Genomic DNA, 60,948 nt, shown 5'->3' on the forward strand with positions numbered 1-60,948 from the left:
GCACCATCGGTGTCTAATTAGTTCTATTACACAGTTGAATTTTTAATAATAATAAAAGTTAAAATGCCACATAATAACTGGTAGATCATTCTTGAACTGGCAGAGAAATTGGCAATCGCTAATTTAAAATAAATAACAAATTTGCGATAATTAGGACATTTCACTGCTTAGTGCTTTGACGCTGGGACTGGATCAAGCTGCTTAGTGGCGGTTAGAGGGATGACGTCGATCAGCCGTTGCACTGATGCACACTAGTACAGACATTGCCATGTGTTTTTCACTTGCTGCACATCAAACACAGTGAATTAACAAATCGCAAAACCCCTTGTTCACCAAACTCTGCGTGGCGACATTATCGCAGGTGGTTTTGCTGCATTTTGTGCTTCGAATAACTTTAAAATGTGTGAAATCAGTTATAAACTTTGTTAAACTCCCATTATTCCAGTTCAAGGCTGGTGCTTGTCTGTGACTGTTGTCTGAATTACATGATTCGGATCCAATAAAAAAAATAAATTCCCTCTTGTGCCTAATATGTATTAAATACACATTTGCGCTCATGTAGCATCCCATTTTCACCCAGTTTGTATTTATCCTCAAATTATGAATCAAAGAAATAAGCAAACATTATCTGACTGTTAATAAGCTATTTTTTGGATGAACTGCTGTTTTTACAGCTTAAAAATACACACCAGCAAAGGAAGTTGCATTTAATGAACAATGTAATTGGGGAAATAGACTCAGTGTAACATAAAATCGGAAGTGACAGCGTGGCAAACATGAGCCGTCTCCTTCGAACATTATTCATTGACGAAAAACCATTTAAAGGAGCATGAGGCCGGATTTATGAAAAAAAATTGTATAAGTTTTAAGTTTTCTAGTAATAATGTCAGATGAAGCTTTCCAAACCAAAAAGAATGAGCCCTCTACCGTATCTTCTGTTGCCTTGAACAGGCTGTGTGCTGCAAAATGTGCTGCAGTTTCGGGCCCGAATTTCCCGCGCTGTCCTGCAGATGTGACGTCACATGACGCTGCATGCGCGTTCTCCCCGTTCTTTTGTATTTTTTTTTTGTATAATTGCCCTGTAAAATTGTAAATAGTTTATGTTTATTTTTATTCAGAACTGTCCCTTTTTCTTTAATTTTCTTTTTTCTCTCTCTACCTCAAACTGCTGCACCTTAAAGGAGCATGAGGCTCCTTTTAAGAAATGAGACTCTCTAGCGCCACCCTTCACCACGACGTCCGTTGGGGGTACTGCAGCCAACAGTGAAGCCGGCACGGGAGAACGGGGAGAACGCACATGCAGCGTCATGTGACGTCACATCCACAGCCCGGCGTGGGAAATTCGGGACCGAATTGCAGCACATTTTGCAGCACACAGCCTGTTCAAGGCAAAGGAGAGATACACTAGAGGGCTCATTCGTTTGGGTTTGGAACGCTTCATCTGACATTATTACTAGAAAACTTAAAATGTATACGGATTTTTTTCATAAATCTTGCCACAATCCGGCCTCAAGCTCTTTTAAATGTTTATACTGTTTATTCTGTATCATAAAAATTCCACATTTTTTTTATTGTTTATTCTCTTTTATCACCAAAGAGCGAAATTACCGGAGTCAAATTCCTTGGTGGACAATGTTCGAACCTGGCGAATAAAGATGATTCTGATTCTGATTCTGATTCTCCCGTGCCGGCTTCACTGTTGGCTGCAGTACCCCCGACGGCCGTCGTGGTGAAGGGTGGCGCTAGAGAGTCTTATTTCTTAAAAGGAGCCTCATGCTCCTTTAAAGTCAGAATTATTGCAATTCTGTTCTTAAGGACTATGAATGTCTGATAATGCGTGTGGTACCAAAAAAAAAAAAAACATAATATGGTGGAACCACTGGAGATGAAGTGATCTCCCTACCTGAGGGAGACGGCAAGACTGCGGGGGAAAAGGCAAGTACGAGCCCACCGGGCCCAGGTGTAGCTCATGCCACTTTGTCTCAGCATCTGCAAAACCAAACCCGGGGGAGTGGGAAAGACACCTGAGCCTTAAACTAGCTGGATCAGCAGCTTAGTGAGGTAACTTTCAGTTCCAATCTTTGCTTTAAGAGCCACAAAGCTGCTTCATTTCTTCCTGTGCTATATCACTGCATGGACCAGACACTTACCCGCTCTGGAGCACGGGGAGATTGAGATAAGAGGCGTTTATTATGTTAAAATGCCTAATATAACTCTTTAGTTCCCTCAGGAAATGAAAAATTGAGAAAGACATTGGTGTCATTGTGCTTTTACTGGAAATGACAGCAGCTTCGTCAGTTGCTTCAGTTATTTTGACTTTTTGTCAGGCAGAAACAAAAAATGAGCCCAATCTTCCCTGACATGTTTATAAACCCTTCTCCTCTACGTGAGAGATTAAAGCTGCGCTGTTGTTGGCACAGACGACGGGCCTCCTCATTCTCAACCCAACAACACAGCAAACAAGGGTCCCACCATTTTCCCAGCGTCAACAAGATGGAGACCTCTGAGTGGGTGAGGGATCCGGCCTCCACTGATCATCATGTGATCGCTCTAATGCCCCGTCCAGGTGCTTGCACGCGTGAGCTTGTGCAAAAAAAAAAAAAAAAAAAAAACTGTCCGGGTGAAGCTCTTATGCATTCAAAATAGTAACCGTAAGTGCATAAGTGCGCAGTTAGGAAAGTAGCCAGAGCTACTTCTCTCTCTCAAGCCAGTCGAGGCAGATGACTGCACTTGAGTTGGTCCAGCTGCAATGGGGGGGGGTCTTGTTAACTACGTTTCTTTCCTTGTGCTATTGCCTCATGTTTGCTCAGGATGAGAAAGATTTAAGAAGATCTCATGCAGTCGATTCTTTGTCTAGGCTGTTTATATTTAAATTTGAATTTTAGACTTGCGTGGAATGACTCGGAATACACCTGAATTACAGTAAATGAGACGGAGTTGAATTTTATTCATTGGACTGAATTGAAATTTGAAACCACAAACTCTGCCGACAATACAGTATATACTCCTCTTTTGTGTTGCAATTCTAGTAGTGCGGAGTCCGTCACCATGAAAGTAACTGCAAGTCACATGACTATGATAGGTTCCTATTGTGTCACATAGCATCATCTTCTCATCCAGGTCTGCACAAGCGTGTCATGAACCCCTACACCGTGTCCACACTGCATGCGACGTGAGCGAGCGTCAGCGTCAAAAACAGTTCCATTGCTTTATTTTTTATTTGCACTGTCTACACTGGTTGCGAGCGACGCGGCGCGCCGTTTTGAGCTGGACTTTTGTCGCACACCCTGATTCTATTTTCTTCCTGTCGCTCGCATTGAAAGCCAGTTGAAAGTTGAAAAAAAAGTTGAAAGTGCTGTAGGAAACAGTCATTTCAATACAAGAACCTCAATAAAGTGGCAGCTGGCTGGAGGGAGATCGCCAAGGAGCTTGAAGGTTCTGATAAGATAATAAGATATAATAAGAATCTTATCTTAATCTTACTAGGGCTTAATTTGTGCCGGATCCTGCCGGATTTCTCGTGTCCTCTGCTTTTTCCCCACATCCCAGTAATGCTCTGACATGCTGACATGTTTTCTGCATTTAAAACCACACGCCGGTCACTCCACGCTGTTCGCTGTTTCATTGCGTCACCACACGCCGTTATTTTGTTCGTTTTTTTCCCCACTTATTCCACCAAATAATAAGCTTGTTTTCTGTTTAGAAAGTACAAACGTAGGAAGATTAGAAGTAATCACCATCTTTTACTTGTCCCTTTACTCTTTTAGGAGTAATTTTAGGAGTTTCTTTCAGGAGCGCACGGGCGGGTGAATGAAGGCTGATTTATGGTTCCGCGTAAAATCGACGGCGTAGCCTACGGCGTAGGGTACGCGGCGACGCGCACCGTTCGGTGAGTGCGCCGCGTACCCTACGCCGTAAGGTCTGCGTTGGTGTAATGCGGAACCATAAATCAGCCTTTTAAAAGGCGAGTCTCAGCTGTCAATCAAAAGAACCTGGTAGAACGTGGGGGCCGATAACGCGTTCAGTGTGGACAGAGCGTCCGATGCCACGCAGTGCGACGCGACAGTCGGACGCTCGCATGCAGTTAGGACAAGCTGTAACAGCTTATGTTACAGCTTTATGTTAATGAGTCCTTTGTATCAGGGTGTGATGAAGCAGGGAAACATCTAAAACATGCAGGACTGCAGGTCTCTAGGACCAGGGTTGCCCGTGCTCTAGATGCATCTTGCATAGAACTCCAAAGCAAAATCGCTATCATCCTTTTTTATATCGTTGAATTGATGAATCATTTTCTAAGGCATACTGATTGAAGAGTGTTGAATTGAATATAAACTGTTGCCCATAAATCTGAAATAATCTTTTCAGAATTGTTTATTTCTAAATCTTGCTGTTTTTTAACTTAAGTCAACTTTATTTTTTTTAAATCACATCTGAAACTCAGTGCTTTACAGAGTTAAAGAAATCAAAAGCACAAAAGGATTACAATTATTATGAAAACAAACGAATTTAATACAGCATAAAAAACAGTAATTGAATTAAAAACAATTAAGTAAAGAATATTAAAACACAAAAACCGAGGAACCATTAAAATTTAGTTTTTTGAAAAGGCAAATTATAAGCTTTTGGTGTTTGTTTGATAGAGACGAACGAGATTATTGATGTAGAATGGAGCTATTCTGTTCAGGGATTTATAAGTCATCAGGAGGATTTTATACTGAATTCGAAATTTTACGAGAAGCCAGTGAAGTAAAGCTAAAACGGGGGAAATGTGATTTGGGCTGGCAGCACCTGGCAGCAGCATTTTGAATCAGCTGTAAGATTCTCAGGGAGTTATTTGGGCACCCAGCTAAAATTCGCCTGCAGTAATCAAGCCTTGATGTGATAAAGGCAGATTGCAGTTTTTCAGCATCTCTGTGGGACAGGATGCTCGGGATTTTGGTAATGTTAAGCTAATGGAAGAGGGCTGCTCTGGAAACCTGTTTAGCATGAGCTTTAAAAGACAGATCCAGGTCAAAAATAACTCTGAGGTTCTTCACATCATTACTACAAGCCGGTGTGATGCCATCCAAAGTCAATAGTTAGTTCATATCTGACATTTAGGCTACAAAAACCAGAGGTGTCAAAAGTATTCACATTCATTACTCAGGTAGAAGTATAGATACTAAAGTTAAAAAATACTCATGTAGAAGTTGAAGTATCAACTCAAGTTTTTTACTCAAGTAAAAGTATAAAAGTACTGGTTTCAAAACTACTTAAAGTATAAAAGTAAAAGTAATGTAAGGGGAAAAAAGCCATTAAGGACAAAAGCCATTGGAAATGAATGCATCTTAGTATAATACAAATATAGTAAAGAAACATATATGTGTTCTATTGAGCATTAACATGTGTTTCAGAGACTAGGAGATATGATGACTAGTTGCCTATAAGTATTGTAATGGTGCAAAAAGTCAAACTTCAGAGGCATGTTATCATTTATCCTAACCTTTATTGGAATGTACATCCAAGTTTAGTTGCAGGAATCTGAGGGAACGGATGTAAGAACAAAACTGGACAAGAACATCTGAAACAACCACAACCAAATTCACTCTATCTGGATGGAGCAATTTAACTGGATAGTTTTTTTTAAGGCCGAAATGAAATAGAGTAACGAGGCTGTTTTTAAAATGTAAGGAGTAAAAAGTACAGATAATTGCGTGAAAATGTAAGGAGTAAAAGTAAAAAGTCGTCTGAAAATTAATTACTCCAGTGAAGTATAGATAACCAAAATTTCTACTTAAGTAAGGTAACGGAGTATTTGTACTTCGTTACTTGACACCTCTGACAAAAACATACACAGTTTTTAAACAACTTTAAAAGTCAAAACTTGTAACTTACCTGCAATCTACACTTTAAAGCTGCATGTCTTGAATTTATTTTTCCAGTTGTGAATAACCTTTGTTATTGTAGGATGATGAATTCAAAACTCTGCAGAAAAAATAGCCTCATTAACCTTGAAAGACTGATGCTCAGCAACAGCTGATGTGTTTTTTAATGATTAGTGATGTCTTTTTCACCTTTGGTTTGTGTTTAGACAGACCCGAACGCTCCGGAGCAGCAGGCTGCCAAAGTTTCTGCTTTTATAGAGGTGGTCACACCTGTTGATCAGTAATTGGTGTAATTGATCAATAGAACCTGGCAACCACCTACTTCCAGCCCTTAATTACGATGGAAGCGGCCGCGGTTCATTTAGTTCTCCACACAGCTGCATCTGCATTTTGATTCTGTTTTTGTTTAAAGAATAAAGACACTGTATGCAATGTGTTGTTGTTCACCTGAGCCTGAATTTTTCTAATGTCTAATGTTTAATGTTTTGGTATATAAACGCTTACAATTTTGAATTTTACTCCCTTTAACAAAATTGTACTTTGCTTCTTTTTTTTTTCTCTCTTCTTTTGAACAAATAGGGGTCCAATTCCATGGTGTCAGGATTTGGTCTCTACAACAAGCAGAGATGAAATCCTGACACTACAAAGCCAGCTGCTGAGAGGGCTTTGTAGTGTCAGCTGCTGCTCCTCCACGTCAAGAGGAGCCAGCTGTGGCAGGTTGGAGATCTGGTTGGAAAATGCTTCCTGGATGCCTCGTTGGGGGGGGGTTTCAAACATGTCCAACTGGGAAAGGAGACCCTGAGGAAGACCCCGGACACACTGGAGATCTCTGGGCTGGCTGAGGAACACGTCGGTGTCCTCCTGGAGGAGCTGGAGGAGGTGGCTGGAAGGGGGAGGAAGAGGGAGGAAGAGCGGGGTCTGGGCCGTTCTGCTCAGGCTGCAGCCCCCGTGACCTGAATCCTGATAAGCAAAAATGAATGGATGAATAAATAAGATACGGCACAAAAAAGTTTCATGAAGACACTGCAAAAACTCAAAATCTTACCAGGAATATTTGTCTTATTTCTAGTTAAAATGTCTCATTTTTAGTCAAAAAATCTCATTACACTTAAAACAAGAGTCATTACCAGAAAAATAACTTATTTGACCATTTTCACCTGTTTTAAGTACATTTTCACTTGAAATAAGTAGAAAAATCTGCCAGTGGGACAAGATTTATCTTTTCATTACAAGCAAAAAAATCTTCTTCCGCTGGCAGATTTTTCTACTTATTTTAAGTGAAAATCTACTTGAAACAGGTGAAAATTGTAGTTTTTTTTCCAGCAATGAGTCTTGTTTTAAGTGTAATGAGATTTTTTGACTAAAAATGAGACATTTTAACTAGAAATAAGACAAATATTCTTCTTCAGTGGATTTATTGAAGCTTCAAAGAACTGATATGCCTTTTAACTTTTTCCATTTCAAAGTTTAAGTAAGTAAGTAAGTAAGTAAGTGTATTTATATAGCACCTTTCACAGACAAGAGAATGTCACAAGGTGCTTCACAAAGAATAAACACAATACAATAAATGTAAAAATGCAATAAAAACGAGAAGACACAGATAAAAAAAACCTCTTGGAGTAAAAGTACATAAAATCAACATGATGGTCATAAAACAACCCTCTCTCTACTAATGTTTAAAAGCTTGAAGAAACAGGTGGGCTTTAAGTTTCTTCAGTGGAAGATCATTCCAGATGCGACGGACTGGAAGGAGTGATCTTAAAACGTGTGCGAGGGACCAGAATCAAGCTCCGGTCAAATGATCTCAGCCTCCGGGATGGAGTGTAGGGGCAGAGTAGGTCCTTGGTATATTATGTATATATTGGTATATATGGGGGACTGACCATGCAGAGCTCTAAACGTCAGCACCGAGATTGTAAAGTTAAAACAAAAAGGAACCAGGTTTAATGTTAAATGACGGAGTAGTTGGTCAGAATAAATACATTTGGGTCATCCTCAAAGAGAATATGGCATACAATAAGGCAAAAAAAATACATATTAGTTACCTACATTCTGATATAAAACATTATTTTTCCATCATTTAATTTGTATAAACAAAAAATACTAGTGACAAAATGTTATTTCCTCCTGTGTAGTTGAGGGAGGACGGTAGAGCAGCAGTTGGCAATGGAAGTCGATCCTTTTTCCTCTCTCTTCCTTAACTCGAATAACAGATTTCATTACCCTCATAACTATAGAGGGAGGCTGAGCTCATTATGGCCCGTAATCCAATCTGTGAGCTCCCTGAATTGGCAGTGCAGTGACATAACAATATTGTCCTTGGTATAAAGGGAGGCAGAAATGTTAACAAAATCCCTGCAATGGAGAGAGAATAAAACAACACGCCTGGCTGTAAAGGAGGACTGGATGGAAATGTAAGGCGGTACCAGTGTTCCTATCTCATCAATCACGGCTGAAACAGCATTTAAACATGCAAACAGTCACGTGCAATCCCCAAAAGATGGTTAATGCTTTAGGTCTTATCTAAAAAAAAAATGTAAAGGTGTATTTTTTCGCGATATGAATACATGATTTATTGAAAAAATACCAAAAGTACAATTAATTACACCAACCAAAGCACTGACGCTCTTTGAAATGGCAACCAAATGTTTTGCCAAGCAGTCTGAGTAAGAAACATGAACTTTATGTTGTCCTGTGACATTTATGCTTATTCCTTTCATGTCGGGAGCTTCAGAAATTATTAATCAAAACGAGCAGTTGTAACATGTGACCTTATGCTGCAACAACTCAGTCTCACAGGAAAACGAGTGATAGTTATGTTTGTCCACAAATGCAGACGGTAACGGGCCGGGATCAAAAAGTGGCCCTGGCATTTGCGGGCAGACCGGCCGCTGTTATCAAACCGCTACACCGATCCCGCCAACGCCTCCACATAAAAAGCTGGAGATAAAATTACAAAGACTAACGAGAACTCACATGAAACACACTTGATTTACTATAATCACTAAAGTCGATGCCGCAGCATGCTGTCTACAACTCAACGCAATCTGAGAGTGATATACGCCGCTGGAGGCACATTAGGCACAAAAACGTAAACTTGAAACTAGTGCAGCGAATATATTAATATATAAAAGGTCCCTCAAAAGATGACAAGACAAATAACTTAGTGATGGATGGATGTGTCTTACCTTCATGTTGCCAGTTTGCTTTTCTTTGCAACTTTATTATTATTCCCATCACCAGAGGTCAGGCTCATTAAGATTTCTTTCTGCTTCGCCATGAGCGTGAAGCCTCCAAATTATCCAATGAAATTCTCCTCCTGACGCAGACTTCTTTATAAACTTTGGTATAGAGAATTTATTTTCACATACCACTCAGCTTTAGAGCTAACCCATTGCCTTGTGGATGGTTTGTCAGTGAGTTGACGTGGGTAAAGCTTTAAAAACAACCCAGGTATTGTAAAAAGAATACTGGCAACTGAGTCGTACCGAGGATACGCTGCAAAAACTCAAAATCTTACCAGGAATATTTGTCTTATTTCTAGTTAAAATGTCTCATTTTTAGTCAAAAAATCTCATTACACTTAAAACAAGAGTCATTGCCAGAAAAATAATTTGTTATTTGATAATTTTCACCTGTTTCAAGTAAATTTTCACTTGAAATAAGTAGAAAAATCTGCCAGTGGGACAAGATTTATCCTCTCATTACAAGCAAAAAAATCTTGTTCCACTGGCAGATTTTTCTACTTATTTTAAGTGAAAATCTACTTGAAACAGGTGAAAATTGTTGTTTTTTCCAGTGATGAGTCTTGTTTTAAGTGTAATGAGATATCTTTGACTAAAATGAGACATTTTAACTAGAAATAAGACAAATATTCCCGGTAAGATTTTGAGTTTTTGCAGTGTACCTTTGCTTGTAGCACTGCTCTCCCCACCGGCTTCAGCGGCCTCTGGCTCCCGCAATCATATGCCTTCCAACGCTTTTTGCTGATTATTGTCGGAATAATTGTCTACAGTGAGTCCACTGTACAAGTCCAACTCTTTGACCGCTTTCTTTCATTAGTTGTCATCATCATATTTATTTTTTCCCCTTTTTGTGACTCTGAAATGACTCTGTGCGGTCCTTGCCCACGCATGGATGCAATTTAAGATTAGCAAATTAAGATGAGTAATTTTCCAGATCTGCATAAAAGTCTCATCTGCATGATGACGTTATTATGCCTCAAACGAACCAACCTGCCAGCGTCTGACGGCAAATTTGAAAAGTGGAAACTCCTTGCGCAGTTTAAGTGACATTTCCACTGAGCAGTACATCTCAGTTTTACAGATTGCAGTGGTAAACCCTGATCAATAGTGTTTCCACCACCACATGCATTGGCCAGGTTGATATTGCTACCTCTCCTGCGTTGCAGCACGACATCTTGCCTGTGTTCTTGGTAAAAAGAAGTTTGGCTTTTGTTGAGAAAAGACTTAATTATGGTGCATTTGGTTTTGGTATCCCAGTGGAAGGGTGCCAAAAAAAACACTACAATATGCTTATTTTGGTTCGGTTTGCATACTGATAGGGCAAATTATTAACATATCGACAATGGAGTTCATTTTATTCCATTTCCTAAATTCAAACAAAGCAGAGCTAAATGTCTGCTTTGCATTAAGCTACCAACTTAACCTCCAGAAGATCAAAAAGAATGTCTGCATTTGTTCTATGCAGCAACATCACAACTGCAACCTCAGGTAGATTAGCTACTGTCATGAGTTTACCAGACTGTGGAGCTCCTGAGCACCAGACACCCAGTTAGAACTTGTATCTGGCAGGGGGAGCTAATGTTATTCATTTCCAAATTAAAATAATTAAAGGTAAATTAATTTAACCTTTCCCTGCAGTGCATGCACAGCGTTGATCCAGGATGCTGTCGTCTGCAATCATGACAACAGTAAAATTAGCGTTCTTGCACTTGCAAAAACCGTGACCTCAAACTGAACCTTAATACCAACATCTATTTTTAGACTTTGTGCATCTCTCTCTTTATGGCGTATTTAAGTTCCATTGGATTGCTCCTGAATGAAAGGTGATCCTCTTTTTGAGTAAAAATGTGTTTCAAACAGCTTGGGAGAAGGTTTTCACACAGACGGTGGCTACTGTTAAACTTTAAACAACACTGATAGGTTGTCTGACCTAGCAACAGTAACTAAGGAGGCCGGACTTATAGGTCAATTATGTACTGTACTCTTCCAAACTGTACCATCTAATTGTGACAGTTTAGGCTAAAACATAGTTCTCAGGCATGAAAGTGTAATGCCATCGTCAAATCTCTCTTTTGACGTGTTTTTAAGTGATTTTTCTTCCTTTTTTTTAAATCATATTTTAGTTGTGGAATATCAGTTACTTTAGGATGGTTTCACTTCATGCAAAAATGGATGGATATTACGTTTTACAAAGGAAAACAAAGGCATGTAATGCTTTAAAAGACTTGAAAATGTATTTGTTTTCCAAATTTAATTAAAAGGTTTGTATTCTTCATTAATAAAAAAACCCCATCAAAAAACATTTTTGATGTTGTAATTCACCAAAATGTTCCTCTTTTTCTTCTTCAAATGTTGAAGTTATGCTGTGACTTTGAGAGGAGTTTTAGTAGGTACACCCAGGAAATGTAGTCATTTTCCAGTGTTTGATTCTTATCATAAAAGTGCTAAACTGTTGACTTTTGACCAAAATAGCGTGTACAGATTCTGGAGTGACACTGTGTTGCTGCAGTCTCAAGGTTAATCTTTTTTTTTTTCCTTTTTCAATGTAAGGAAAAAAGTCTTAAAGAAGGATATGTTTTATTTATTTTCATTCTTATTATTGCTGCTGCTTTTGTCTGAAAAAGACGTAGCAGCCGCAGTAGCTGTCAGTTTTCCCCATTCACAGCAAAATATAGATGAAGCCTTCATACCTGTCAAATAGCTACTAACAATGTTTTGTTTTGGTTTTTTTTTTTTTTAATCCTGAATATCACTACAGCACGTGTGTTATGTGCTGAATATTGATCCAAGCCTAGTCATTGGATTAAAGTCAGAAGGATATTACAGGTCAAGAAGCTGCTGTTGACTGAAGTTTCATCTTATTCCCTTGGAATCTTCCAGCCTTTTCAACCTTATTTGTTTTTCGAGCATTTAGTTGCTAATAGGCGATTAAGTTGCTCTAAACACACAATATCTTCCAGGAACACATTGCAGCACTGCCCACCGCACACATCCTTGAACAATGACAAGCTTTAAGAGAGGACAGAATTAAAATTCAAAGGCAACGCAGTTCATTTCAGTCCTGCGGACCAATGTGCAAAAAAGAAGGAATAAAAAAAAAAACACTTGAAGGATTTTAATCACATTCTTGTTTATTTCAGCTCAAAGCTTGCAGTGAGTATCCAGAAGCTGGTGGCTTTTTCAGTGTGCTTTCATGGTGTAACAGCACCATCTAGCAGGTTTGTTGAGGTGCTAAGGAGAGTGAATGTAGCCTTGCCTCCACAGCTTTGTTCAAAGGGCAAACGTTTGCAGAATATTCTTTTGCTATGAATACATTATGTCCTTGTTATACACTTTATTCAGTCCGGATTATTGCGTACATGTGTATGCACTATTTACCTATAAAACTGCCAAAGCAGCAGGAGTGAGTCATGGAATATGATTGGCATTTAGTAAATACAAGAAAAATCTCTGTCAGAAGGCCACTGCATTACGTGTCTCGGAAACAGAAGCCAGACTTTAACCAGCATTAAAAGCCTGTGAACGATGACCTTTTACACGCAGGGACTTTTTAAATATACATATTCATATATATATACTGGATTTTCAAAGTGTCATTCCAACATATGGCAGCGTGAAAAGAAGAACTTATACCGGAGAGTGTCTTCTCAGCGCTCACAGCTGGTGTTCAGTGCGTGCTCATGTGCAGGTGACCCGCATTAAAAATGTAAAACATCTCTCCAAACAGTGTCCTGACAACCCTCTCATGCTCACTGGGTATCAGTCATTAAAATTTAGCGCAGAGACAAAGCCGGGCCTGTAGGTTGCAAGGTGTCCGGTTGCTCTTTCACGATGAGGATGAATTTTTCAAAGTCCTGCAGTTCCTCAAGATGGAGTGCTGCAACGTCGCTGGAACTGTAGTTGAGGTGTAACAAAAACCAGATCCACAACAACAACATGGGTCTCGGGACGGCTATACTTGTTCTTTTACTGCTGCTCGTTCACAAAGCCGATTTGAAAAAAGGTGAGTTGTCATTTGGTAACTTAGTTGAGCACTGCTTGAAGAGTGTTTGGTAACCCTTTCTTTTACAGTACGCTAATAACTAGGTAATACCATGGTAATTACACTGTAATTACCTAGTAGTACCTTCTATTTACAAGGTAATTACATGGTAACTACCGGGTAATTTACCCAGTAAGTACTAGGTAATTATCACGTATTTTCTTGTACCATGTAATTATGTGTATTTACCATGTTATTACATGGTATAAGAAAATACATGATAATTACCTAGTACTCACTGGGTAAATTATTTTATTTTATTTTTATTTTATTTATTTTTTTCTCAGGACAATGCACATTAATGAACATATATACATATGTAAATGTGCCAGATTGTAGCACAAGGCTAGTTTCCATCTGTAGTCCAATATAGGCAGGTAAGGTGTTAAAAGCAGAGAAGATAAAAATGCAATGCAAAAGTACAATTAGTAAAATGAGAATGATAAAAAAAAGTTAGTAGGTAGGAGGAGGCCCATACACACATTAGGTGTGTGTACACATTTGTTGACCTCTGAGCCATTACCCAGTAGTTACCATGTAATTACCTTGTAAATAGAAGGTACTACTAGGTAATTACATTGTAATTACCATGGTATTACCTGGTTATTAGCGTACTGTAAAAGAAAGGTTTACCGAGTGTTTATCCTCGTATTAGCATAATCAATTGTTCAGTTTTAATGAATTGTATTGGCTGGCTAGAAAAAAAAACCTAATTGGAGAATGAGCTAATAACTTTATTCTGATTACTATTTTTTTTTCTTTGAAGTGAAATTAACTTTTTTTTTATTATAAGGTGTCAAATGTGGAGGAATTCACTCTGCTCCATCTGGCAATATTTCCAGTCCGAACTTCCCAGGCCTCTATCCCTACAACATAGACTGCTCCTGGCTAATTGTGGTGGCAGAGGACTCGTCTGTCCTCCTCACCTTCCACCACTTTGAGCTGGAGTACCACTCCAGCTGTGCATACGACTACATTAAAATATACAATGGACGAGCAGAGGATGAGGGAAACCTCCTAGGGACATTTTGTGGCGACGTCTCCCCTCCTCAGTTCACCTCTTCTTGGAATGTCATGTCCATCATCTTTCATTCAGATCGTCATGTGGCCCATAGGGGATTCAGTGTTGGCTACAAGAAAGGTAACTTCTTATATTTAATTCAGTATGACATGGATGAGTTGGCGTACTGCCCACAGTTTAAGTTGATTTTGTCTGCCCGTTGGCAGCAGTATAATTTGTTGCTTTTCGCTAAAACGTCTTGGTTTTAACCTCACCAAATGATGTTGAAACAGGATCAGTGGCTCTGTGGAGCACAAATATCACACCGTCATCATGCTTACGATGATAATGATCATCTCTTCTCGTGGGAAATTAAGATTGATTCAAATCAATAATACATTGTTTTAGATATGTCAATGTTAAATTCTATCTTTTAAACCATTCATCTTCTCTGACATTCTCCAAATCATTAAAGCCTCTCATCATCACTTTGTTCTCTGGTTCAATCTTTAGATTTTTTAATTGGATTTGTATCTGGACTTCAAACTTATTGAATTTTCTCTGCTCTAACCATCTCCTGGCCACTGTGATTGCGTCTGATCATAATACCGTAGGAAAGTCAAATTCTGTCCAAGGTGAACGCTTTTAGTCAGCTGCCTGCCGTTTTCCTCCAGAAAAGATCACCAGCCATCCTGATTAATCTGTGCAGCGTCAGAGACGACATCTCAGAACTGACAGCTCCACCGACTCTGCACAAAGCTGTTCCAACCACGGGAAAGGCCTTTAGCTTGCTTAGCTTAACCTGCTCATACAGGACTGTCTCAGAAAATTAGAATATTGTGATAAAGTTCTTTATTTTCTGTAATGCAATTAAAAAAAACAAAAATGTCATACATTCTGGATTCATTACAAATCAACTGAAATATTGCAAGCCTTTTATTATTTTAATATTGCTGATTATGGCTTACAGTTTAAGATTAAGATTCCCAGAATATTCAAATTTTTTTAGATAGGGTATTTGAGTTTTCTTAAGCTGTAAGCCATGATCAGCAATATTAAAATAATAAAAGGCTTGCAATATTTCAGTTGATTTGTAATGAATCCAGAATGTATGACATTTTAGTTTTTGTAATTGCAGAACAGAAAATCACAATATTCTAATTTTCTGAGACAGTCCTGTAGACAAAGACATCTTTTAAATGAAAAGTGGCAACGTTTTCCACAAGCTTCCAGAAAGAAATTGAGGTCGGGCAGATTAAGACCTTCAGAGAAGACGATAATCAGAAACATAGCATGGGCAGAATGGTTAACAGAGAGCAATATCAATTTACGAAGTCCAGACTAGATTTCCATCCAGAATTTAAGATATCCAAAAATGATTTCGACCTCTTGTATTTCAGTCAGAACCAAAGAGAAGGACTGATAGCTGGACTGTTAGCTGGGCTTAAAATGTCACTGCAAGCTTTCAAGAGCTTTGTAGATTAAAACTGATCAATGCACATGTTGTAGCAAGACACTTTACTAAAGTCCTTACACTGCGGTATTCCTGACTGCCTCGTCTCAGCTCTTTCCCGTCAGACAGCCTGAAGTTTCCCTCTAATCTCTCCAGATATGTGCGGGGGAGTCCTGACCGGACTGTCGGGCGTGATCTCCAGTCCAGGTTATCCTCAGGAGTACAACAACAACGCCGACTGCTCCTGGGCCATCCACGTGTCCAACACGAGTGTTGTCACCTTGGTCTTTTTGGACTTCCAGATGGAAAACAATGAGGGGTGTAATTTTGATTTTGTGGCCCTGTTTGATGGCCCAACGGTCAGCCACCGCCACCTCGGCAAATACTGTGGAGCAGACAAGCCCCCCGCCATCGTCACGACTTCCAGTCAGCTTCTGATAATATTCAAGTCTGACTTCAACATCGGAGGACGGGGCTTCAAGGCCTACTACTACTCAGGTAAGGACTTTTAGTTTGGGTTTTGTTTTGTTGTTTGCATTAAAGAAAAAAGCGACTTTACAGGACTGTCTCAGAAAATTTGAATATTTTGATAAAGTTCTTTATTTTCTGTAATGCAATTAAAAAAACAAAAATGTCATACATTCTGGATTCATTACAAATAATTTATTATTTTAATATAGCTGATTATGGCTTACAGTTTAAGATTAAGATTCACAGAATATTCTAATTTTTTGAGATAGGATATTTGAGTTTTGTTAAGCTGTGAGCCATGATCATGAAAATAATAAAAGTGTTGTTTTTGTAACTGCATTACAGAATATTCTAATTTTCTGAGTATGTATACATACATATATATATATATATATATATATATATATATATATATATATATATATATATATATATATATATATATATATATATATATATATATATATGCATGGGCCAGGGATAACGAAATGTCTTTTCCAAATTTGTTGGAAATTTGAGAACTTTAGCTCTCCGAGGTAAAAGACAGCCTGGAATATTACATTAGAGTGAACATTCGTGAACAGTTGATGCTGGATGATTTACAGAATATTCAAATTTCTGTCTCAGAAAATTTGAATATTGTGATAAAGTTCTTTATTTTCTGTAATGCAATTAAAAAAACAAAAATGTCATACATTCTGGATTCATTACAAATCAACTGAAATATTGCAAGCCTTTTATTATTTTAATATTGCTGATTATGGCTTACAGTTTAAGATTAAGATTCCCAGAATATTCTCATTTTTTGAGATAGGATATTTGAGTTTTCTTAAGCTGTAAGCCATGATCAGCAATATTAAAATAATAAAAGGCTTGCACTATTTCAGTTGATTTGTAGTGAATCCAGAATGACATTTTTGTTTTTGTAATTGCATTACAGAAAATCACAATATTTTAATTTTCTGAGACAGTCCTGTATATGATAATGAAACCAATTCACACACACACACACACACACACACACACACACACACACACACACACACACACACACACACACACACACACACACACACACACACACACACACACACACACACACACACACACACACACACACACACACACGCACACGCACACACACACGGCAGTCTTTGGGTGTTTGAGCCAAAGCCCAGACTTGAAGCCAGCTGAACGTCTGTAGTAACTTTTCAACAGCTGTTTAGACTGCTCCTGTCTGACCTTTCTGAACATAAACCAAATGACTAAGAAGCTAAAATCCAAAGAGGCGGTTTCATCCCTGCATAAACACAGTACCGTGCTCTCTGAATGCATCTTTGTCAGGGGAATAGAAAAGATCTTACTAGTTTCAAATGTAAAGTTCAACATATGGGATCTCTGCTCACATGCTTTTCTCAAGCTGCATGAGAAGATCAATATGGAGTCAGTTTATTAAACTGTTGCTGGGCGAAGTAGCTGTTTACATAGCTCATAGATTACCAAAGATGACATTACCTACAGGTTTGCATTTTTAAAAGTTCCAGAATGGACAGGTGTTATCTTGTACAACCCCAAACTATAAAAAGGCTAAACAAGTGATTCTTGACTCATTGTTTACCAGAGGTGTCAAAAGTATTCACATTCATTACTCAGGTAGAAGTATAGATACTAGAGTTTAAAAATACTCCTGTAGAAGTTGAAGTATCAACTCAAGTTTTTTACTCAAGTAAAAGTATAAAAGTACTGGTTTCAAAACTACTTAAAGTATAAAAGTGAAAGTAATGTAGGGGGGAAAAAGCCATTAAGGACAAAAGCCATTGAAAATTAATGTATCTTAGTATAATGCAAATATATTAAGGAAGCATATATGTGTACTATTGAGCATTAACATGTGTTTCAGAGAGCAGAAGATATGATGACTAGTTGCCTATAAGTATTGTAATGGTGCAAAAAGTCAAACTTCAGAGGCATGTTATCATTTATCCTAACCTTTATTGGAACTTACATCCAAGTTTAGTTGCAGGAATCTGAGGGAACGGATGTAAGAACAAAACTGGACAAGAACATCTGAAACAACCACAACTAAATTCACTCTATCCGGATGGAGCAATTTAACTGGATAGTTTTTTTTTTAAAGGCCGAAATGAAATAGAGTAACGAGGCTGTTTTTAAAATGTAAGGAGTAAAAAGTACAGATAATTGTGTGAAAATGTAAGGAGTAAAAGTAAAAAGACATTTGAAAAAGAATTACTCCAGTGAAGTATAGATAACCAAAATTTCTACTTAAGTAAGGTAAAGAAGTATTTGTACTTCGTTACTTGACACCTCTGTTGTTTACTGGTGTATAGATGGTATAAACCCAAGATATTTACTGCTTTTTCGTGAAAACTTCATTTAATTTGTTTTTTCAGATCCATGTTTCCTTTTCAGCTCTGCAACACATTTCATAAACGTTGTTACAGGGATAATTCAGTGTTTGCAAGTAACAAAATAGTTGAAACTATTTCAAACTGATTATGTCAATAGTTCATTTAGTACAATAATGGATAGAAAACCAGTGTCCTCAGATGTCCACAGAGATCTCATTCGTCAGCAAATGTGAGAAAAGCATTGACCTATTTCAAACTCAAACATGTTCCTCAAACAAAGAATGGGGAAGAGATTTGCATATTTCTCTTTGTGCTGTGTACATAAGCAAACTATTACTCATAAAATCAATGAATGAAGAATTTCAGTGTGTTAAAGGGCAGAGACACAAGTCCAAGTTGGACATCAACATTCATCAGTGGCTGATAGAACCACATTATGGAAACATTTGTCAAGCACTACAATACACAGGTATATCCACATATTCCATTTGAAACACTAATGTAAAAAGAAGAGGAGGAAAAAGCCTGATCTTAATTTTGTCCAGAAGCATAATCAATATCTTTGAGTTCAGAGACATTAAGAAAGAGCCGTCACATTCAGCAGCGCATGATCTGATTATATAACTTCCTTCCAAAATAAAAGTAAATAAATTACTGATACAAACACGAGCTTGTCCTTTGGCGATTCTTCCCTTAAACAACATCCTTCAAAGCACAGTAGGTAGTAGGGCTGGGCGATTTTGGACAAAAATAAAATCCCAATTTTTTTCTCTGAAAACCTGATTTTCGATTTCGATTTTTTTGGTAAAACTACAAAAGACAATGGAATAAATTGTTTCAAATATTTTATCTTTATTTTTAAAGAAAAATAGCAAACACATTTCCCTATTGGGAATGAAGTGCAATTGAAAGAAACTGTAAATCCTCCTTGAGTTTAGTAAAGTGACAACATTTACAATTTTCTTCACCAAACAAAGATGACTAGACGAGCTCTGTCTGTAATGCAGCCAGCTGCAAAAAAGGAAAATCGATTTTCCGATTTTCCTTTTTTTTTAACATCGTCTTGATTAATAAATCCGATTTAGATTTAAAATCGATTAATCGCACAGCCCTAGTAGGTAGCAAACATATTCAATAAAGATGATTAAAACTTTACTTTAACAGGTGAATGCCAGCAGGTCCTTTCAGCTGTGAGCGGCAACTTCAGCAGCCCACATTTCCCCGACATCTACCCCAACAACATCAACTGCCACTGGAGCATCACCCTGGCGCCTGGATACCGCATCAAACTCTTCTTCCCCGTCATGGATTTGGAGGACCGCAACAGTTTGTCCGATGAGTGCGACTACGACTCTGTGGCAATCTACGACGGGGGCAGCCAGACGGACGCCCTGCTAGGACGCTGGTGTGGGAGGGAAAAGCCTCCATCCCTGGTCTCAAAGAGAAACAAGCTGCTGGTGGTTCTCAGCACAGACAGAAATGTAGCTCACACAGGCTTCACTGCCACTTATCTTGGAGGTAAATGCATCGACATGTGATACATTTCCAGAATAAAATCCTTCTTTGCCTCATGATCTTATATGCAGTTACTGGTTAGTTCGATTTATCTTTAGATACGTACTCCCTAGTGCAGGGGTCGTCAACCCGCGGCTCTAGAGCCGCATGCGGCTCTTTAGCGCCGCCCTAGTGGCTCCCTGGAGATTTTTCAAAAATGTTTGACCTTTTTTCCTTTTTTTCTTCTTTTTTTCTTTTCTCTTTTTTTCCTTATTTTTCTTTTTTTTTCTTCCTCCTTTTTAATCTCCACATTTTGACTTTTTTCTCGACATTTCGACTTTTTCCTCGAAATTATACTTCAACATTAATCTCGACATTTCGACTATTTCTCGAAATTTTGACTTTTTTCTCGACATTTCGACTTTTTTCTCAACATTTTCCTTTTTAATCTCGACATTTTGACTTTTTTCTCGACATTTCGACTTTTTTCTCAACATTTTCCTTTTTAATCTCGACATTTTGACTTTTTTCTCGACATTTTGACTTTTTACTCGAAATTTCGACTTTTTTCTCGACATTTCGACTTTTTTCCTCAACATTTTGACTTTTTTCTCGAAGTTTTGACCTTTTTCTCGACATTTCGACTATTTTCTCGACATTTCGACTTTTTTCTCGACATTTCGCCTTTCGCCATTTGCCTTCATTCTAAGGCTGATACAAGACTTTTCATTTTTTGCGGCTCCAGACATATTTTTTTTTTGTGTTTTTGGTCCTATATGGCTCTTTCAACATTTTGGGTTGCCGACCCCTGCACTAGTGCTTACAGTGCAGTCAAAATCTCAGCTAAATTCTCATTTTATACATCTAAAAGCTCAACTTTTTTTCCCACTTCATTTTTATGCTGCTCTTTGAGGTTGACCAGGGTTTTTTTCATTCCCCCTCCCGACTCCCAGTGGTGCCTGTAAACATTAGCTGCACAAGATCAGAGTTTACCATCCTGATATCCCAGCAGTCCTTACCTCAGCTGGACCGGGAGAGCATCTACCTGGGAAATCCATCCTGTGCCGCCAAGTTAACAGCCACCTCCTATAAAATACTTGCTCAGTTTGTCAACTGTGGCACCCACAGCCAGGTGAGTGGCTCCCTTACTCACTCACTGCACAATGCGACAATTTACTATGTCTGTTAAAGACTTTTGCAAGCATTTGCCACTTGCTTTTATTAAGACTGCAACTAATGGTCCCTTGCAGAAATATCGGAACATCACCGTGCTTGTGAACAAGCTCTACATCGATTTCTCTGATGGAAAACAGCAAAATGTGCAAGAATATAAGGTGCAGTGTGATGCCCTGCGGAAGATAGCATCAGCGTCAATCATCTCAGCAGAGGAGCGGCGTTTGGAGGAGCAGGCTCTGCAGACAGACAGTGACAGCAGCAGCTATGCTGCCGATCCGGAAGCTGAGCCTCATGACTTGAGTGACATCGTCTTCATCAGCATCTGTGTTCTGGCTGTCATTCTCATGGTGATAGCTATCGTTTGGTTGGTGCTTCTATAGTTATATTTATAGAGATCGTTCCATGACAGTTCACCACAGACCCCCCCAGCTGGATTTGTTTTTGTTGGATTTGTTTTATGAAAACGTCTATATAGTATATATATATATACACAGGACTGTCTCAGAAAATTAGAATATTGTGATTTTCTGTAATGCAATTACAAAAACAAAAATGTCATACATTCTGGATTCATTACAAATCAACTGAAATATTGCAAGCCTTTTATTATTTTAATATTGCTGATCATGGTTTACAGCTTAAGAAAACTCAAATATCCTATCTAAAAAAATTTGAATATTCTGGGAATCTTAATCAATCTTAAGCAATTTTAATATTTCTGATTATGGCTTACAGTTTAAGATTAAGATTCCCAGAATATTCAAATTTTTTGAGATAGGATATTTGAGTTTTCTTAAGCTGTAAGCCATAATCAGCAATATTAAAATAATAAAAAGCTTGCAATATTTCAGTTGATTTGTAATGAATCCAGAATGTATGACATTTTTGTTTTTTTTAGTTGCATTACAGAAAATAAAGAACTTTATCACAATATTCTAATTTTCTGAGACAGTCCTATATATATATATATATATATATATATATATATATATATATATATATATATATATAAGACAGCCTGGAAAATTAGAGTGAACATTCATGAACAGTTGATGCTGGATGATTTACAGTAATCAAAACAATGCCAATAATTATTTTTTTCTAGTTAAATCAAACTGTGATTAAAAGGCAGGGTAAGAAATTCTATATTATTTATAACCAAGAGAACTTTTTTTTGTCATATTTAGTAAATATCTTCTTATTACCCACAAACTGTATACTCCCATTTATAAAGTACAAACAACCTTGTCTTCACAAACAGCTTTGGCTTCATACCATCAGAAACCATCAGGGAGCACTGCACTGTAAACACCAGTGAGCTTGTATCTAAGGATGCTCGGGAGTTCATGATGGGTTGTTTTTCTTTTTGGGAAGTAATGAAGGGAGGAGCTTGCTCTCTGTGTTTGGTAAAGCTTTGCTCATCAGCAGATGCAACATCATCCAGCAATTGCTTACCCTATCTGTATAAATGTTCAATCACAGTGAGGTCATTGGTCGTGCTTTGAAGAAAAAGTAAACAAAAGTTTGAAGGTCTTGGATTTTACGTTATATATGTTGTAGTTAATACAAAAAAACTAATATCTATTACAATGATTTGATCCCGACAAGAGCAAATGTTTTTTCAGAAGCTGTAATATGAACTTGTTGTATATTTTCATACGTGCCATAAATTCTTAGAAAATGTCTACATGTTTGGTTTGTTGATGAGAGAAATATATTGTGTGTTCACTGCTGAAGTAAATCCCACTAAAGAAAGTCAAACAAATGGAGATCATCATTAGGAACACATTTAGAAGTAAGGCTTTTTTTAAATCACCGCTAACTATCAAGTTGAAGGGATGAGACAATAGAAAATATTTTGGAAATTAGAGTCTGATTAAATGGAGATCTCATCCAATAACCCAGTCTGCTTGCCTTTAACATTATGGATATTTTTTCCACTAAAAATATCTTTAAAATGTGCTGAAATATATAAAAATTCTGCAGAATTGCAAGAAAAAAAACTAATTTAGTATTTGGGTCGGAGCTTTAGGATTCTGCTGTATCCTGTGAACTAAAGAGGTTTTCACATTCATTTTAAAAAGGAAATATGTGATAAAGTGCGGGAGGACGGGGTGAGATGGCATTAGGTGACCCTTTTCAATGATATTATTTAAAAAAAATGGACCCAATGCTGAATTTGTCATATTTATATCATGTTTTGTACAAAATGGTTCAATAGCAATATAAAAACTAAGCTCCTACGGACAAATAATGTAAAGAAAAAAAAAAACATTTCATCATCATCATCATCATCATCATCATGAATCTATCATAAATACATGTAATGGGGAAAAAAATGTTTAAGGCTACTGATGTGCCACAAAATGTAAACGTTTCTGTACCTTCCACACCAAAATTTAAAAAAAATGTATATTAAAAAAACACAATGATAGAAAAATGTGCATTAAAAACATTCACAAACTTAAAATGCATCTTCAGCCTCAGATTAATTTCTCCTATGTTATTTTTTATATTTAGAAACCAGCTGGCTGACTGACATTTTGCTGTCCTTCACCTGAGTTCTGATGTCAGAGTTGTGTTTGAAGGCAAATACCAGCGCTCTGACTGTCCTTCTGTACGAACTACTGACTAACCGAGAGCTCTGGTGAAACACTTCTCTCTCGATGTTGTCTATAAGCCCCGAATCCTCCTGCGCATCAAAAAGGACAAAGAGAAAAAAAATACATCTCATAAATATACAAAACTAGCATACATAAATTAATTGTATACACCAATTAACTGCCTTGCACGAGTCTGTATTGTTTGGTTTGTTCATTTGTGAGATCTACATAAGTTTAAACAAAAGAAGGGTGAGCCAGTAATGATGTACTGTAAGCTTAATTTTCAGTGAAGTCCATTAATTTCAAATGCCAGGAGAAGTTAAACTATTCAGACTTGTTCTTTAATTATATCTCCTCTACAAAAACAACTTCACTTCTTATAAGCGAGCTTGTCCATCAGTTTATATTATTATTCAAGTTGTATTGTTCGTTACATTTTAATAAGTCAAATGTAGATTAGAGGCACAATAAACAGAGTGAGTAAAACATGAGGACTTTTAATGTCACTGTGAACTTCACGATGCTGCGTCTCACCTTGACCTCCAGTGATTCAGACAGCAATCTTCTTGCGTTGCTCCTGAGTCCTTCGGATTGTTTGTCAGAGCGCACTTCAATAGAAGGCTTATTTGAATTCTCCTCAATGAACGTCCTCCAGTCGGTGTAAACCTTCGCTGCCATTGAGCTCACCTCAGGATCCAGATGCTTTCGCATTTTGTTGATGATGTGACCTGAGAAGAGAGGGCTTTTCATTATCTGCTGAACTAATTCCAGTATCGTGATGCTTAAAGTCAGTATTGCCATGTTTCAGGTGAACTCAGTTTTGACAGCTGTTTGCTCAATCCTCCACTAACAACTCAAGGTAAACCTATGAAGTGTTATATGGATTCAAACTTGCCAAAATTGGCAATTTTGACAACTTTTGGAAACTATTTACAACTGTACAATAGATTTTTATGCATATTGCATTAGTCTAAAGTCAGGGTTGAGCCAGCCGTAACTAAAATAAATCCCTGATTTTTACAAATGATGAATTTTCTGGGTTTCTTTTTTTTTTACTTTTTCATAATAGCAAGTACATTATGGATCTTTCGATATGCAAGTTTTACTGGACATGACTGTATTTAACTTGCATGTGCACTGTGCTAAAAAAATATGGATGCTGCCACAAAATTTGGAGTACAACAAACTATTTTTCCATCAATGATTGCTCCTATGTATCAAAGTAAGAAAAGACTAAATTTAACATAATATTCTGTACATTGAAATTTTGTCAAACCAAACCAAGCACCATTAGAAAAAAAAAAAAGGAGTACCTCGTTATTGTTTGATTATGCTTTCGCTATCAAATTTTGAATATATAATTAAAAAAAAGTCTTATAATGGGTTAGCACAGTGAAGACTGAACTATTATTTATTTGGATTGATAAATGAGCTCAGCGCACAACTCAGTTTGCAGGGATTAGCTCAGCAGAATCTCCTGAGGAGATAGTGTGTTATCTTTAAGGCAAAAGCTAGAGGTCTAATCCCGAAAGTCACAGTTCATATGTCTAATTCTTCTTAGACAAAATGTGCCATTCAAGCCAACAACAATATATATATATATATATATAAATAATTAACCAAAAAAAAAGCATTAAATACTAATTACCCCCTCACTGTTTCCATCGACCTTGGGAGGGTAAATTGCAGCCAGGTGCTGCTAATCATCAATCGCTGATGAACTGATCATCAGCAGGAGTCCAGACTTTGTAAAAATGAACTTTTGACAGAATCCTACTCTGAAACTTTCCGGTGTGGTACCACAAGGTTACACAAGGGAAAGACATAAACAACTACCTGTAAAGAAACAACTGTGGCTGCAAGTCAATCTGGAAAGCTTTACAAAATCCTTTTAAAATCATCTGAAGTTCAAAATTCAGACTGAGGAAGATTATTCACAACTAAAGCATTCAGGACCATTGTCAGTCTTACCCAGAGTGACACCCCTGCAAATACAGTATATCCCGAAGATAGCAAAGTATTTTTTTCTCTAAGTGAAAGCTCGAAAAAGAAAGTAAATAATTAACATTTAACATTCTCCCTGTCGAGCACAGTGGTGGAGAGGGAATGATTTGGGGTTGGTTTGCAGCCACTGGACCTTCGCACCTACAGTCGTTAAGTCGACCATGAACTCCTCTACAACAATATTCAAGAGGCAAACGCAAGGCCATCTCAAATACAGCTCAAGCTTGCTCAAAGTTAGGTCATGCAACTGGACAATGATCTGAAGCACACTCCCAAATGCACAGTATGACAGAGTTGGTAAAAATAAAAGAATCAAGGTTATGGAATAGTCTAATTAAAATATAGACATCAACCCAATTGAAATGCTAAGGTGAAAAGAGATAATAATGTTCAAAGCAAGGAATAATCTACTACCAAAAAATATCCAAGGAATGTTCACAGAGAGAGAAAATAGGGCTAAGGGGAGAACTAAATTTTAGAAAACATAAAGTACCAACAACAATGAAAAGCATGTGCATATCGAACTGTGGAGTGACTCTGTGGAACAGTTTTGAGCAGGAAATGAAGTACTAACATAAATCTGTTTAAAAAGAGATACGAAACATTATTTATAAACAGGTATATGGAATTGGGTTAACGAGGAGTGTGAGAATCAAATAAAATAGGGAAAAATTGTATATTATACTTACTTAAGATATGTTAAGATATTTATGTGGATATTTATGTAGTATATATTATATGTTGAGAGGGATAGTTATAATTATGTAATATATGTTATTATGTATGTAGCATATATATATTTATAGGGATATCTATGTAGTTTATATAGTATATATTTATATAATATTTGTATTTTCTATATATTGATATAATATTCATGTAATATTTATATTTTTTATATACTTATATGGATAATTATGCATATAATAATAGGCATGTTTACGTAGTATTTATATAGACTATATTTATATGGATATTGTGTAGATATAATAGCAATAATTTAAATTCATAGAGTTATAGAGGGGTAGGAACTAGGAAAAAGTGTATACTTCTTCCTACTCCTTTTTCAAACCTATGTGCATAAGAAGATGTTACTGTTTATTTTTATTTTTATATACATGTTCGAAATAAATTCATTCATTCATTCATTCATTCATTCATTCATTCAGATATGCATTAACAAATGTCTCCAAACCTCAATGAACTGTAGCAATGTTGTAAGCAGACCAACATTTCTGCAGAATGATCCAAGAAACTAATGGATCAAAGATGGATCTACAAGTTACTGACTTATGGGGGGGGTACTTAGTATTGCACCTATCATTTTGGCTAAAGCTTTTAACCAAACAAACACTGACACAAAGTACAAACACAGTAAAAATATCTCCAGATGTCTCTGGTGTACCTATCTTTGTGGACTTGAGCACCTCCCTGGATGGGATCTTCTTGCCCAGCTCTGTCAGGGCACTCAGCAGGTTGTCTTTGCTCTGGTCTGGCAGCTCCAGCATGGACTTGTAGCGCATGATGTCCTCGATCACGACCACCCTCTTCAAGAAAACACAAGAATTAAGTGAATTAAGTGACTACTGTGTCACTTACATGGTAAAGTTAAATGGTCCTGTTCAGTCAGGCGCATGCGCAGTAGCTCACCCTTAGGGATTCAATTGTAGCTTGTTTGTAAACCTTTCCCTTGCTCTTCGACTGTTTAGGCGATTCGCCTTTGGGAAGGCGAACCACAAACTTGTCCATCTTTAAACAAAAAAGATATTTACTGTTGTCAATATGTATGCATTAGCTTTTTTGTTTAATTAAAAAGACGAAAATAGTGCCCCCAACAACTTTCCCCGACTGCTGTTAGAAGGGCATTTAGAATTAAAGCGAATTAAATCATTACTACCCTAAACTCTTTGATAAGTTGTCCAAAAAATGTGGAAATGGATCGAAAGTGACTAGAATATCAGAGGTACTTCATGTAGCAGCAAAACATGCAGTGAAGATCTCGCGCGAGCTCTGAATCCCGCGAGAACACAGGCTGATTAAGACGGACGAGGAAGAGAAGCGTGTGGTTTGTTTGTTTGGGTTTTTCACGGACAAAATGGAAACTGTCCCCTGTTTCGCCTGGATTTTGGGACTGAGTGTCCTTTTCTCCTGCACATTGGCATCTCCAGATGTGTTCGAGAGCGTGTTGGGAAGCACCACATCTTGTCATAAGTCGTGTGAAATGACATACAGTTTGCACACGTATCCGCGGGTGAGTCTCAGCCTGCAGGGAAACAATGTTACATCTGCTTTTGTTGCTTGCTAAAGTTAATCTGTGACTAGTTTCCAAAAGGGAAACGGTGTCGTCTTCTGTAGATATGGTTTGTTTGACGAGACATTCAACTGGTTTTGGTGTTTTGTACTTTCTAGGAGGAGGAACTGTACGCCTGTCAGAGAGGTTGTCGTCTGTTCTCCATCTGCCAGTTCGTTCGAGACAGCGAGGATTTGAATCAGACCAAATCCGAATGTGAATCAAGTAAGACATGCACACTTTAGCCCTTGATCTCTTATTATAATAACACGTATCAGTATAATTGCCTACAGTACAGCCATACATGTATTGTTGGGGAGTTCTGCCAATTTCTGCTGCTTTGCCAAAAAATGCTACCCAATGGTTTTTCCATCTTTGCAGAGCTACAATTTTACTGTGTTTTACTCCCTAACCCACTTCCTTTTCCCCCAAATGGTCCTTGTCACTTGCCAGTCCGTCATTGTAAATAAGAATGTGTTTTAAATGATCTGCCTGGTTAAATAAAGGCAAATTGATTGATTGAAGAATTTATTAGAAGAATTGCATAGGATCAGGTACAGTTTCATGACAGTACAGATTCGCTGATACAAAGTCAACTAAAAGGCATTATTCCAAGAAAGAATTACACTTGTTTACATTGGAGACCTTTGTTAAACTCATATAACATTGAATGACATACAGGTAAGAAGCAGTACTTTGTAGGGAAGATTGTAAAAGAAAAGGGGGGAATTTACTGTTATTTTGCACCGCGAGAGACTAAAAAGGTGATGAGACAAATAGAATAAGCTAGGTAATACAAAACAAAGGCAGAAAACAAAACAAGAAAACAAAAACCAAAACAAGAAGCAATAATCAGAAGGAACAGCGGTATGTGCAGTAGAGGCTTTGATTATTCCCAGTTTCGAGTAGCAGCCTCCTGTAGGTGGCTTTTTAGGGCAGACTTGGAGGAGATTAGGGATTTGCTCTCTTTTATGGCTGTCGGTAAGGAATTCCACATGTTGGTAATATAGGATGCAAACGAATTTGAACCTTTCTTGGAGTTAACCCTGGGCTGAAAGTGATTTGTGGAGCTGCCTCTAGTGTTATGGTGGTGGACATATTTTACATTTTGAAAGTATTTAGACTAAATGAATATCAAATAAAGCGATAGAATAGTTTTTTTTCCCCCTCTCTTAATCGTATAATGTTCACAAAGTGTAATGCAATTTATGTCATGGGTAGTGTATTTTGAAGGATCAAATACTCAACGTCCCATATTATCAATTTTGCGGCAATCAAACTTTGAAAATCGACTGTGCGCGTGCACAGAACTACAAAGTAGCATTTCTCGGCAGGTAGCAAGGATTTGCAGAACAGGGGAACTGAGCTCCATGCTGAAAACCTTTATCCATAATTAAAAACATTGTGCTCCCTGGAATGCAACAGTGTTTTACCATCTGTTGCCTTTCCTTATTTGAAAAATTTGCAGCCTGTCAGGAAGCCTACAGCCAGTCCGATGAGCAGTATGCATGCAACATAGGCTGTCAGAATCAACTTCCATTTGCTGAGCAGCGACATGAGCAGGTAAAACAATCATTTAGCAGCCTCACTGGGAACAGAAATGTCTGAAAAAGAGTTTTGTTTTAATTTGTGGTCTTTTTTTTGTATTTATTTTATAGTTGGATGCCATGATGCCCAGGATTCACCTTCTGTACCCCCTAACACTGGTCAGAGGGTTTTGGGATGATGTAATGACTCAAGCCCACAGCTTCATCACTTCCACATGGACCTTCTACCTCCAGGTTGATGACGGAAAAGTTGTTATTTTCCAGGTACAGTACTCATGACAGAAGAACTAAGACAGCTTATCATGTTTATGTGCAGTTGTATATTTTAAAGTGTGAAACCTGACTATGTATTCTATTTAACAGACTGAACCACAAGTCAAGATTTTCTCCCAGTTTGAGCTGCCAAGTGAAGACAAGGAGGAGCAACAAAAGAGCTGTAAGCACTCTGTGGTGGTTTTCTTTTTGTTGGTTTGTTAGTTTTCTTTTGCATATGTGAGTATATAACGACACGCATTTTTGTGAGTCTTACCTGGAAGGCATTTAAAGTTTTGTAACAAAAATCATTGTGTACATAATTTTAAAACATTTGTTTCCTCTTACATGCATGTCTTGCAAGCGATGGTGCAATATGAATAATTGCTATTATTTGAGCACAGTTTTTCCCCCCATAGTTTTTTGGGTAAATATCAAGATGGTTTTAAAAAATGTCTCCATTAAGACCTCCTTTTCTTGCCATTTTTAGAGATTTTGTAGCATTAATGGCCTCTATTGAAAGTAGGTAGACAGGAAATGGGAGCCTCTGTAAATGGCGCCCGCTCAACCCACTTGAGATATCAGGGCCTCAAGACCTAATTTTTAACAAGTTTTTATTCATACTGCAAGAGTTAAATGTACATATTAAAATAATTGTGATTTCTTATTTTCAAGTCCCTGGACTGAGCAGCCCAGTGTACAAAGATTACCACCGCACTTTAATCCAAGAGAGAGACAGAGATATGACTGGTGACCGTAACTATGGTGATGAATACAACCTCTTCAGCTGTCTCTCAAGGTTTGTTTGTACTTTTTTCCTAATTCAAGGTTGGATTTTCTTAGCAGAGCCTGGCAATAGTAACACAGAGATTCCTGCCTCTGTGGAGCCTCACAAGCTGAGCATTAGTTCTTTTCTCCTCAGGAACCCTTGGCTACCAGGATGGATCCTGACCACAACTTTGGTGCTGTCTGTGTTGGTCCTGATCTGGATCTGCTGTGCCACTGTGGCAACTGCTGTGGACCAGTATGTACCAGCTGAGGTAAGCTCTTAAATGATACATATTGGAGGTTCTTGAAACTTATTAAGACGTAACTTTTGTTTATGAAAGCTTTGCATTACTGGTTGTTTTCTGAAAAGTTTCATCTGTCCTCCCAAACTTATTTCTCTGCCTCTGAAAAAAATCTGTAACATAAAACTTAAATGTCCTTGTGAATTAAATGTTGATGTTCCACTCATGTTGCATAAGAAAATCTAAGGACCTAATGTACAAGCTCAAGCGATTCATGAGTGATAAGTGGGCCGTGAGCAAAGCCTTTCATTTCACTGAAGTAGAGGGGGGAAAGTTATTCTCCAGGGGCTGACTTTCATGTTTGGTTCTGTTCAGATCAAACAAGCAATTTGTAACTGGTAAGCTTCACGTTGTTTCCACTGCAGGAACCTTCCTGAGGGATGTTTTGGAAAGTTTTAGGCTTTCTGCACTGCCGGTGCAAGGAGCTATTTGATTGGACAATTCTAGTGTTTAAATTCCACCTCCGTTTTCTGTCACGCCACTGTCAGTCTCAACCATAATGTACGAAATATGCCTTAAATTAGGGTCACACTGCAAGAGTTATTGTTACTGTTTTGTAAATAAAACATTTGAGTGAGTTAGTAAAATATTTGAGTAGGGCCACAGCCATCCAAGCTAAGAAGCAGATCAGGCAAATAACATTCTGCCACACCTCAGTGCAAACCTGAATGTACAGTTTAGTTAATTGGTGACTGAAATGCAAAGCAGCAAACAAGCTCGCTAGATAAAAACAGCTCAGTACTTGTAGCAAGAAACTGAGGCACAAGAAATGCAGATCATAAAGAATTGTTCCTCATTCTATATTAAGCCTTGTCTTTTCAAATCAAGAATATTTCCGTTTTAAGCTTGTGTTTTAAGGAAGACTATCTTAACTTGTACCCTTTTGTGTTGCCAGTGTATATACTGTATACAAATGACTGCTGTAGCACTTTTGAAAACTGTCATATACTGAAGTTTGCAGATGACACTGTTATAGTAAGTCTGCTGAATAGTACTGAGACTTCACATGGTCCTGTGTTTGAATACTTTTTAAAATGGTGTGAGGAATCTTTTTTATCTTTGAATATCTTAAAGACAAAGGATATGTGTATCGATTTCAGACGCGTGCAGCCCTCTCCTGTAAGTAAAGTGATTGAGGGTGAAGAAGTTGAAATTGTTGAGTCCTATGAATATTTAGGCACTATTATTGACAACAAACTGTCATTTGGAAAAAAATTCAGACTCAATATATAAGAAAAGCCAGCAGCGCCTTTTTTGTCTTCAAAGACTTTCTAAATTCCAGGTCGATTCTTCCCTGATGACTATGTTTTATCGTTCTTTCATCGAGTCTGTTATCACTTTTTCTTTCATTTGTTGGTTTCAATCTTTGAAAGTCAAAGACAGAAACTTGCTCAATAAGGTTGTCAGTCTAAGCAGTAAAATCATTGGGTCGGCTCAACAAACTTTACAAGAACTTTATAACAAACAGCTGATCAAGAAGGCAAACTCCATGTTGTCTGATTGCTCACATCCCTTACATCAACAGTTTCAGTTTCTACCATCAGTTACTGCTTAGACTCCCTTTTGCTTCTCCTGTCGCGAAACTAATCGCCCCCTTGGGGACAAATAAAGTAATTGATTGATTGATTGCGTGTGGAATAGTGAGGCAGCACGACACTGTTGACTGTAACAATGTTTTGATTCGTGCTCTATCTACAGAAATTGAGCATCTATGGTGACAAGGAGTACATGAAAGAACAGAAACTGACTCCGTACCCAGCATCGTCCCTGATCATCATCACCTCCAGCGGCCCAGAGGAAGAGGCCGGACCGCTCCCTTCCAAGGTGAACCTGGGCCAGTCCGACATCTAGAAGCCGCAGCTGCAGCACAGGAGGGATCATCTCCCCAACGACTTCTCTCCAGTTGATTTTTATCCTCTGGTTTAAGGCCAGTTCTGCTTGTGGTCTTAACAGGACTTAACGTTTTGTATTGGCCGATATGTTTCCACTCAATTTGAAAGTTTTGAAATGGGGCTCAAGGAAAGATACTTTTTATGTATATTGGTACAATTAAGGCATTACAGTATAATGGCAAAAGTAGTTGTCAAAGAAGTTCTGGAACTTTTCTCGCTATTTTCCAGTGTGTACTAGCTCTCCGTTGATGTGGTTTTATTATATCGGCTGGTTAAATTAATTCTTTGTGACTTGAAGTGATACAGCTTTCGCCTGAAACACAACTTTTGATAAAAATCGGTGTGCTGATAGTGCAGAATCCTCTTGCTTGTTCTGATGTTTCTTTTTCAGTGATACCCAGATAATACAGTACGTTTTACACCAGGATTCTTTGCTCTTGATAGTGACGGTACTTACACAAGTCTTTTCTGCTTCATTGTTTGTTCTTTTAACGATGAATCATAATTAAATACAAGAGTGAAGCTGTTTGTTATCTTTTTTTCTTTTCCTCAAACATTTTATACTCTTTTTATGGAAACGAAATCAACACAAGGATGGACCCACAAAAAAAAAATTGAATGATTTTTCCATAATAAATAGATTGAAATTCAGGGAGGGCAGTTTTTATATTCATTCCTCTGGTTTTTGTGAGATGAGGGTCTTACAAAGCCAGCATTATGTTGCTGTCAGCTGGTGATTCCTTTGAAAGTTCTGTTACACCTGTAGAGATTCTTCTAAACAGTTTGACAAAGTGATTTGGAATTGGTGTCTTTTTTCCTGTTCAAACCAACTCTTCATGGAGAACTAGAGAGAATTGGCTTTGGCAGCCATGCTGTGTCGTAAAATGGCTCTAATACCCCTCCCCCATTCACAGCCATTTCCACAGGTACAAAACCTACTGACCTAGTTGCAACAGGGACGGCTATATGTGGTGAATCAGACAGAAGAGCAAAAATATGACCCATCATTCAAAGCAACAGTTTTCTGACTGGCTTTATGTGGTCCAATTTTAACGGACGATGTACGTTTTATTTTACTTTATTTGAAGTCGCAATTCCATTACCACGAGCAGTCGCAGTAAGTTGTCCAAAACTAACGTTGTTGAGCCTATCTTTAAAGTCATGATCATCTTCATTTTGTTTTGAAGGAAAGTCTCTCAGGGTGAAACAGTTGACAGTTACACTCATAAAAAGACACAGTTCAATGGAAACACCAACCCCCTGCAGCTGGACCGTTTTCTTGTGCAAGAAAGTAATGGAAATCCACCTACAGAAATGTCCTGTCTCTCCCTAAATTGATGGTATTAAAAGAGGGTTCTGAGTTTCAGCTGGCTCTTTGCCTGTTTCCAAGTTTAAATAATGTGAATGATCAGGTTGTAATACAATTTCTACAAATGTATAGGAGAAATTTCAGGTAGCTTCTAATGAGTATAATATGTCATCCTTCTCTAGATCTAAATACCGGTAACTATCAAGCACAATCATCTCATGCAGCCAATATACAACACAACGCTTGCACAAGTGGCCATTCCTGATCCTATGGGTTTAATAGTTCCAGATAAACGGGAGAATTATATAGTCTAACATTTTGAAGGAGTCTGCTTTGAGATATATACAAGCACAATGAAAAGAGGTAACAGTTGTGGGAGATAAAGGATCTTGATTGCATTTACTTTATCTATCAAAGAGGTTGGAAGAGTTTTCCAGAAGTCGATTTTAGTCTTGTGCATAGTTGTAAAGTTAACCTCCAATAAAGATCTACATTTCTTTGTCACTACAACTCAATACAGGACTGTCTCAGAAAATTTGAATATTGTGATAGTCCTTTATTTTCTGTAATACAAAAATGTCATGCATTCTGGATTAATTACAAATCAACTGAAATTTTCTAAGCCTTTTATTATTTTAATATTGCTGATATGGTTTACAGCTTAAGAAAACTCAAATATCCTATCTCAAAAAATTAGAATATTCTGGGAATCTTAAACTGTAAGCCATAATAAGCAATATTAAAATAATAAAAGGCTTGCAATATTTCAGTTGATTTGTAATGAATCCAGAATGTATGACATTTTTGTTTTTTTAATTGCATTACAGAAAATAATAGAACTTTATCACAATATTCTAATTTTCTGAGACAGTCCTCCTGTATATGTATGTAGTTTTTCCCAAAGTTATTTTTAAAGGTACCTACTTGAGTCCTTGTTGATCTGAATATCTAACTGAGACTAATTTACCCCAATTCGTTTTATACCCTGAAAAAAGTAGTTCCGTTTTATCTGCATAGGAGGACCTTTTAGTTGAGGTGTGTTCTCCACTGAAACCATGTATTCCTGCATGTGACTGATGTGTCTCTAAGGGGATTCTAGTGTGAAGGACAAAGGACAAGAGGGAAGTGGCAGAGACTCCAGAATAAACGAAAAGAAAAAGCAACCAAACTTGCAGTGATTGAAAAACCTCCACAACTCTATCCATCTTTTCTGCTTGATGACTGAAATCACTTGAGCTGCTGCTGGAATTCCCCACTCAAGATCACAAGATTTTGAAGTAAAATCTTCCAAGGGAACTCACTTTATAACAAAGCCTCAACAATGTGATGATAGTGGTGTAAAATGGGTTTATATAACAGCAAGGACAGAGCTTTTTGGAGTGTCAGCACTAGAGTCCACTCTCTCCCTTCCACATGTTTGTGTGCACTTGTTCAAAAAATGTGCTACACAGAGGTACCAAACTACACAAAGGAAGAAAAACACATAGAAGGTACAAAACTTTATTTATTTATTTACTTCTTAAAAGAAAATACTCAATGTATTTTGACAGTTCACCAGTGTAAGTCATCTGCAGGCAGTTCTTATTTTTGCGAGGCTGAATTCCACCTTTTTGACTGCCGCTCTTGTGCTTTGTGTGTATGGAATGCTGCTGGGGTGCATCCTTCTCTCAGTAGCTGTTCAACAGGTCCATATCCTCTGCAGTAAGAGCCGGCGGTGGCAAACGTTTTGGTGGAGGGCTTTGATGTGAGGCGTCACACTTTTCTGACTCCTGCCTCCTTTTCTGGCTGTGACAGCAGGGAGACTTCGCTTGAGGGGTTTTGGTGGGGGGGACGGGGTTCTCTTTAATGTGATTCACTGTTGTGGGTCTGTAGAAATGCAGCCTCTCCCTGCCGGCCTCCTCCGCACTCTTGTCAATCAGGGATGCTCCATTCAGTACATCTCTGACAAACTTCTGCCTCCCAACTACAAAAAAAAAAAAAGGGAGGAAAAAAAGCCACCTTTAATTGTTTGATAATACATTTCCAAAGCAAGATGTAATGGACTTACAAAAGCGAAGAGCTGACATCCTTGATTCTTCAATTTTCTTCTGTTTTGGCACTTGGGAGGCACTTGTTTCCCACTGACTTACAACCTGAAAAAGAATGAGTCAAATGTTAACATCCATCCCTGCGTACTGTCAACCTGCAACGTCTGAAAACATTTACCTGCTCTGCCCAACCTTCGGTTTTACATCTCGAGTGGTCAAAGGTGTTCAGTGGTTTCTCCGAATGAATTAGGCCCAGCAGCTTCCACATGCTCGTCTTCAATCCTGTACCGAGCTGGGTGTATAAAGAACGTGGAAGTCTCAGGAATATAATAATAAGCTGCAGTGGAATCTCACATCCTGTGCTGCTGTGCTATGGAATTTGATGTACAAATTTATATGTAGAGTATCTAACTCTTTAAATAGCATTATCACCTGCTTAATGAATCCTGCACTCAGCTCAGTCAGGTTCACATCTACGTTGTGGAACCACTGGCGTTCATGTCTCTACACTTGCACCTGACACTGTTTTCTTTTTGTGTCACTGTTGTTTTTAACAGAGGTGTCAAGTAACGAAGTACAAATACTTCGTTACCTTACTTAAGTAGAAATTTTGGTTATCTATACTTCACTGGAGTAATTATTTTTCAGACGACTTTTTACTTTTACTTCTTACATTTTCACGCAATCATCTGTACTTTTTACTCCTTACATTTTAAAAACAGCCTCGTTACTCTATTTCATTTCGGCCTTTAAACAAAAAACTATCCAGTTAAATTGCACCATCCGGATAGAGTGAATTTGGTTGTGGTTGTTTCAGATGTTCTTGTCCAGTTTTGTTCTTACATCCGTTCCCTCAGATTCCTGCAACTAAACTTGGATGTACATTCCAATAAAGGTTAGGATAAATGATAACATGCCTCTGAAGTTTGACTTTTTGCACCATTACAATACTAGTCATCATATCTGCTGCTCTCTGAAACATATGTTAATGCTCAATAGTACACATATATGGTTCTTTAATATATTTGCATTATACTAAGATACATTCATTTTCAATGGCTTTTGTCCTTAATGGCTTTTTTCCCCCTTACATTACTTTTACTTTTACACTTTAAGTAGTTTTGAAACCAGTACTTTTATACTTTTACTTGAGTAAAAAACTTGAGTTGATACTTCAACTTCTACAGGAGTATTTTTAAACTCTAGTATCGATACTTCTACCTGAGTAATGAATGTGAATACTTTTGACACCTCTGGTTTTTAAGTCTTCTGTATTGTGGTTTTTGTTGTCTTTTATATCATAGGTTGTTGTCTTTTATATCGTGTATGTTATATGTATAACTTTTTATGGTACTATGGACCTGTTCTCGAGATGTGTCTTTAATAAAGTGTGAATTGAAATTGAATTGAATCACATCCAAGCTGCTGTTATACCTTCATATTGGTCCCGGACATATCCAGCTTCACAAGCTTTGGGAGGCATGTGAGGTATCTGAGAGCCCTTTCGGAGATTGGATTGCCTGTATAAGAAAAAGATTGACAGTTTTATATGCTTTAAACTTGCTGATGGCCACATTAGTGCCATCGCTACTAAAATGGAAACCACTTAACGGGAAAGATCCAGGAGCTGGAGACAGTCCAGTCCCTTCCGCATCACCCGGATAGGTGCAGTCAGTCTTTGCAGGCCAACGTCTGACAAGCCGTTACCGCCAATGGAAAGCTGAATCAAGCTTCTAAGATAGAAATACATATATGTCAGTGGGTTTTTCTTAGGGTTGCCACCTTTCAGAAATAGAAATAAGGGATGCCCTGATTTCAGCAGCGCAGGTGACAAAAAAAAGGGACATCCCCAAAACTTCTAAAATGCATAGAAATGTATTTATTTTATAAAACAAAATGATTTGATTTAAAGTTTAAAGTGCCTTAATAGCATTGAACTTGCATGACTGTACAGACAGCCAACCATGCTAGTAACTGAAATATCCTCCTATGATATGTATGTCCACATCAGCCATGATGTATAATATAGCCTACAGGTGAAGAATATGGTGTAAAAGTTAATTTATTTCAATAATTCAACTTAAAAGGTGAAATTAATACATTACATAGTCTCATTACATGCAAAGCAAGATGTGTTAAACCTTTAATTGTTATAATTTTGATGATTGAATTGAAATTATAACAAATAAAGGCTTGAAATATCTCACTTTGAATGTAGTGGGAAATAATATATTTGTTTCACCTTGAGTTGAATTTACTACTGATGAAGTTTTGCAATATATTCAAATTTTCAGACCTTCACCTGTATGTTATGACATAAATAAATAAGAGCATAATATGTGTCTGTATTGGTTCAATACGGAACACAACTTTTAATTCCCAATTACGTAACAATTCCGTATTTTAAGGGACGGGTGGCAAGCCTAGTCTTTCTTAATCTATCATCATCCAGGCTGAGGGAGTGGAAAACACCTTACTTTGCCAGGGAAGCAGATGTTAAATGCTGGAATAGTTCATGATCATCACCCAGTTTGCAGCCAAATAAATCCAGAGACTTTAAACTGTGAAATGTTTTTATCTCATCCATCCGCTCATGTAGTAGTGGAAACCTGTAGAGATGAAAAGGGGGAAATGAAATGCTGCTATTTAGTGCTGACTAAAATCCCAAAGCTGTCAGTTTGTGAATGAAACAACCATGGGTGCAGATCTCGGGGGGGACAGGGGGGACATGTCCCCCCCAATTTCTGAAAAACATGAATTGTCCCCCCCAATAAAAATACCCTAAATTATTCAAAATTGAACAAATGTATTTTCGGACTTAAAGGTTGAATATGTAGAATATTTATTAAAAATATATTTCTAAAAAAAATACTGGTCGGATTGATGATAAACAGGGCAACATGGGTACATTTTGTTGATAATTTTCATGATTTTGTTGTCTCTTCAATGAATAAATATGAATTTATTGTCAAGTTGTATTATCCATGAGTTGTCTAGATACAGATAAGAAGATTTATACAGACAAGAAGAGTTAGCCTATTAAGATACAGGATCTCTTCTTCCAGGGAGTCCTGGAAAATGAACATGGACATTTATGTAAATACATTTGATGTTGGGTAAACTTGGGTTGTGTTTATTGATGTGTTATTTTTTTTTTTTAGAACTGTTTACCACCATAACTGTGTTAAAACATGATCAGTTAGTTTAAACAACTTGTTTAGGGCTCCATATTTCATCCATATATCAATTGATCGTGCATAAAGTAGTCCCATAGGATAAAAGGAAGATGTTGAGAAGAATTTGAGATGAGTAGACACTACATGCCCAAAACCCTTAACATTATGTTTTACGAATATAACAGTTAAGTAAGCAATGACACATACTGTTGGCTGTTTAGGACAAATAAACAAGAAAGGTAAGCACAATAAATGATTCCCTGTGCAGTATTTTTTGGCGAGCCTTTACCAATTTATGGCATGGTATGAGTTGCTTATTGGCAAAAAATTACAAATTAAAATCACGTTGGTGTCCCCCCCAATCCTGACATAGATCTGCACCCCTGGAAACAACCTACCTGTTTCTCATGCAGAGGGATCCCAGCACCATTGGCCCATAGGCATCACTGAATAACCTCAGTGCCTTTGCAGAAACGTCTGGGTTTAAAAACACGCGATTCTCTTCAGCTGCTACAAAAAGTCTGTCCCCTATTTGCTCGGGAAAGCCCACCAAAGAGTCCACATGGTGGATGTTGTCAACTACGAACAACAAAGAGATGTCGAACAGGGACTTTGTGGTGTATCTGAGATTCCCCTCCTCATTGTAGGTGAATATAAAATGCTCCTTTTTCAGCACAAACGGATCAGTCCTCCTGCAGGATGATGCTGGTTTCGGTTGAGCCAGGACTATGTCACGGACACGACGAAGGTTGCCCTTTTCTCTGACATAAATGGGGCCGTTGTCCATTTCAAAAGGTGGAAAAACTCCAGTCAGCCAACATGAAGCATGACAAAATGTCAGAGCAGCCCACAAGATCAATGAGGCTAATTAGCTTAGCTAAAGCCTAAAGAATTACAGAATTTAAAGCATTTTCTCGTCTTATTCTACGCTTTACAGCTCGTTTTATACTTCCCATGTATATTTGTTCATCAGTGCACTGAGTTACTTTAGGTTGCCCCATAGACTGTATAAAACAAGGGTTGCCCTCACAGTGCAATTTAGCGCTGGTTCTTACCTTCAAGTTAAAAGCTCACCATCAACAGAAATGCTTGTTTAAGGAAACAAGTGTATAAAAATGGAAATATAAAAAGAGGAATAAAGGAGGAAAAAAAGAAGGAAAAAAAGAGGAAAAAATTGAAAAAAATTATGAAAAAAAGAGAGAAAAAGAGGAAAAAAGAGAAAAGAAGAAGAAAAATAGGAAAAAAGAGGAAAAAAGAAGAAATAAAAGAGGAAAAAAAGATTTAAAAAAAGAGGAAAAAATAGGAAAAAAGGGAAAAAAGAGGAGAAAAATGAGATAAAAAAGAGGAAAAAATAAGGAAAAAAGAGGAAAGCAAGAGGAAAAATCGAGAAAAAAATAGGAAAAAATGAGGAAAAAGAGGAAGAAAAGAGAAAAAAAGAGGAAAAAAGAGGAAAAAAGGAAAAAAAAGAGGAAAAAAGGGGGGAAAAAAAGAACAAAAGAGGAAGAAAAGAGAAAAAAAAGGGAAAAAAGAGGAGAAAAAGGAGATAAAAAAGAGGAAAAAATAGGAAAGCAAGAGGAAAAAAAGAGAAAAAAATAGGAAAAAAAGAGGAAAAAAGAGAAAAAAAAGAGAAAAAGACTTTTAAATTTTTAATTATATGTTTTTTTTAATACAATGAAAGAAAATACTCAATTTGATATAAGGAAGTTTTTACTTTGAAAATATTTAGTTACACGCTGGCGAGATGTTGTTTATAACGACGTCATATCCGGGTCCGTGCTAAGGTGGCTAACAGGAATTGCTTTTTTAAATGGATTTTTATTGAATAATTTGAGTTATCAGTGCTTAAGAAAACTATCAAGTATTTACTTACTTTTAAAACATTACTAAAACAACCTGTTGGTGTTAATCTGATGTTCGCTTCCTGGATTATCGACTTGTTTTCAGGTGAAACTCTTTGCCTCTGTTGTAAATGATACGTGTTCAGTCAACATACATGGGAATGTTTAAAAAAGTCACTCTTTTTTCTTTTCCAGATTTATAAGGTTACGACGTTGCTTCTGTGCGATATTAAACCGTCAGAAACTTTTTGAGGGCCATACGTGGTTACTAAAAACTGAATGGCATCGACAAATGATCCGTTTGAATTTCGGGGTGAGTCTTTTTCTTTACTTTGTATGTCTCAAGTTAAACAAGTTTCCTTCCAGGGTTAACTTATATCCTTAAAAACGAAATCTCAAACCATCTTTACACATATTTATGGTTATTGATATTTTATGGGGTTTTTTTTAAATATCTTTTTATTTCACAATAATTTTCACATTCACAATTTCTATTTTACCCACATTTCTACCCTCCCCATAATTGCCCAGGGAAAAAATAAATAAATAAAAATCATACATTAAGTGAGAACAAAATTAAATAAATATAAAAAATTTAAATAAAAAAGCAATTAAAAAATGGCAGCAACTATAAACTATATATATAATAATTATAATTATATATTAAATTAATAATAATATTTTTTTAATTAATAATAATTAAAATTATATATATATATATAATTTTCTCTCTCTCTCTGTATGTATGTATGTATGTATGTATGTATGTATGTATGTATGTATGTATGTATGTATGTATGTATGTATGGGTGTATACTGAATACATACATACATACATACATACATACATACAGCACATGCTTATTTTCTCATGCATACTGTATACATACATCTGTATATGGCTTCAAAAAAGTTCAAAAATAGAGATACTCATTGGTCCCCCTTGGAAAAGTTCTCCAGTTTTGAAAATAATGGAGACCAAAATTCTTGAAAGATATGACCACAGTTATGACACAGTCTCTGTGTAGTTTTATAGCTGTCATAACTTTTATGATTATTTTTTTCCCCCCCTATTTATCCACCAGAATTTGAAGAAGCTGGGGCTCTGCTGGAAGCCAACAGAGATGCCACCACTATAACCATCGAGGAAGACGATGCCAACACCAGGAGGCAGAGAAATGCAACTGGTTTTGTTCCAGATGATGATGACGAAGAGCATCTCCTTGCTGACGACAAGGCAGAGGTCGGGCCACGACCTGTACATCCTTTGAAATCAGTTACTTCTCGTCAACTGTTAAATGAGTGCGTCAAATAATCTTTTTTTTTCTTCTTGTTTCCTTTGAAGCTTCTCTCTGGGCAAAAGAAAGGTGCTCCTTTCTGGACGTTTGATTACTATCAGAAGTTTTTTGACATCGAAACCCATCATGTAATACTTTTACACTTTATTTACCAACTTTTTACAGCTGTTAGCATTTACACTCATATGTGTAAGTGCTACAGAGGAAATGTAAGTTTGACTTGCTTTAATTAAACGGTTTTTAACATTTCTTCAGGTGAAGGAGAGAATCATTGGATCAATGTTGCCGTGGCCCAGAAAGAACTTCATTCAAGTTTACCTTCGTAAAAACCCTGACCTTTATGGTTAGTGCTGACTCATATAGTTCTATTTCTGGCATCCTTAATTTTTCACACCTTCTTTAGCTGTAGTTTAACCATTTTCAATAAATTGACAAAAAATTCTTATTATTCGTCTTTTCAGGACCATTCTGGATTTGCACCACTCTTGTATTTGCCATCGCCATCAGTGGAAACATATCCAGTTATCTGTCCTCACCAAAGTATAAATATACCCCAGAGTTTCGAAAAGGTAAGTGCGTCACCACTGATGCTGGTTCACACTGGATTTGAGAGTGTGACATCAATGAATTGCTCGTGTCTTCCAGTGACCATAGCGGCAACAGTGATCTTCAGCTATGCCTGGCTGGTTCCTCTCGCCCTCTGGGGCGTGCTGCTGTGGAGAAACAACAAGATCATGAACTTAGTGTCCTACTCGTTCATGGAGATCGTCTGTGTTTATGGATATTCTCTATCAGTTTACATACCTGCTGTGGTAAGCTCAGGGATTTTGATTGAAAATAAAAGCACTAACAATTTTTGCAATAAAATGTGCCCTTATATGTGGTCATTAGATCCTTTATAACACTGGGATTTCTTTATAAGTGTTGCTGTAAGTTGTAACATTTCCATATCAGGTCCTGTGGAGTCTCCCGTACGAGTGGCTGAGGTGGAGCTCCATCGTGGTGGCTCTCTGCCTCTCTGGCTCGGTCCTGGCGATGACGTTCTGGCCCGCAGTCAGGGACGATCACCCCAAAGTCATGATAGCAATCATGTCAGGCATTGTGTTGATGAATGTCCTGCTGGTTGTGGGCTGTAAGGTAATAATACTCACGTGTGACAATGGTGTTACATAACTGCATGGGCAAACGAAATCGATGAAATCTCCTGCTTTGGTAAACCGCTGATATTCTACACCAACTTGATTGTTTGTCCTCTGATCTCAGCGTGTCTAAGCTTTGACCCAGCTTGTCTATGTCAATCACAGGCTAAGTTACACTGCCATTTTGTGCGTCTCTCACTGCATGTGACTGGTAAATGAATGTACCTGGAAGTATCAAGTTAAATCTTTCTGGAAGACTCTTAGAAATAGAAATGGTGGTCAGGTTTTCTAAGGGGTGGGAGAAAGGGTGCACTTCTTAACATACAGGACTGTCTCAGAAAATTAGAATATTGTGATAAAGTCCTTTATTTTCAATAATGCTATTTAAAAAAAAAAAAAAAAAAAAAAAAAATGTATCATACATTCTGGATTCATTACAAATCAACTGAAATATTGCAAGCCTTTTATTATTTTAATATTGCTGATTATGGCTTACAGTTTAAGATTAAGATTCCCAGAATATTCAAATTTTTTGAGATAGGATATTTGAGTTTTCTTAAGCTGTAAGCCATGGTCAGCAATATTAAAATAATAAAAGGCTTGCAATATTTCAGTTGATTTGTAATGAATCCAGAATGTATTACATTTTTGCATTACAGAAAATAAAGGACTTTATCACAATATTCTAATTTTCTGAGACAGTCCTGTACATAATTAAAATACAGTCGGTTCTGCAGGGGTATCACATTTCTCATCATGTTAGTGTAATATATATCTCCAAAGTAAATTAGGTCAATGTGTTAAGGGTGGCTAAGATGAATCGGTATAGCTTCCTTTCTTGACTGATAACATCTTTTAAGATTAAGTGTTTCTTGTCAGCTTCTTGAGCTTATATGTTTGTTTTTCAGATGTACTTCTACACCAAACCACTGCAGGATCAATCAGTTACAAGCTCCGTACCAACAGAGGTGACAAAGACATTGTCACCATAAAAGCCCGTCGTTGTCTGAAGGTAAATGCCTTCAGGTGGTGACAAAGACGTTTTTCAAGTCTCAACGCCACTGTACAATTACACTAATAACCTGACACATGAAAATCCAGCTGTGTTTCTCAACCTCATACTCTCCCTTTGTTCTTTATTTTTAATTTACATTACAGGCTCAAGTATCTCTTTTTGACCCACTAGTATCAAACACCTGACACCAGACTTGCTCTACATGATTTCTCCTTTCCAAAGCAAGCATTATACCCTCTTTTTTTTCTTCTTAAATTGCAGGTTCTCTCATGACCTTATTAGAGAGAATCAGGTTTCTGTGTTGATGAAGTCATGGGATGTCTGGATTTCACCCGGACTTCGACATTCCAGGTTCCCACCTTGAACAGCCTGCGTGTTTGGTCGGTGCAGCAGCGTGACGTCTGTAAACAAACACGGCTGACAAGAATGGGGTCAGAATTTGTTTAAGGTGAAATTGGGGTTTAATATAGCACAGTACACAAGATTTGTTATAGTTTTAAGCTTTGTATTTATGTTTAAAATATTTAGGTAACAAGTCTTTCCATGAAAAGTTGTGTCATTAATAGGAAATTTTATATATATTTCTTTATATTCCTATGAAGAGAGCTGGTAATTGTATTTCGTCAAGGATTAAATGTATACCTTGTTTTAGGTGTTGGTGTGGCGGTGCAGGATTACTTATAATATACCCTCTAACGGTAAAGGTGTTTTCTTTTGGTTAAGTGCCTTTAACGACTGCCAAAGTTCTGCACTAAATATTCATGAGATTCTGTGAATACTTTATAAATAATTTGTTATTATTTCAGCAAATAAAATCTACACATGCAATCTCCTTTCTCAGTTATTGTATTGCACACTTTGATTCATTAAATCTATCAAATCACCATGTCAGAATCCAGATAAAATGTCTCCATACATTGAAGGAAAAGTATTCACTTACATTATTTCCTTTTTATTTGTTTTAGATGTACTGTGTACCCGACCTTTCTATGACTTCCTGTGAGCATAAAAGGCTGACGGTCCATTTCAACAGCTGGACATTTTAAATATTTAAGGGTGAAATTGTAACTAAGACATTTCAGAGAGAAACTCCGACTTTAAAAGAGAGCATTTGGCTGCTGCTGCTGCTCATCCATCCATCATCCGCCTGTCGTGCAGCAGAGCAAGCTGAATCTAGTGCGTCACAGGTTGGAAGCACAAATCACCTGCAGTGGAAAATGTTGTCTGTTCATTATATCCACTGAGTCAGCCCTAGCAAGGGCAGACTTTTAGGATGAATTGACAAAAGAGAGAGAAAATTGTGTCACTTGAAACTCTGTCAAAGGACTGGTGGCGCCCTAATTAATGGTCATTCTAGCCCCAGCTTTGTGTTACACCGGAGCCGCCTGCTGCAGCAAAAACCCTCCACATGGGATGTCCCCTGCATCAGTGTCAGGCATGCAGAACTCTGCTCATGTTCGGGCTTTTATCAACACTCTTCATAAGAACTATTGAATTAGTTTCTTTCTTTCTCTTTTCTTTGAGAGGGGATGCATTTGTTATTTTTCTTTGAATTGTGACTTGGACACTTTTTCTCAGGATGGCACTCTCAAGTGGAAAAGGTGAAAAAGTGTCTAAATTTGAGATGCTGAAGCTTTTGGAGACCTGCAGAAAGGAAAGGGACGATGCCATGCAGAGAGAAAGTTCACTCAGGGAAAAACTGAGGCAGTATGAGTCGAGGATGCGTTCAACTGAGGCTATCAAACAAAAACTGAAGACTTTGACAATAGACAACAAGGAGCTGAGGAAACAAGTGAAAGCTCTTCGGACGGAACTTGGACTTGAGTGCAGCCCTAACTTCAGTGGAAAGACCACCAAGGACATCATCAAAGACTTGCACGAAAAGGAGTTTGAGTGCATTTCTCTCATGGAGAAGGTTGAGAAATTCAGTTTGACCATTGACAACTTGGCGTCAGAGCTGGCAAATACAGCCACCTCGAAATTAATTTTAGAGGATCAAGTGCAGACACTGCAGCACAATCTCAAGGACATGACAAATAGTCAACGCCGCCTGCTGAAGTTGTGGGGAGACAGGAAGGTCCAAAGGGATCATCTCGCCCTACCTGCAATCATCCAGAAACCATCCATCCACAAAGTGGTTCAAACTGACATGTCCATCGGCTCATCCCAGAAGCTTCCATCAAATGCTTTTGAGGCCAAGCCATTTTCTGGGGACAATGACAAAAAGAGTGTTTTTGATAAATGCAGTTTTCCATCTTTTGGAAATGACTATCATCATGAAAAGAAGGATTTTCATGCTTGATATGACCAAAGTAATTCAGGATTGACTTCATAAATGATAACCAGTTAAGTTAAACAGACACTGAAAGCAATCATGGGCAAAGTTGTTTTATATATATTTTATTGGTAGAAAAAAAAAATCCAAAATAAGTGCAATTGTATTATTGTAAAGTTCATTTATGGCTTTTTTTTGTGATTCTATTTTGGGCATTTCTATCTGTCAATACTGAACCAGAACAATTTCAAGCCGTTTTTTATTAGCTGATTAAATGTAATTAAGTTTGGAGGAGACATGTTTTTATTTATGGAGGATTTTTTGTGCCAAAATTAAATAAATAAATACATCATTAATTCATTAAAATGGGAAAGAAATATATCATTAATTAATTAAATGCTGAAATAATAAATATATATTTTTACTTAAAATGAATTGTATTTTAATTAATTAATGACATATTTCATTCTCATTTTAATTATTTAATGACACATTTAATTAATTAATGATATATTTCATTCCCATTTTAATGAATTAATGATGTATTTATCTGTTATTATTTAAAACTAAAAGAGCGTGTGAGTTGTGATCAGGCAGGAAGACGGGCAGCTTTTTATCGGGGTCCTTCACCAGTCCCTTGAATGCATGTGGCGCGATGTGGGAAACCGGGGCTAAAGTTTGACAGCCGGAGAGATAAACACCATCTTTATCCCCCGAACGGGTCTCCCTGGAGACGCCAAACATGTTTTCAACGGAGACAAATTGTTGGTTCATCCGAAAGGTGAGTCTTCTTGCTTTCCAAAGTAGTTCCGTAATTATAAAATTGAAAGAAAGTATCGGACGAGCTCATCTGCTAACGCGTAGCTCTATGTTGCTGCTAGTATACCCTAGTGAAGGCTGATTTATGGTTCCGCGTTACCTACGCAGAACCTACGGCGTAGGGTAAGCGGCGACGCGCACCGTACGGTGCGCGTCGCCGCGTACCCTACGCCGTAGGTTCTGCGTCGATTTAACACTGAACCATAATTCAGGCTTGAAGCACTTAAGTTTAGTCAATTTAGTTAAAGTGTTTATGAAATCTCGCTATACTGAACAAGTACGAAATATAACCCCCAGGTAAATGAACATGAGCAAAGAATGGTAACCGTTAAACAGCTTTTAAATACAAAGGGTACCAAGACACTGGTTTAGGTACTTTGTCTTCCTTTATCCTAATTTTCTGCACAGATTGGGATGTGTTATGTGTATATATGTGTATATATGTATATTTGGGTATCAGGGTGTAGTTGGATGTGAATTTACCACTCTAACATTTAGTATTAAACTAATATCAGATGACTTTCTGCATTACTTTATATATCTATACATTTGGGGCTTTTTTGGGGGGTATGTATTGTCATCTACAGAACAAAATTAACAGCTGATCAGGGCTGGGGATTGATACAAATGTCATACTCAAATAATTGATTCGATTGCGATTCTTAGAATTCGAAATCGATTATCACGATTTGATTCGATTCCGATATTGATTTGGGTTAGTGTTATTAAAACTGTTATTTGAGCTGTTGCATGAATTGTATGACTGTGTATGCAACATATTAATACTAGTATTATATTTTTATTTTATTAGTTTGCACACAATAAAAGTAACACTTACAATCAAAATAGTAAAACAAATGTGACAGGAGAGGTCAAAAAGCCAACAGGCTTATGCAGCGGACCTCCCCTCAATTTAGGAAGTAAAACAGTAATTACAAAAACAAAAAAACACAACAAGACGAATACTATAAACAAAAAACAAAGAAGGTCAGACTACATACATTAGTTACAGATCATCAACACACACAAAAAAAATCAACAGAGAAAACTTGTGACATTTTTTAAATGTGAATTAAATGAGATGATACATTTCTTTTAAAACTCTCTAGAGAAACAGAGCTTTTGATAATGTGAGATTTGGAGTTCCATATCTGTACAACGCGATATCTGAGGGAATACTGGCCGTGTTTAGTTTTATAAAAAGGAAGATGAAGATGATTAACCTGTCTAGTATTATATGAATGTATTTGAGAATTATATTTGAAAAAATTACTAAACGATAGTGGTAAAGAAAAAGGCAAAAACATATTGAGATTCAACAGCAAGTATTTGCAGCTAATGATGCTGTAAGGACCAATCACCTCCCAGAATGCTGATATAATTGCTTTCAGAAACGTTGTGTGGGGAAGAATTATCAAATGGATCCAGGGCAGCAAACAGAGGATGTATGAAATCGGTTTGATTATTTGATTATTTTTTTTCCCCCACATTCCGTTTTTATTTTTTCCATTTCATTCTTTTTTGGTTTTTAATTTTTGAGAATTTGGTTTTTAGCATTTTATGCAAATGTAACCCCAAGACAGTATATAAATTATTGAAATATAAACAATTTATGCAATTATAACTGAAAACTTTAATGTTTTCATACTTTTAAACATATTTAAAGGCAAAAACATGGCAGTAGTTATTCTGGTGTCCAACAAAACATTCCTTTTTTGTGCATAAAACAAAAAAATACCAAAAGTTGTAATGTAATGATGAAAAAAAAAAAAACGATCTTTAGACATACACATTTTCAGGGTATACAGTTTTTGGGGAATTAATGAAAGGGTAGTTTAGAATCGGAAAATCCATTTTTTTTTCAACACAGGCCTACAGCTGATCCAACTGTTACAGCTGCCAATGACGAATACATGAAAACAACAATCTGTAATAAATGGTAAATTTGGATGTGCATTGCTGTAACAGCGACGTAAACCACTGTGTCAAAGTAAAAGTGAGTCTAGGGCATAAACATGTGAGGACCTGCTGTCTCCAGGTCGTCTGCTGGAGATCTGCAGCCAGCATCGCTTGGGCAGTTCTCTTGTTGCCACCAACCACCGCAGTTTTTGTTCTCCTCAGCAAGTTCAGCCTTCTCCACCCCATCCAAACGATATCAGGTCAGTCATCTCATTTATTGCGAGACTTTAAGAGCTATGTGACGTTGTGTACATAGTTATTTATTTGTATTTTTTTATTTATTGTAATTCCAGAATGCCTGTCTTTACTGACAAGTGCCAGTTCAGTTTTCTCCTTGATCCTGCTCGGTGGAGTAATCATCATGGTTGGTTTCCTGATCTTGGAGTATTGCACAGGTGAGGGGCAGAACTTTGACTGGATTGTTGTTTTGTGACAGACATGTTATTAGATGTTGCATTTATAATATTTGCGCTCATCTGTTTTGAATTGACCGTGTAACATAATTTCAAGTACAACCATCTCAAAGTATTAACCTTTGCCAAATGAGCAACCCTGGTATCAGGTGCCCACTATGGGTACATCCTCACCTTCCATACATACTGTTTGAAACTCGTAATCGTCTGTCATATGATCACTGGCTCTGAGCTGAGTTCATGGTTGTTTAGTCAAAGGCATAGTAACTTGGTACCATAACAAATATGCAGTTGTTGCAAAAACATTGGGGCAGGAGTCGAAAGTTACTTTGGCTGGTTTCTGGCAGGAGCAAAGAAGGAAGACAGCAATGGCTAAATGATAGTTCCTAAATGTAATAATAAAATTGACTTTTTTTCTTTTTAAACACAAGTCGTCTGCGCTGCTTTAATCCCATGAAGACTATTTCCACTTATACAAAATGTAAATCCGACACCAAGTGACTAAAGTGCGGTTCTTGTATGGTATGTCGAACCACATGAGAGCATTCTGTGTTCAGAAAACACCAAATCTTTTTGTCACTCATGGATTTGTAAACTCCCTGTCGATTGTGTTAGCTGTGATGAATCCGTGGAGATATCAAGGGGTTTCCGAGATTTTGGACCTTGCAAAGATGTGCAGCTCAGCAGCTGTTTCACATGTTGCGGCTAAACGCTCAGTTTGGAAAGTCATTGTAAAGATTTCTCTTTAATATACCCTTATAAATCTTTATCACACAATAGGAAAATCAAAACTGGGTCAAATAAATGGGGGAATGTTACAGACTGGACGCCTAGAGTGTTTAGTTTTTCATTTTGTAAAACCAAATAGAAATGCACTCTAAAATTGGGATATTTTGTCAAACGGAGATAGTGTTTTTTGTTGTCATGCTGTGTTCTATCTTCATTTTCTCCGCCATGTGAATATCCAAACTTAATGTTGCAATTCTGCTGTAATTCTACATGTTATCTTTATGCTGATACCATGTTTATTCAAAACATCTTGCCGTTACTGAAAAATATTAGTTTCAAAATTGAGCACTAACCTCAGAAATGTAGAATAAAACATTCAGTTTTTTTATAGTCTTGTAATGGAAATGCAAGAAACCTTTTGCATTTATTAAACTTTAACAAACTGTGATGTATAAATAAAGATAAATGTGTATTGCATTAATTTAACCATTTGTTGTTTAACCAATTACTTTAACATTACTTAACTGTGAAGCAGGAATTGACATGTTACATATGTTGATAAAATACGTAAGGGATAATGCCCGACGAGGTTTACATTATCAGAAATATATGGACGACGCACGGGAGTGAACCGTCCGAAGCGGAGGACGGTTTGCCTCCGCGAAGTCCATATATTTATATTAATGTACACCTCGAAGGGCATTATCCCGCTTATACCACGGTCACCTACCAAAAAACATAAATATTAAATCAGTTATTTATGCTTTAATGTGTTTTCAGTTGAAATCATTAGTTTTACAACAAGCCGCGGCTAAGCGGACTATTTAATCTCTCGTTTGCAGCTGTTGTAACCTGGTAAGTTACAAAGTTTTTTAACAAGCCATAACTCAGTTTCCTTGGTAACGGGAGATATTCTAGTCCGCTCAGCTCCGCTCGGCTCTCTCCTCTTCTGCATCCCAGTCATCAAAATTGTTATATTCACCAAATAAATGACAAAATCACTCATGTTGCCGTCCTGCGGTAGCCGGCTCTTCTTCTCTGAATCTCCGTTGCCGTGGTTACCACCTGGCAGTTGATCCAGCGCAATGATATGAAAGTTATCAGGCAATTTGACTGAACTTGTTTTTCTAGGTGTAGGTTATAAGTGATAACCTACACCTGCCAGCCAATCAGAATCGAGTATTCACACAGACCGTGGTATAAATTTTCAATATTCACTTGTTCATTTTCTGTTGTTTTTGTAACAGGCTTATTTTTTTTCTGTATCCGTTTAGTCATCCCAACTATTGCCTGCTCAAAAATGGCATTGTTGGGCCAACTCCTCCACCCTCGCCAGCTTGTCAACTCTTTAGCCCACTGCCTCATGGGTATAATCGTGGCCTGGTGTTGTGCCGTCAAAGTTGGTTCCAGATATGAGAAGCTTGGCACGCCTTGCTCACAGGGGGTTGGGTAAGCAGCTATTCCTACTAACATTCTTCTGTTGATCCCTACATCATCTAACGGCCTTGATTTGTTTTCAGACACGAAGGTGATCCTCAGATGTGTCTCAATGAGTACCACCTCCTCTTTCTGCTGGCCGGAGCCTTTGTTGGATTATCTCATAGTCTGCTGGGAGTGATCCACAACATGAACTACATCCCCTTCCATACTGTTCAGGTTGGGGAAACTGATGGAGTTTTTTTTTTAATCCGTCTCTTGCAGTTTTTCTCCTTTTGGTTTGAATTTGTTTTTCTAATGCGGATTGTTTAATATTGATATTATAGTAATCCAAAAAACCTTCATGTAAATTGTTGGCCACTAATTAATGTTTCCCCAGCAACAGAAATATCTTCGCTTCAAGGGATCCCTGCCTTTGCTGGTGAAGTGCAGCGCCACGCAAGCATTTTACTCCATCAGAAACTACATCGTCGTATATTACTTTCTGGGTAAGAAATTTCAGTTTATGAGTGTAATGTCTGGTTGAGGAATCAAAACACACAAATAATCTAGTATTCATGTTTATTTATTGTCTCCATAATCTTTTGCCTCTTTTTTTTCCTTTTCCAAATTTCTGAGAAGTGATTAAAGCTTTTTATTTATGGTTCACAGGGCACATTCCACGAACGTGGCTCTGTAAAACTCTGAATCTTCATTTGGACAAGTTGGTACACTGATAGATCTGATTTGTAATAAAAACAGTCTAAATATTTTGTGACTCTGGACTAACGTAAACCATTGGATGTATATTTTTGTGATTTCTCTCCTGCAGCTCTATAAACCCCCTCGACAGCATCGCTGGGCTGTTGGACGTGTCGCTTCTCTATCACCTTTGGATTAGCGCGACGTACCTGCTCTTCACATGGTACATCACACTGCTGCTCTTTAGGATCTTTGTCACTGAGGTAAGAGATATGATTTTAGACACTCGCTTGATGTTTTAAAATGAAATATAAAGAAATGAGGCATTCACCTTTTTTTTTTTTTTAAATGTTAAATTGAAATAATGTTCTTGGATATGATTTTAAAAACTAACCATGTCGACCACCGTAAGATAATCTATTGAGACGATTCCTTCACAGCGACTTTTAAAATATTGTAAACACTAGAGGGCAGCAGTGCAAATGCTTTAAGTGGATCATGACTTTTGACATGACTGGATCATTTTAAGGATTTAAGTGTTATGATTATGGATGTTTTTGTTTTCAGGTGTACAGTTTTTCTGTGCTGTCATCATTTACTGAAGATGCCTACCAATGTCTTCCCAAAGTTCTTACTGACAAGCAGCCAATGATATTAAAGGTATGTAAAACCCACATAAAGGTTCTTTATCTTTGTTTTTTTTTTTGTACTAATTACCCATATTTGGTTCCTGTCACTTCTTTTCCCAAATCCTAGTTTTTAGCTCTGCAAGACTTGGCTCTGTTGTCTCAGTATTCTCCAATACGACGCAGTGAAGTCTTCAGTTTAAGCCAGCCAGGTCTGTCAAGTTTTCTGCTGAATATATTTGTGTGTGTGCCTGCTGTGTGAACGTGGAGAAGTGTAGCGTTGTGTGGTGTAGTTTACATCTCTGTGTTTCCTAGGAGGGCATCCTCATAACTGGAATGCCATCAGTAAAGAGTGTCTGGCTCTGCTGGCCGACCTGACCCAGAGGCTTGTGGCCTACAATGAAACCATAGCGACCAACGGCCGGGCCAAGTCCCTGTCGAGCGGGAGTGAGAGGAAGACCTCGTCCGAGTCATCAGGTACACGGTTGTGTAAAGACATAAAGGGCCAATCCCAATACACCCCCTACTCTCCCTCACTACCACTACCCCTAAAAAAGAAGCCACAGATTTTTGGGCACTCTAAATCTTCCCAGGGGCCTGTCCCAATACTCCCACTACTCCTACTTTCAGCACCACCCCTAATCAGGAAGCTGAGAGCCAAAGCTGTTTTAATTTCAGCTGTAGCGCTGTTAATATGCCACTTAAGTTTTAATATTTTTTCAGGCATAAAAGTAACCGTTAAGATCCCCAACCTGGGCTCAGTTTATCCAAATAACGCCTGTTAAGAAATTTGATCCGATGTTTTCGGCTCGGAGCAGCAGCAGCAGCTCATGGCCGGGTCAACCTGCGCCGTTGTCCCGGGGAGAAACCTGCAGCTCTGTTGAGAATTACCGTTGGCTGAAATAAATCATTTAGGAAAATCAATGTTGGTTTAATAGATGAAATCTAACTGTTGTAGCTATGCCTGTTAAGAAATCTGCTCCGTAAATTTCGGAATGAAAACTGCCTGCCGGCTCGGGAGCTGATTTATGGTTCCGCGTTAAATCGACGCAGAGCCTACAGCGTAGGGTACGGCGCGCGTCGCCGCGTAACCTACGCCGTAGGCTCTGCGTTGGTGTAACGCGGGACCATAAATCAGCCTTTATTCTGGCGAGGTTGCAACAACGGAGAAAACAAGTGATTATGTACATTCACTGAGTGAATATTATGAAAGTAAAATATATATTTCTCGCTAGAAATGTAATAAAAATGCATTTTTATGCAGAAACTAACTAAAAATATTGATTTTATTCACTAAAAAATAAGAAATGTCCGCCATGTTGTTTTTTTTCATTCAGTCTGCAAATGATGACGAAAAGCATTCTGGGAAATTTTTCTGGGTCAGCTAGGGTGCATCTGAAAACCCTCGCTCTGTAGGGCCAGATTCATAGCCACTACACTCGTTTTCTTCACTCCCCCTAGGTGAAAAGAGGAATTGGGACACCACTACCCTCACGGGAACGCGCAAAATTTAGGGGTAGGGCTGAAAACTAGGGGTAGTGGGAGTATTGGGACAGGGCCAAAGACTTGTGGATCACTATGTGGATGATTTATCATTTGTTTAATCTTTAAAGGAACCTCGGGGACAGAGGACCCGATGACTCCAAGGTTCACTTTCCAAAAGAAAACTCCGGCATCCGTCTTTGCCCGCTCCATAGCCGGAGGCCAGCAGAGCCCCATGACGGCACCGTTCACTCCCGACCTGGACAGCCCTTTTTCTTCCCCGGCTTTGCGCCGTCTCGCCTCTCCTCTGGATCAAGGTTCACCTTGGTACGGCACAGTGCAGAGCCCACACTTGATGAGGAGAGCACCAAAACTCTGGTCTACGCCCACAGGTGAGAGAAGGGACGATGGAAGCCGTCAGGTCACCCCGTAAATGCCATATTTACCTGCCATTTTACCTGCCATTGTTTATATAATAATTGCTCGGGGGTTTATGTTTATGTTTATGTTCATGTTCTGGATCTCTGGAAAGCGTCTAGAGCAGGGGTTGGCAACCCAAAATGTTGAAAGAGCCATATTGGACCAAAAACACAAAAAACAAATATGTCTGGAGCCGCAAAAAATTAAAAGTCTTGTATGTATAAGCCTTAGAATGAAGGCAACACATGCTGCATGTTTCTATATTAGTTAGAACTGGGGGGAGATTTTTTTTTTCATTATGCACTTCGAGAAAAAAGTCGAAATGTTGAGAAGAAAAAATCAAAATGTCGAGACAAAAGTCGAAATGTCAAGATTGAAGTATAATCTTGAGACAAAAGTTGAAATGTCGAGAAAAAAGTTGAAATGTTGAGAAAAAAATCGAAATGACGAGAAAAAAATTTAGAAGAAAGTCAAAATTTTGAGAAAAAAGTTGAAATAACGAGATAGGAAAGGAAAAGAAGAAAAAAAGGAAAAAAGAAGAAAAAGAAAAAAAATAAACAAAGGAAAAGAGAAAAAGGGAAAAAGGAAGAAAAAAACAAGAACAAAGAAAAAAAAAAGAAGAAAAAAAGGGAAAAAAAATGTCAAACATTTTTGAAAAAGCTCCAGGAGCCACTAGGGCGGCGCTAAAGAGCCGCATGCGGCTCTAGAGCCACGGGTTGCCGACTCCTGGTCTAGAGACAACCTCTGTTGTATTAGACGCTATATAAATAAAATTTGAATTGAATTGAAATGATGCATTCCTCTTTTTTTCTTCTACTTTTTATTTGTATGAAGCTGAATCTTCAGCACGGTGACGCTGAGTTAATTTCAGCGTTGTAGCTAGTTGATTGTAAGCTTCTGTCTCTCTCCAGATCCGCAGGTGAATGGCAGCCCCGCACTTTCCCCAGACTCAGTTCCCAGCCCGAAGCAGGAACCCTCCAAACCAAGTTTCCTGACTCTGTTCCTCCAGAACAGAAAAGAACAGGTACCAAAGCCTAGGCTTTTCTTTTTCTCTTCACCTGTGCACGTCGGACATACTGCTTTCCACACTTAATCAACTCCCACGTAACGTAATAGGAGCTGAGCAGAGTAGTCTGCTTTACACCAGTTTTCTTAGTTTTTAAGAATACATCTGCACAGTTCTGGAAAACAATTTCCAAAAAATGTTCTCTCCCGTTTTCATTTGATTCATTTATGACACCTGTCGGCTCCCTAGTGGCTGAAGAAACACAGTGTGTAAAACTTGACCAAGGTTTCAGATTGGAAACTGAATTTATTTAGCTTATCAAAAGTGTCTCTCATTTATTCTCATCTGGGTGTTAAGTGTGAAAAGCAGTTTGTGTCCATTATTGTATCTTGTTTTAATACCAAAACACCTCTGCACTTAATTGTCTCATTCAGGTTAAACATTTCTTGGCAAAGCGGGTGCTGATAATGTATTTGTTTAACAAGGTAAGGATGCGTGTGGCATGTGCATGAAGAGCCTCCTGCATGTCCTAGTTTAACCAAGTAGATTTCATTTTGGCTTCCACATACCTGGCATTGTCGCGTGTAGTCATCACTAATTTAACTCCTTCTGGGTCTAAGTGTGCCGGCATTACTAATGTAGCTTTTTTCCATCCATCTTGCTGTTACAATGATCCTTCCTAATTACCCCAAAAGCCTCAATTAAGTAATTGTGTAACACACTCCTTGAAGAAGTGGCTGATTATGAGAAGTGTGTAAATAAAATATTAAAAAATCTTGACTTTGATTTCACATGAGGACTCTCAGAGCCAGATATCATCTTTTGGCACTATTGTTTATACGGGACTGTCTCAGAAAATTAGAATATTGTCATATTGTCAAAAACAAAAATGTCATACATTCTGGATTCATTACAAATCAACCGAAATATTGCAAGCCTTTTATTATTTTAATATTTCTGATCATGGCTTACAGCTTAAGAAATCTCAAATATCCTATCTAAAAAAATTAGAATATTCTAGGAATCTTAATCTTAAAATGTAAACCATAATCAGAAATATTAAAATAATAAAAGGCTTGCAATATTTCAGTTGATTTGTAATGAATCTAGAATGTATGACATTTTTGTTTTTTTAATTGCATTACAGAAAATAAAGAACTTTATCACAATATTCTAATTTTTTGAGACAGTCCTGTATGTAGAAACCCGCTGATTTGTGCTGTGGTTCCTGAGGTTTATGCATCTTCCTCTAATTGAAACTGCATGCTGTAGTGCAGTCAAATTTACGGATGTTTAATTAACATGGGCCACTGGCCATTTAAAGAGAACTCACTGCAGCCATCATTGTGTCCTGCAGCTTCCAGAAGCTTCCAGTCAGGCTCTCTTTGCCGACAGCCAGGCTCATATCTGGGCTTTGGAAGGTAGGAAGATGCAGCCACTCTTTTCATTTGAATGGATTTTCTTAAACCACCATGTCATTTTTTTAAATATTATTTATTTGTCTCTTCTCCATCATCCAGGGCTGTCTTATCTTGTTCAAGCCTCATTCTCAGAAGACGAGTTTGGAGTCGTGCAGACTACATTACCCAGCATTCTCAGCTCCATGCTGCTCTTACAAGAGGCAAGTATCGTGGGCACCAATTACTGATATTGCAAATAACAGGTGGACATCCATGTAAATCAGCTCCATTTTTAGAAGAAAAAAAAAGTACTTCTTATTATGTTGGGTTCTACAAAGTGTTTTAGTTATATTTATATTATTAGTAAAATTATGCAAAGCTTAATTTATTAAAGCCGATAAATGGGTAAAGGAAAAACGTGAAATTAAAGTGCCGATCCTGACGATCTTCATTGGCCGCGGCTGGAGGCTGCAATGTTTGCGGGGCCCGCAGATCTCAAATGTTAGTCTGATGTGAGAAAACTGGAAAAACATCGGATTGTCTGAGAGAAGCAGGAAACTTCTCTGTAAAAATCTGTAAAATTAATGTAAGTATGTTCTTAGAATGTCTTGTTTTTCATATGAAATCTGGCTCAAATGACAAATTGGCACAAAAAAAGCAGAAACTATTTGAGTTAATAAAATTTCTATATATTCACTTAGATTTTTGTTACACATAATTGCATCAGCAGAAAGGAATCTTCATGTTCCTCATCTCACTGACATGATGAATGAATTATGAAACTGGTCAAATCTGATGTTATAAATATATGTTGACTAATCCACACATTAACTTTAGTGTTGGGAAACAGATTTAAGAAGGAAAACATGGCTTTTTATCTTGAGCTTACGTCATAAACAAACCACTCGAAATTAGTTTAACATTCAATTAGTTCAGATTGGTGCTTTTGTTATTGAGAACGTTTTGCTTCCCAGAAATGCTTCCTTTTGTTGATTTGGTTAGGCTGGATTTTTTTTTTTAAGGTGTTAAAGGGTATATTCTTTCTTTTGCAGATATAGGAGAAGGAAAAAATCCCATCATGAATTTTCTGTCCTTTTAAAAAAAAAAAAAAAAAAAAAAAATTATTCAGTGCTTGTCTGGACATTTAGTATTAAAGCTGTTTAAGTTAGTGCACATAGCATAAATATGATTTTAACTTTATATTTTAGTGTTTGTGTGTTTTATCAGAGAAGATTCAGGATTCTACCCACATTAATGAAGTAAAATCTTTAATAGTACATGGATGATAACATGTAATGTAGTAAAACAATAGTTTGAACTTGTACATCCCCTCCAGGCTGTAGACCGGCACTTCAAGCTTCCTCACGCCTCCAGTAAACCCGTCAGGTCCAGCGGCGGCTTGGGAGACTCCACCTACAGAACGCTGCGCTTCGCTCTCAGGGCCACGCTCAAGACCGCCATTTACAGGATAACGACTACTTTTGGAAATCACTTAAAGTAAGGCTGCCCATCATTTCAAACCTGAATTTTATTCCTGTATGGTTCATGAAAAAGAAATTCTGTCACTTAATATTATAATTTTGTGTTGTCGTTCAATCCTCAGTGCTGTTCAGATGTCCGCGGAGCACCAGAAGAGATTGCAGCAGTTTTTGGAGTACAAGGAATAACACTCCTTCCCTGATGTGCGTGCGTGTGTGTCGGTGTGTGTGTGTGTCAGTGTGTGCTTGCGTGAGATGGCATCGGCTTAAGAAAAGCAACAAGTCACAGCCCCATGATGCTGCCTCCTTTAATATTTATGTTTGTGCTGTTGTGTTTGATTGTATTTTACAGGCTCTCCCAATGGTGGGGAGACTAAAACCTCTTGTGTTTGGGTTTCAAATTAAGATCCTGTCTAAACAACTCATTCCAAAACACTTTCATTTGTATTACCGGAAAGAGAGTATTACTTTTATTAATTGGGATGAGTTGTCGAGGGCTGTTTTTACTTCTGGGTTTATCCTTCAGCTGCTCTTCTTAATATATTTTTGTACGATGAGACCAAGATCAGTAGCAATATATCAAATATTTTTAGCATCTAACACCGATATTGCACGTCTTGGGTTTCAGATGTTTAAGATTAGCTTTCGTAGACTGGGTTTTCTTGTGAACACGAGCCTTGAGAACGGTGAAAACACTTCAGTGAGTCCAGTGTCTGTATATGTTGATCACTTGTATGGTTTGTTTGTGTGAAACAAGGTCAAGTCAGATCAGCGGCGATGAGCAACTGGTTGCCACTGTGGGCAAATGTTTCTCTGCAAGTGTGATGTTTGTTTTGTCATTTTGAGTTTCCTCCCAAAGAACTGTTGAATAAAAACATTTCAAGTAATTTTCTGCTTCATTTGATTTCTAAGCCGTATTACACACAGCTCAAATACAGTTTATTGTAGATATTGCTGTTATGCTTTGTGTAGGTTTCCTTGCAAGTTACAAAGATATTTTACGTGAGATAAAAATCATGAGCTAGACTGTGAAAGCCTTGATTACACAGATGTCTTTCATGTACAATAAGATTCTATACTTGGGCAAAATTCAAATGTCAGGGTTTAAGCAGCACGCAGGTTTGCACCAGATTTAGAACATAAAAAAAAAATCTAAATATAGCACATGTAACCCAATTGACATTATTCAAACAGGTGCACAACTTCAGGCGTACGTGTCAAAACAAGCATTATTCATAGATGGTTGTAACGTGTGCTCAAGCTCATCACAAAACAACTCCAAGACTTCCCAGACACATCCAAGTACCGTTCTTATTATTGTCACAAATTGTAAGTATATTATAAATTTAATAGTAAATATATTCTAAATCACTGTAGGCTATGAATGTATATATAGTATAGTAGTATGAGTATACTATGATATGTAGTACCGGTATATTTATACTACTATAAATAGAGGTATGGGTATATTATAAATTATAAAGTCATTGCAAAATATTTTGCTCAAAAGTGGATACAGATCTGGTGATAGTAGCAAATATTGTTACTTAAGATGTGGATGGTTGGTTACTTAATCTTTTTTTTGTTTCAATTTATTATTTCAGGGATTCTAGTGAATGTTTTTCACCCTTTTTTGAGTTGTATTATTG

At 37.5% G+C, this 60,948-nt stretch overlaps 7 protein-coding genes across 10 annotated transcripts; 5 read left to right on the forward strand and 2 right to left on the reverse strand.

Moving 5' to 3' along the window:
• The first annotated feature begins 13,045 nt into the window (after positions 1-13,045).
• cdcp2 (CUB domain containing protein 2) lies at positions 13,046-21,683 on the forward strand. The gene is made up of 6 exons (XM_061731414.1): positions 13,046-13,112; positions 13,945-14,292; positions 15,761-16,102; positions 19,609-19,962; positions 20,892-21,070; positions 21,189-21,683. Exons 1-6 carry the CDS (start codon positions 13,046-13,048, stop codon positions 21,492-21,494), a joined length of 1,596 nt encoding a protein of 531 aa, XP_061587398.1. The 3' UTR covers positions 21,495-21,683.
• A 1,605-nt stretch (positions 21,684-23,288) lies between these two features.
• On the reverse strand, positions 23,289-27,719 carry tceanc2 (transcription elongation factor A (SII) N-terminal and central domain containing 2). Of its 2 annotated transcripts, XM_061731735.1 has the most exons (5): positions 27,619-27,660; positions 27,372-27,470; positions 27,127-27,268; positions 24,252-24,445; positions 23,289-23,806 (listed from the first exon to the last, which is right to left on the reverse strand). In XM_061731735.1, the coding sequence occupies exons 2-5, from the start codon at positions 27,468-27,470 to the stop codon at positions 23,618-23,620; spliced, it is 624 nt and encodes a 207-aa protein (XP_061587719.1). In that variant the 5' UTR covers positions 27,619-27,660; the 3' UTR covers positions 23,289-23,617. The 2 variants fall into 2 exon arrangements, with proteins under 2 accessions (XP_061587719.1, XP_061587718.1); XM_061731734.1 differs by having other exon boundaries at positions 27,372-27,719.
• Positions 27,720-27,732: 13 nt separating this feature from the next.
• tmem59 (transmembrane protein 59) lies at positions 27,733-33,294 on the forward strand. The gene is made up of 8 exons (XM_061731733.1): positions 27,733-27,972; positions 28,131-28,236; positions 29,480-29,574; positions 29,670-29,822; positions 29,922-29,994; positions 30,486-30,609; positions 30,733-30,850; positions 32,579-33,294. The coding sequence occupies exons 1-8, from the start codon at positions 27,817-27,819 to the stop codon at positions 32,729-32,731; spliced, it is 978 nt and encodes a 325-aa protein (XP_061587717.1). The 5' UTR covers positions 27,733-27,816; the 3' UTR covers positions 32,732-33,294.
• Positions 33,295-35,580: 2,286 nt separating this feature from the next.
• lrrc42 (leucine rich repeat containing 42) lies at positions 35,581-40,316 on the reverse strand. The gene is made up of 7 exons (XM_061731010.1): positions 39,683-40,316; positions 38,586-38,717; positions 37,720-37,841; positions 37,543-37,628; positions 36,287-36,400; positions 36,129-36,213; positions 35,581-36,044 (listed from the first exon to the last, which is right to left on the reverse strand). Exons 1-7 carry the CDS (start codon positions 40,069-40,071, stop codon positions 35,749-35,751), a joined length of 1,224 nt encoding a protein of 407 aa, XP_061586994.1. The 5' UTR covers positions 40,072-40,316; the 3' UTR covers positions 35,581-35,748.
• Positions 40,317-41,037: 721 nt separating this feature from the next.
• yipf1 (Yip1 domain family, member 1) lies at positions 41,038-45,402 on the forward strand. The gene is made up of 10 exons (XM_061731012.1): positions 41,038-41,228; positions 41,318-41,435; positions 42,208-42,365; positions 42,468-42,548; positions 42,676-42,763; positions 42,882-42,989; positions 43,066-43,232; positions 43,375-43,557; positions 44,468-44,571; positions 44,836-45,402. Exons 2-9 carry the CDS (start codon positions 41,402-41,404, stop codon positions 44,549-44,551), a joined length of 903 nt encoding a protein of 300 aa, XP_061586996.1. The 5' UTR covers positions 41,038-41,228; positions 41,318-41,401; the 3' UTR covers positions 44,552-44,571; positions 44,836-45,402.
• Positions 45,403-46,153: 751 nt separating this feature from the next.
• On the forward strand, positions 46,154-46,876 carry zgc:113691 (uncharacterized protein LOC503529 homolog). The gene has a single exon (XM_061731415.1). It carries the CDS (start codon positions 46,154-46,156, stop codon positions 46,874-46,876), a length of 723 nt encoding a protein of 240 aa, XP_061587399.1.
• A 617-nt stretch (positions 46,877-47,493) lies between these two features.
• On the forward strand, positions 47,494-60,186 carry ndc1 (NDC1 transmembrane nucleoporin). 3 transcript variants are annotated; one of them, XM_061731736.1, is made up of 18 exons: positions 47,494-47,630; positions 49,707-49,827; positions 49,921-50,022; positions 52,044-52,218; positions 52,290-52,425; positions 52,586-52,694; positions 52,858-52,909; positions 53,018-53,150; positions 53,455-53,547; positions 53,644-53,725; positions 53,829-53,990; positions 55,127-55,387; positions 56,327-56,439; positions 56,856-56,906; positions 57,779-57,842; positions 57,942-58,042; positions 59,158-59,318; positions 59,425-60,186. In XM_061731736.1, exons 1-18 carry the CDS (start codon positions 47,592-47,594, stop codon positions 59,486-59,488), a joined length of 2,019 nt encoding a protein of 672 aa, XP_061587720.1. In that variant the 5' UTR covers positions 47,494-47,591; the 3' UTR covers positions 59,489-60,186. The 3 variants fall into 3 exon arrangements, with proteins under 3 accessions (XP_061587720.1, XP_061587721.1, XP_061587722.1); XM_061731737.1 differs by having other exon boundaries at positions 52,592-52,694; XM_061731738.1 differs by lacking the exon at positions 56,856-56,906.
• The last annotated feature ends 762 nt before the right edge of the window (positions 60,187-60,948 follow it).

Source organism: Cololabis saira, chromosome 10 (assembly GCF_033807715.1).
Source record: "Cololabis saira isolate AMF1-May2022 chromosome 10, fColSai1.1, whole genome shotgun sequence".
Lineage (NCBI taxonomy): Eukaryota > Metazoa > Chordata > Actinopteri > Beloniformes > Belonidae > Cololabis > Cololabis saira.

Bases quoted from the DNA above. Each gene is read 5' to 3' on its own strand.
- lrrc42 (XM_061731010.1), bottom strand. From the start codon at position 40,071: ATGGACAACGGCCCCATTTATGTCAGAGAAAAGGGCAACCTTCGTCGT. The intron at 38,718-39,682 runs GTAGGTTGTTTC...TCATCTCTACAG, and splicing joins TCCCTCTGCATGAGAAACAG to GTTTCCACTACTACATGAGC. The intron at 36,214-36,286 runs GTAAATGTTTTC...ATTCTTTTTCAG, and splicing joins CCGAAGGTTGGGCAGAGCAG to GTTGTAAGTCAGTGGGAAAC.
- cdcp2 (XM_061731414.1), top strand. From the start codon at position 13,046: ATGGGTCTCGGGACGGCTATACTTGTTCTTTTACTGCTGCTCGTTCAC. The intron at 13,113-13,944 runs GTGAGTTGTCAT...TTTTATTATAAG, and splicing joins CAAAGCCGATTTGAAAAAAG to GTGTCAAATGTGGAGGAATT. The intron at 19,963-20,891 runs GTAAATGCATCG...CCCGACTCCCAG, and splicing joins CACTGCCACTTATCTTGGAG to TGGTGCCTGTAAACATTAGC.
- yipf1 (XM_061731012.1), top strand. From the start codon at position 41,402: ATGGCATCGACAAATGATCCGTTTGAATTTCGGG. The intron at 42,366-42,467 runs GTCGGGCCACGA...TTTCCTTTGAAG, and splicing joins TTGCTGACGACAAGGCAGAG to CTTCTCTCTGGGCAAAAGAA. The intron at 42,549-42,675 runs GTAATACTTTTA...ACATTTCTTCAG, and splicing joins TTGACATCGAAACCCATCAT to GTGAAGGAGAGAATCATTGG.
- tceanc2 (XM_061731734.1), bottom strand. From the start codon at position 27,470: ATGGACAAGTTTGTGGTTCGCCTTCCCAAAGGCGAATCGCCTAAACAG. The intron at 27,269-27,371 runs GTGAGCTACTGC...GTTTTCTTGAAG, and splicing joins CTACAATTGAATCCCTAAGG to AGGGTGGTCGTGATCGAGGA. The intron at 24,446-27,126 runs GTACACCAGAGA...CTCTCTTCTCAG, and splicing joins GCTCAAGTCCACAAAGATAG to GTCACATCATCAACAAAATG.
- ndc1 (XM_061731736.1), top strand. From the start codon at position 47,592: ATGTTTTCAACGGAGACAAATTGTTGGTTCATCCGAAAG. The intron at 53,991-55,126 runs GTACACGGTTGT...TAATCTTTAAAG, and splicing joins GACCTCGTCCGAGTCATCAG to GAACCTCGGGGACAGAGGAC. The intron at 56,440-56,855 runs GTACCAAAGCCT...TGTCTCATTCAG, and splicing joins TCCAGAACAGAAAAGAACAG to GTTAAACATTTCTTGGCAAA.
- tmem59 (XM_061731733.1), top strand. From the start codon at position 27,817: ATGGAAACTGTCCCCTGTTTCGCCTGGATTTTGGGACTGAGTGTCCTT. The intron at 29,995-30,485 runs GTAAGCACTCTG...CTTATTTTCAAG, and splicing joins GGAGGAGCAACAAAAGAGCT to TCCCTGGACTGAGCAGCCCA. The intron at 30,851-32,578 runs GTAAGCTCTTAA...CTCTATCTACAG, and splicing joins ACCAGTATGTACCAGCTGAG to AAATTGAGCATCTATGGTGA.
- zgc:113691 (XM_061731415.1), top strand. From the start codon at position 46,154: ATGGCACTCTCAAGTGGAAAAGGTGAAAAAGTGTCTAAATTTGAGATG.